This window comes from Glycine max, chromosome 8 (assembly GCF_000004515.6).
Source record: "Glycine max cultivar Williams 82 chromosome 8, Glycine_max_v4.0, whole genome shotgun sequence".
In the NCBI taxonomy this organism is placed as follows: domain Eukaryota; kingdom Viridiplantae; phylum Streptophyta; class Magnoliopsida; order Fabales; family Fabaceae; genus Glycine; species Glycine max.
This window is the reverse complement of record NC_038244.2, coordinates 236826-306255: the sequence shown is the minus strand read 5'-3', so window position 1 is coordinate 306255 and position 69430 is coordinate 236826. Positions and strand designations below refer to the sequence as shown.

General features: G+C 32.6%; 9 protein-coding genes, 1 long non-coding RNA gene and 3 other non-coding genes across 19 annotated transcripts in view; 8 read left to right on the top strand and 5 right to left on the bottom strand.

The window, feature by feature from the left end:
* The window catches only part of LOC100800886 (probable LRR receptor-like serine/threonine-protein kinase At5g63710), an 8095-nt gene extending 2536 nt beyond the window's left edge, over positions 1-5559 (top strand). The window contains exons 2-11 of the mRNA XM_041017860.1: positions 342-481; positions 1005-1137; positions 1547-1618; positions 2052-2195; positions 2532-2597; positions 2703-2773; positions 2920-3063; positions 3643-3984; positions 4130-4524; positions 4953-5559. Of these exons, the coding sequence (XP_040873794.1) occupies positions 373-481; positions 1005-1137; positions 1547-1618; positions 2052-2195; positions 2532-2597; positions 2703-2773; positions 2920-3063; positions 3643-3984; positions 4130-4524; positions 4953-5264 (1788 nt within the window). The 5' untranslated portion in view covers positions 342-372 and the 3' untranslated portion in view covers positions 5265-5559. The remainder of the gene's footprint in view (positions 1-341; positions 482-1004; positions 1138-1546; positions 1619-2051; positions 2196-2531; positions 2598-2702; positions 2774-2919; positions 3064-3642; positions 3985-4129; positions 4525-4952) is intronic.
* Positions 5560-12633: 7074 nt separating this feature from the next.
* Positions 12634-12994, top strand: LOC100797889 (auxin-responsive protein SAUR32). Its single transcript, XM_003532100.3, has one exon. The coding sequence runs from the start codon at positions 12646-12648 to the stop codon at positions 12961-12963; it is 318 nt and encodes a 105-aa protein (XP_003532148.1). The 5' UTR covers positions 12634-12645; the 3' UTR covers positions 12964-12994.
* A 9397-nt stretch (positions 12995-22391) lies between these two features.
* Positions 22392-24654, top strand: LOC121175265 (uncharacterized). The gene is made up of 2 exons (XR_005892495.1): positions 22392-23780; positions 23958-24654. It is a non-coding gene; the product is annotated as an uncharacterized lncRNA (long non-coding RNA).
* Positions 22620-22786, top strand: MIR166B (microRNA MIR166b). Its single transcript, NR_048586.1, has one exon. It is a non-coding gene; the product is annotated as a microRNA MIR166b (primary transcript).
* Positions 24655-27749: 3095 nt separating the features above from the next.
* Positions 27750-29995, bottom strand: LOC100786753 (uncharacterized acetyltransferase At3g50280). Its single transcript, XM_026129470.2, has one exon. It carries the CDS (start codon positions 29983-29985, stop codon positions 29287-29289), a length of 699 nt encoding a protein of 232 aa, XP_025985255.1. The 5' UTR covers positions 29986-29995; the 3' UTR covers positions 27750-29286.
* Positions 29996-30148: 153 nt separating this feature from the next.
* LOC100789081 (uncharacterized acetyltransferase At3g50280) lies at positions 30149-31776 on the bottom strand (the record flags this gene model as incomplete). Its single annotated transcript, XR_005892494.1, has 1 exon — positions 30149-31776. It is a non-coding gene; the product is annotated as an uncharacterized acetyltransferase At3g50280 (transcript).
* Positions 31777-34146: 2370 nt separating this feature from the next.
* LOC100786228 (magnesium transporter MRS2-F) lies at positions 34147-37034 on the top strand. Its single transcript, XM_041017840.1, has 7 exons — positions 34147-34508; positions 34630-34846; positions 35041-35169; positions 35831-35973; positions 36060-36183; positions 36455-36656; positions 36982-37034. The coding sequence occupies exons 1-7, from the start codon at positions 34159-34161 to the stop codon at positions 37032-37034; spliced, it is 1218 nt and encodes a 405-aa protein (XP_040873774.1). The 5' UTR covers positions 34147-34158.
* A 699-nt stretch (positions 37035-37733) lies between these two features.
* LOC100785172 (uncharacterized) lies at positions 37734-43028 on the top strand. Its single transcript, XM_003532319.4, has 10 exons — positions 37734-38168; positions 39084-39204; positions 39917-40002; positions 40459-40855; positions 40952-41052; positions 41166-41232; positions 41444-41671; positions 41792-42250; positions 42393-42465; positions 42628-43028. Exons 1-10 carry the CDS (start codon positions 37786-37788, stop codon positions 42876-42878), a joined length of 2166 nt encoding a protein of 721 aa, XP_003532367.1. The 5' UTR covers positions 37734-37785; the 3' UTR covers positions 42879-43028.
* A 291-nt stretch (positions 43029-43319) lies between these two features.
* LOC100527641 (uncharacterized) lies at positions 43320-44189 on the bottom strand. Its single transcript, NM_001248409.3, has 2 exons — positions 44090-44189; positions 43320-43865 (listed from the first exon to the last, which is right to left on the bottom strand). The coding sequence occupies exons 1-2, from the start codon at positions 44173-44175 to the stop codon at positions 43466-43468; spliced, it is 486 nt and encodes a 161-aa protein (NP_001235338.2). The 5' UTR covers positions 44176-44189; the 3' UTR covers positions 43320-43465.
* Positions 44190-44998: 809 nt separating this feature from the next.
* Positions 44999-50477, bottom strand: LOC100778753 (CBS domain-containing protein CBSCBSPB3). The gene is made up of 14 exons (XM_003532065.5): positions 50230-50477; positions 49687-49855; positions 49389-49521; positions 48588-48758; positions 47741-47816; positions 47517-47636; positions 47271-47337; positions 47013-47118; positions 46863-46921; positions 46063-46169; positions 45850-45980; positions 45588-45667; positions 45405-45494; positions 44999-45320 (listed from the first exon to the last, which is right to left on the bottom strand). Exons 1-14 carry the CDS (start codon positions 50352-50354, stop codon positions 45147-45149), a joined length of 1608 nt encoding a protein of 535 aa, XP_003532113.1. The 5' UTR covers positions 50355-50477; the 3' UTR covers positions 44999-45146.
* A 4190-nt stretch (positions 50478-54667) lies between these two features.
* On the top strand, positions 54668-59784 carry LOC100784648 (filament-like plant protein 3). 5 transcript variants are annotated; one of them, XM_006584601.4, is made up of 6 exons: positions 54668-54981; positions 55097-55150; positions 55601-55773; positions 56497-56698; positions 57232-58652; positions 59278-59784. In XM_006584601.4, exons 3-6 carry the CDS (start codon positions 55663-55665, stop codon positions 59590-59592), a joined length of 2049 nt encoding a protein of 682 aa, XP_006584664.1. In that variant the 5' UTR covers positions 54668-54981; positions 55097-55150; positions 55601-55662; the 3' UTR covers positions 59593-59784. The 5 variants fall into 5 exon arrangements, with proteins under 5 accessions (XP_006584664.1, XP_014634091.1, XP_040873792.1 ...); XM_014778605.3 differs by having other exon boundaries at positions 54789-55014; XM_041017858.1 differs by having other exon boundaries at positions 54789-54981; positions 55097-55773.
* A 2121-nt stretch (positions 59785-61905) lies between these two features.
* TRNAQ-UUG (transfer RNA glutamine (anticodon UUG)) lies at positions 61906-61977 on the top strand. Its single transcript has one exon. It is a non-coding gene; the product is annotated as a tRNA-Gln (tRNA).
* A 372-nt stretch (positions 61978-62349) lies between these two features.
* On the bottom strand, positions 62350-69199 carry LOC100784118 (fatty acid amide hydrolase). 3 transcript variants are annotated; one of them, XM_003532317.5, is made up of 21 exons: positions 68787-69187; positions 68356-68465; positions 68096-68156; positions 67674-67861; positions 67314-67443; positions 66977-67054; positions 66721-66868; positions 66486-66598; positions 66210-66285; positions 66053-66124; positions 65918-65969; positions 65664-65735; positions 65473-65553; positions 64858-64958; positions 64670-64762; positions 64087-64155; positions 63924-63988; positions 63763-63824; positions 63017-63112; positions 62755-62864; positions 62350-62656 (listed from the first exon to the last, which is right to left on the bottom strand). In XM_003532317.5, exons 1-20 carry the CDS (start codon positions 68884-68886, stop codon positions 62802-62804), a joined length of 1830 nt encoding a protein of 609 aa, XP_003532365.1. In that variant the 5' UTR covers positions 68887-69187; the 3' UTR covers positions 62350-62656; positions 62755-62801. The 3 variants fall into 3 exon arrangements, with proteins under 3 accessions (XP_003532365.1, XP_006584663.1, XP_006584662.1); XM_006584600.4 differs by having other exon boundaries at positions 62350-62864; positions 68356-68450; positions 68787-69199; XM_006584599.4 differs by having other exon boundaries at positions 62350-62864; positions 68787-69188.
* Between the last annotated feature and the right edge of the window lie 231 nt (positions 69200-69430).

Genomic DNA, 69430 nt, shown 5'->3' with positions numbered 1-69430 from the left:
TATTTAGAGTTCTTGCAACTGTGTCCGTTTTTTGGTTGAATAAATGTTCTATGTTCTATGTTCCTTAGGCTGTAATGTAATTATGTTCTATGTTAGTTTTCTCTCTTGTATTCATCTTTGAAAACAAGGTGTTGCTGTTGTATACTTGTATATGCTGCTGGCTATAGTGTTACTATTTGGAATAAAGCATCTATGTGTTTCTGGACATAATATATTATTTTGTCGTTTGCATAGTTTTATGGTTATTTATGTTAAAAGGTTATTTTTTTATCAACTGTTAAAATGTTATTAACTAAACTGTTTGTGTTGGTGATTTTTTCCCCGTGAAAACTTCTGAAAAGGGATTCGAACTTGGAGATCAAAGAAGTTTATATGTTTCGCCAAAATTTGAGCAGGGGACCTCTCAAAATATTGACGAGGTGGCTCATATTCCTTACTATCTTACAAGTCAGTTGTGCTATCAAAGATCCTGATGTAGAAGGTGTGGTAAACTTTGTTGCCATTCTTACCTCGCCAGAAGCATATGTTGTTTGAATTTAATTTTGGTTCCCTGTGTTACCGTTTTAAAGACTTTTAAGCTATCAATGAACCGTATAATCATACATGTTTGAAAAAATTGTTTAAAGTCCTCACTGCAAATGAAAAACCTCAGTTATTGTAATGATCTGACCCTGTATTGTTTATTTAATTTTAGTGTGAAAAATCAGTTAAAAAGTTTTATACTGACAGAGGATCAAATTTTAATCATGATTTTCCTCTTGAGTTCCGGTATTTTGATAAATTTGACTTTTGACATCAAGGGTTAGTCTTGTGTAGCTTCATTCTCATTAGTGTGTCTTTTTAAGAGTTAGATTATGACTATGTTTGCTTCCTTAGACCATTTTTTCCCATGTTATTCTTTGGTTCATGCATAACTTCAATCCCTACGTGATAATTTTTAATTATCTATCTTTTCTCTTAATTAAACAATTCTGAACTAATTAACTATTTTGGTTAATATCTAGGTGAAGCTCTGCTTGATCTTTTGCATTTCCTCAATGATTCCAATAAGCAAATAACGGACTGGGACAGTTTTTTAGTGAGCCCGTGCTTCAGTTGGTCTCATGTCACTTGTAGAAACGGGCATGTCATATCCCTGTAAGTTCATTCTCATAGAAAGTAGAAACGCCTATGATTATTATATTCTTAAAGTCTATTCGGATAAATTTCTCCATAAGAACTCTTATTATAAGAGAAGAAAATAAAAAAGAAAAAATGAAATAAGTTTCTCCATAAGCTAAAAAAATAGTTTCTGCATAAGTTAAAAATAAGTTTTTGGAGAAATTAATATGATAAGTTTCTACAAATTAGTTTATGCATAAGTTTAGTGGAGAATTTAATTTCATTTTTCCTTCTTATTTTATTATTCTAAAAGGTGTTTACGGAGAAATTTATCCAAACAAATCCTTAATCTAGTTTTTTCATCTTTTTCTCTTGCATTTTTATGTTGCATCGTCAACTTTAAGGTTTGTAGTGATTTAGCTTGTTAATTCTAATCAATCTACAGGGCCTTGGCTTCAGTTGGATTTTCTGGAACGCTTTCTCCCTCAATTATCAAATTGAAGTATTTGTCTAGCTTGTAAGTTTTCATTATGATAACTTGTCATTTATAAGATTTGCATCTACTGCTGCTATACTAATCCAGATAATCAGACCATCATCATTTATCTTAACTTTTCCAAGAATTAGGAGTATGATGCCATAAAAATCAAGGTAGTGTTTTAATTTTACTTTTGTAAATCGACAATGCATAATTGCATGTTGGACTCCTCCTGATTCTGTTAAGAACTTGAAAGTCATGTTCTGAACCAAATCATCATATTACTGAGAATAGTTTGCAACATCCTCAATATGTAAGGCAAATTATCACTTACTTTTGCAGATTTTAAGAAATGAATGTAAAATACACCCCAGGCCTTTTGGTTTAGAGAAAAAGATTGATCAGCGATGTGATTTTTTCCTTCCTTGATAGAGTGAGTCTGGCAATTGTCTTAACTATACTCTTCATGCAGAGAATTGCAGAACAACAACCTTTCTGGACCCTTGCCTGATTACATTTCCAACTTGACAGAGCTACAATATCTAAATCTTGCTGACAACAATTTTAATGGTTCTATACCAGCTAAATGGGGTGAAGTACCCAATCTAAAGCATCTGTAAGCCATCACTTTCCATTTCTTTGGTCTTTCCATCCTTGTATCTGCAAAAAATGATTTTAAAAACAAAAGGGCATCTTGGAGGAGTAAATAGTTTATAAGTAAAAGTGAGGACTTCATGTGTGATTCAGTGTTGAGAGGGAACACCGGTTCTTGATTCAATTGCAAATAAAGGGTTAGAAAACTATAAAAACTTGTATCCTAGATACTATTTTTGTTTTTTTGACTTAGTTGCTGCCATGCTTCATTTCTTTAAAGTGTCTGGTGCATTCCCTAATCCCTATGATCCTACTCTGATCATGAACACCATAATTGATTTATGTTTTCATTTGACAGGGATCTTTCATCTAATGGTCTTACGGGAAGCATCCCAAAGCAACTCTTTTCAGTTCCATTGTTTAAGTAAATTTTGTATTAGAACTTTTTATTCATTTGAGTATTTTCTTTTAATAACAAACTTCTGTATACTCTTTAATTATGGATTTTTTTTCCTATCATTACTTTCAGCTTTACAGATACGCAACTTCAGTGTGGCCCTGGCTTCGAGCAGCCTTGCGCTTCTAAATCTGAAAATCCAGGTTTGATTGTTTAACACAGACATAAAGAGTGGGTATTATGTTTTGGTACATACAAAAGAATATGTAATTTAACTTGAAGAATATGAACTAGAAATAAAAAAAGATTAGCTAATTAGTAGCTATTTAAAGTTGACCTCTTCCTGCAGCTTCAGCTCACAAATCAAAATTGGCAAAAATTGTACGTTATGCAAGTTGTGGTGCATTTGCACTTCTGTGTCTTGGGGCTATCTTTACGTATCGACAACATCAAAAGCATAGGCGAAAAATTGATGTCTTTGTTGATGTTTCAGGTAATTTTTCCTTTCTTTTCAAGATTCCTTTGTCTCATAATAATGCATTAATGCCTTGTAGGAAACAAGGAAATGTTCGGTTTGAGAAAAAAAAAATTATCCTTTCATTTCTCGTTTTTCCAGATGATTACAAAAATGATATCTTGCTTTTACTTTATTTCTTTTTTTAAAAAATATTTATTTATAAAATGGTGAAAATAAGAGTTGTTTGACTTGAGTTGAAAACATATTTTCTATTTTTTATTTTAATTATAGAAATGTCATCCTATTTTTCTATTTCTATTTTTCAAAGCTTGTATAAGAATTAGTGAAAATATTTTACACTTTAAATAAAGTGTTTTTTTTATGTTTTCTATATATATATATATATATATATATATATATATATATATATTAAAATAAATAAAAAATAAAATGACATCTTTATAATTAAAAGTAAAAATTTAAAAAAAGTTATATTTATCATTTCTACTTTCTAGGCTAAGTTTTTACTTTAAAAAAAAATCTCTTTTCTTCACCCGTGAAATTAATTCTCCACACATTAAAAAGTAATACTAATATCTGACATTAATTCTACAGGTGAAGACGAGAGAAAGATTTCTTTCGGGCAATTGAGAAGATTTTCTTGGCGTGAACTTCAACTTGCCACTAAAAATTTCAGTGAAGGCAATGTAATTGGTCAGGGTGGCTTTGGAAAAGTGTACAAAGGAGTACTCTCTGATAACACAAAAGTCGCTGTGAAACGCCTCATTGATTATCACAATCCTGGTGGAGAGGCTGCATTCGAGAGAGAAGTTCAACTAATAAGTGTTGCAGTTCATAGAAACCTCCTAAGACTAATTGGCTTCTGCACAACCACAACTGAAAGAATCCTTGTATACCCTTTCATGGAAAATCTTAGTGTAGCATATCGACTGAGAGGTAAAACTAGTATTAAGCATATATTTGAGAACACAATGTGTATATTTTATTTTATGTTACTTTACTATTCTTTAATACAATTTTAAAGGGTGTGCAAAGATGAAGAAATATCATTTTTTAACACTATTTCTCTATCCTGACTTAGATTTAAAACCTGGTGAGAAAGGCTTGGACTGGCCAACAAGGAAACGCGTGGCTTTTGGCACTGCCCATGGTTTGGAGTATTTACATGAGCAATGCAATCCCAAGATAATACATCGTGATCTAAAGGCTGCAAATATCCTACTAGATGATGAATTTGAAGCTGTTCTAGGTGATTTTGGGCTAGCCAAGCTGGTTGATGCAAGGATGACTCATGTCACCACTCAAGTTAGGGGCACAATGGGTCACATTGCCCCAGAGTATTTGTCCACTGGAAAATCTTCAGAAAAGACTGATGTTTTTGGATATGGCATAACACTTCTTGAACTTGTCACCGGTGAGCGTGCATTAGACCTCTCTCGGCTTGAAGAGGACGAGGATGTTCTTCTGATTGATTATGTAATCTGCCTCACCATTTATTTGATCTTGTCATATAAATGCTTCTTGCTGGTGATATAAAAATGTGTTATTGCATTGTTGTGGATGCTGTTACAGGCTTGTTCCAATGCTTTATCCTTTCTTGCTCTAGACTTTGCAAATAATATATGAATTAAATTAGAATGTGCTAACCATGTAAAAAAATTTATACTATGGTCTAATCATGTATTGTCATTTATAGTATGTTTGTTGACTTTTATAATAACGACTTCAAAACCATATCTTGAGATGAATTCTACAATGTAAAAATCTATACACTCATAGTGCATCCAAATCAAACTCATACTATACTTTCACCATGTACTATTTAATTGATCCTTGGAGCTTTTGTGATCATTTAGTTTTTAAGATGTGGTGATAATTTATATTGATGAATCTTCTATGAACAGGTGAAAAAGCTGCTGAGAGAGAAAAGGTTGGAGGACATTGTTGATAGAAATTTGGAGAGTTATGATCCAAAGGAAGTTGAGACGATTCTACAGGTTGCATTGCTTTGCACCCAAGGCTATCCCGAGGATCGTCCAACCATGTCAGAGGTGGTGAAAATGCTGCAGGGAGTTGGCTTGGCAGATAGATGGGCTGACTGGCAGCAACTTGAAGAGGCTAGGAATCAAGAATTCTCACTCATGACTCACCAATTTGTTTGGAATGATGAGTCTACTCTTGATCAAGAAGCCATACAGCTTTCCAGAGCAAGATAAGCAGAGCTGGAGAGTCAATTTTGAAATTTGGTTGCTTGGTATGGCATAGAATATAACATATACTGATATACTATACTTATGTGTAATTTAATGTTCTCTAAAGAAAAATGTATAATTAACTAAAAAAGCCTGTGTTTATATAATGCTGGATGTACGATGGAAAAGAAAGGAAAGGAATGAGGGGGATTTGGCACAGGCAAACATATTCGAACAGGAGAAAATTTAGGTTGCAAATGTATATATCACAACTGTGTTGCTTTTGTAACCATGGAAATTAATGGCTTGTGCTTGCAAAGTTGCTATAATCTTTCTTTGTAGTTTCTTCTAGTTTTTGGTTTTCAGGATTCAACAACACTTAACCCTTAACCCATCCTGCATGAGAAGGTTTCCAAACTCAAATGTCATTACGCAGCAGGGGAGTGCTAAAAATGTTTAACTCCCTCTAGAGATGTTGCATGTCTGACCGTGAATGCCATGCTAGATGGGGAAATGAGCTTTTCTTACTTGACTTTTCAGAGGGTATCTAGCATAAATCCAAATGAGATGCCACACAAATCCACTGAGTGCAATCTGCCATGAAAATTATCAGGGCTGCGAATTCATAAGATAAGCTATATATATTCATTTCTTTTGTCTTCAAGCCCAGAACTCCTGACAACTTTCTTTACACCCATACTTGTATCTTTCTTTTATTTCTTCAAAAACTAGAATGATGGTTGCCCTAACATATGAATGAACCCAGATTGGAAAATGTTGTAAAATCACATTAACATGGGAATATAGACTGGACTGGACTAAAAAAAAATCATATTTTTCATGATGAGAACAGAACTCCGAAGTGAGGCGATTGTGGACCCGATCACCAGCAACGTGGCGAGGTGACGAGGTGTGGAACAGAGGAAGAATTCGTATTGGGTTTTTCTTCTCATTCATTCATATTGACTTTCCGACCAAAAATCACCCATAACGGAAAACATCATCCACCTACATTCGAATCATGCTGAAGAAAATAATCTCTTTTATTTTTCTTATCATAAACGGAGATTCGCGTACACAACAAACAAGAATCAATAATTCAAATAATATATTTTTGAGGAAAAATAATTTTTAGACATAATTATATTCCTTATCCTCAACTTTTTATTCTTGGGCAAATTTTCTTCTAACATACTCCTTCCATTCGCGCGCCCGCCTGTATATATAATCAAATTATCTAATTCATCAAAGAAAAATAATTAATTTAATACTTCATAATAAATTTATTTTAAAATTATTTTTGTCATTAGTATTTTTTTTTCTCTGATAATTGGTCAATATATTTTATTTTTCTTTTAACGGGAAGCATTTTTAATCCAAAAATAATTAATGCAAGATTATTATAAAATATAAATTAAATCTTATAAAATGAAAAATCAATTTTCAAACTTAGGTCTTATAAATAAAAATGAAAAAATATAAATTTATATTTGTTAATAATTAAATAATTTACTCCTGCCCCGTACAAGCATGGGCGCCCCACAAAAATGAACGACAAGTATTGAAATGTCGGCAAAAGCAGTCATTCAATTTAAAACTTAGACAGTGAGACGCTAAAAATACCAAAAGCCATGCATGATAAATACAAGTAGTAATAGACTAATTTTGAATTTCTTCAAAGCCAAAGGAATATCGTACTATATTGTGATTGTGATTGTGATACACAAAATTACAAATAAATGTGACTCATACGATGTGAGTGTGAAGAAATTAAAAATATCACGAATTAAATCATCATTTATGGTACGAATTGATACCATAATTTGAAGCTTATAGCACCATGCAGGCCAAACGCTAAGCAGATCATCATTCCAAAAATGTTGCTGTGGATTAGTTATCTTGTTCAATTTAATGATAGAATGGAAACGTTGCAGAGAGGAAAAGGAAATTGAAGAGACATCATGAGGGCGATGCTGGACCACCATTGATATTTTTTAAGCGCCAACTCTAAATCCCTATTTCTATTTCTAATTTCAATTGTTCAAATGTTAATTTAATTATCTTATATGTGAGAGGCAGGTTTATATAATAAACACTTCATCTTATCAATCCATGAGTTGAATGATTAAGAAAGAAAAAAAAATATCATTGCTTCGATACTCTTTCCCAAAACAAAATTAATATTCTTGTTATAAAAAAAGAAGATAAATGTTAATGTGTCAAAATCATTAGCTCAAAGTTAATGCCCAAGATTAATTGTATCAACGAAAATAAATTAAGAACTAAAAGTGCTTTAAAAATTTAGGAAAGACTAAAATCAAAACTAACTATAGTTTGAGAAATGCAGAAAAAAAAACTTTATTTTGAGTAACTAAAAATATACGTATTTCCTTTTTTTGCATTTTAATACAATGAAATTGACTCATTAAAATAATTATCTGAAATTAATTCATTTTAAAACTTTATTTAACGAGTTTAATGATTATACATTTATATTATAAAACTTAATAAACATTGTGATTTATGATTGGATAATAATATAAAATTATTTTACATTTTTAATATATAACTTTTTTCATTATTTGACTAAGGTTAAGTCGAACTAAATATATAATATAGAAAGAGAGAATTAAAAAGAATGATAAGTTGTTTGATTTGAGAGTTTTTTATTTTATAAAAAAAATATAAATATAAAAATATAAATTTCTAATTTTGGTATAAATTTAATAAAAAATTATTTTCACCAACCAATATACATTAAAAAATAGCATTAGCAACAACAAAATTATATTTAATTTTTAAAAATTTGACACTAAATTTTTGTGACGCCAATATTAATGAAAAGGAAAATAATTTTCATCACTAAATTTCTAATTCATTTATTTCTAATAGTGATACTTTACCTCTATTCTTTACCATTTAATTAAAGAAAAAGAAAAACAAAGAAAGACATAATCTAGAGTCCAAGAAAAAAAATCATATCCTTTAGTCAAGAAAAAATAAGAAGAAAACGATTTTTTTTTATTATTAAAATTATAAGTTGACAAAAATACCGGCTTGTCTACCATTTATTTGAAAACATAATAATTAATATAAATGAGAAGGAATTCAGTTACTCAAGAACGAACCCTTTTACAATGATTCATTATTCTTTTATTATTGATTTTCTTAATATCTAATGATTAAAATTAATTATTTATTACAGATTTACATCATAGGATGAATATGAGTAACTCTAATACTTTTGAAATTTTTGGAGTAAGTAAATTTCTTTTCAATATAATTATATGTTTTATTTTATTTTCTAAATTAAATATGAGAAAAATTAAACATTTTCTTCATTTAAATAATAAAATAAAAGGTTATTTTTTCTTTTCTTTCGTTTTACTCTTCTTATTTTTTTCTCTACTATTTTCTTTCTTCATATTACTGTTTTCCTAGTACATGTTGTTGGGTTGTCAAAATGTCCCTTCTTGTTTTTTTTTTATATAAAAGTTTAAGTGAGTTGAATCACATAGTTCATATTTTAATTAAATATTTACAAATAACATATCACTAAATTATTTTTGTAATTATTAAATGATATAACTATAAAATAAAAAATAAATAATATTTACAAATTTAGTTGGTCTACAAACTAATGTGATAATTAAAAAATGTCAAACGGTATAGCCTATTTTTTTTTATTAGTAAAAGTTTGGGTGAGTTAAATTATGAAGATTCATCAAAATCATGATAATTCTTAAGATTTAATAAACACTAATAAAGATACTTATGTATTATTTATCAATAAAATATCGTATTGACAAAGGAAATTAAATTCACATATTTTGAGGATATAATTTATTCCTTATTAAGTAGGTCAACCTTTTATTGACTCATGATATAACTTACTTATAGCTATTTGGATAATCTTTTCTACGTAAATAAACTTTGTATATAAGTTAAAATTAATTTATATATAAATTAAAAATTATCTTTTATCTTTTAGAGAAACCAATATAATAAAAATTTTACAATTAGATTTCTAGAAATTAATCTTAACTTGCATAAAAAACTTATTTAATATTTCCATGCTAATTTTTTTTCTAAAAAATTTAATCAAACAAAATCCTAAAAACCCAAATAAATATAAGGTTAAATGATTTATTTGGTCGTTTATCTTATTTATTTTTATTTAATTTTATTGTTTATTTTTTAAAAATTTCAATTTGATCCTTTATTTTTTTTATTTAATTTAATTCTTTATTTTTAAAAAAAATTATTTTGGTCATTATCTTTTTTTTGTTCAATTTAATTTTTTCATCCATTTAAGATTGATCCTGTTAATTGTTAAGGAATGATTTTTTTTAGTTAAAATGAAGTGGAGGGGAAGAAGAGAAAATTGAACAAAAAATTATTTTTAAATGATTAACAACATCAATTTTAAATTGACTAAAAAATCAAATTGAAAAAAAAAATTAAAATAAAAGACTAAACTAAAAAAAGTAAGATGAGAATTAAATTAAATATTTTAAAAGATAAAATATCAAACTAAAAAAATGATAAGATAAAAAATTAAATACATAATTTGACCTAAATACCCCCATCTAAGTGTGTTTGTTTAAGAGGTAAGGAGAAATCCATAAGAAATCATAATTTGGGAAAAGTGCAGCAGCACCGGCCAATGATAGACGATCACTCATTCCTCTTCATTCATTTCAAGGATTAGGACACAAAAGGGTATGGTCCCTTACCCCATTATTACATGGAAAATGTTTCTCTGAAAAATAAAAAGTAGATTACGAAATGTTATCATTTTTTTTTTATCTTGAGATATATTTTTAAAATGAGCATATAAAACATTTCAAATAATATATACACCTTTTTCTTTCCGTATGCTTTTCAATTGATCTCTTAAAATGTTTAGTTGAAAGATAGAGGCACGGCCGCTTGTGCTTGTTTACGATAAGAATCACGTCATAAAGGAAAGTTTACTACTTTTTTATTTTGATTTCCCAGAGAATCACGTCATAAACGTGAACACTTCATTTTGTACGTGTTTAAAATGATTGGTAAATGAACCAAACACCTATTTTAAGAGTTTCTTAATAGTATTAATTAAACTAATTACTATATATTGCTTTTATTATTAAGAAATTGTTTCGTTTAATTATTTTTTTTTCACTTTTCTTCCTTTTAAAATTAAATTATTTTTTAATTTTATAAAAAAGAGAAAAATACCACTTAAAAATATTTAATATTGGTCAAATTATTACTATTATTAAATAGTTTGAAATTATTTAATAAGTATTGTTTTAAACATACACTAGATTCAGTAAAAACCTAAAAATGTTCCAACTTACTTAATTTAGAAGAGACATGTTAGAATTCTTTATTTTAATACCTCCACAATGGAGATAGAAAATCCATTCATGTTAGTCATCAATTTGTATGGTGGACATTGAAGATCACACATTTTCATGAATTGGTTTTACCTCACAAGTTATGGAATTACTCTACTATTAAAACCCTGTTGGACTTCATACTAAATTAAGTATCAAAGTATTTACATATGACCATTCCAAAAAAAAAAAAAAATCCACCAAAAAAAGTATTTACATATGACCAGCATTATCGTCGATGATCTACCCACCACTATTTATGCAACCAATTGAGATCTTTAATGATCCACCATTATTTGTGCAACAAATCAAGATCACCTCTCAACATACCAACAACATTGGCATACTCAATTACCCTCAAATAAATATTATAATTGAAAATTCAATATATATATATATATATATATATATATATATATATATATATATATATATATATATAATATGATACTCCCAGTATATAATATTGTGATTTTTTTTATTTCTGAAAGATTTTTTTATTTTGAAAATAATTTAAGGATAAAATCAATATCAAATAAATATTTACAAAACTACTTCCATTTTTTGAACCTAACTTCTCTAATCAACCTTAAAACATAAATGCTGCCATATAAAATCATGACATGACTCTTTACTAATCATGTGAGCATTTACTGTACCAAAAAATCATGTGAACATCTATGCTAACATTAGGTCATAGATGTTAATCAATTTGACGGAGAAGCTAGACTTTACTTATTTAAAGATTTTTATCTCCACAACCTAACTATAAGGTAAAAACTAACTTGGACTATTTCTCATATTTTTAGGACTAAAATAACAATTCACTTAAAATATCATTCTTAAGATAAGGACAGAGAAATGGCCGGAGAATCCGTACGTGTAGGTTTGGACTAAGAAGACAAACTTTGACTAGTATTTTATTTATTTTATTTTTAGTTTCAGTATAGTAGTGCCGTGTTCAACTTTGTGATGTACTAACTCTACTAGATCCGACGGTTAGAATTTGGATAAAGAATAAAATAAAATAAAGCATATCCGTAGGATGCTGAGTGATAGTTAGTGTGATACTAATCTGACCATGACTGTATTAATTGTTTTCTTCGTCATCATTCATTAGATTGTTGTCCTCTTCTTATTATGATTGAGATTTTATTTAATTCCCAACTAACCGCAGCCTACAAGAACAAGAATTTAAACAGAAAAATCCAAAAGAAAAGATAATGTTGATTCGCAGCATACTTTATTTTAAAAAAAGTTTGACAAAATGAAAGCAAAATATTAAGTAAACGATAAAGTACATCCCCATCGTAACTTTATTTTATTTTGTAAAAAAAAGCGTAACCACTAGTTACCCACTAAGCTACAAAGCACTACATTCATGTTTAGTGGGTGTCTGCATCTCACTTATCTTCTTATTTTTATGTTAAAAGCGGCAAAAGACGCTTATTTAAAACTATTCTTTATAGCTTTTACTAAATAAGCGGGATTTTGTTGAATATATATGTTCCAAGGTTAAAAACGATTAATGTTGCTCACAAGTGACTTATAATTCATAGATGGCTGAGTTCTTAAATATGTTGACAAGTGTATGATTTTTTGGTTATATATATGAAAAGTATTTACCTTTGTAAGAAAAAAAAGAAGCTTTGCGCCTCTATATAAAGAAATACCCTAAAATGTGTTAATTAGGCAAATTAACACAAAGGTAAGTTGAAATGGGTTTTAATTAATTAGCTAGGTTTCCATTTCATGAGTAGTCCCTACAGTTACGGAATGGGACGGCACTGTCCCTTGCCTTCCCCACTATTTTGATTCCGAATCACGTACACAACACACACAACAACAAGTTATTATCCCTTTTATTTATTTTTATTACAAATTTATAACCCCATTTAATATATATATATATATCTTTTCTATATAAAAGAAAGAAACCACATTACCTACCATTGTGACTCAGCAGCTATAATAATACGGTTCCTTTGCTTTGCTCTATCTCTCAGTAGGCAAGAAAGAAGATGAAGGTGAAGAAGGGTTGGCTCGCTGTTCAAGTGGAAGAAGAGACAGAAGAAGCTGGTGGAGTTGGGTCTCAAAGATTTGTGATCCCAATTTCGTATCTTTGTCACCCTCTCTTCAAGCACCTTTTGGATAAGGCTTATGAGGTTTACGGCTACCACACCGAGGGTCCTCTTAAGCTTCCATGTTCAGTTGATGATTTTCTTCATCTCCGATGGAGAATTCAGAAAGAATCCTCTACCCATCATCACCATAACCATAACCATAACCATCACCATCATCGCCAACTTCCTCACGCCTTGTATTTCCATGCTTGTTAATTCCCACACTTGTATACTTTCTTTCTTTCTTTTTCTTGGTTTTGCTAGTGTTTCTTTGTCTGCCTAGCTTTACCTTCTTTTTTTTTTCAAGAAAGAAAGATTGACACCGCTCTGTAATTACACACTTGAAGAGAAATCTTACCATGCTTAGATAAGTTTTTGTCTATGCTATGTGATTTTGCGTATTGGGAGGATATATAAAGGATTGGAGTACTATGGATGTTTATCTCTTTAATTTTCTCTCATTTTTCTAAGTTTTCTTGAATCTGAAGATAGCCCAGAATTAATGTGGTTCATGTTTACTCTACTGATACGTACAGCATAAATTCGATCGAACTTATTAGAAAAAGTAAAAGAAAAAAAATCTGGCTGAGTGATATACTGTATATACGTGAACGAAAGGTATGGGGTACAATTAATTTTTCAATTGGCGATTACGTATTTAGCAGCAGCAGCAGCATGCGTTTAATTTGATTGTTTCAGGTGTTTATGGGTAGGATATGAGTTTAATTTTAAACAAGATATATATTAACTGACTTTATTTAATTATTATTATTTTTTGTTATGATGAGCTTGATTTAAAATACACTTTCAAATCAATATAATTTTATTTAATTTAATTGCAATTAAATTTGATTGAGTTACGTTTACAGTTCTTTCAATATACAATTTCATCAATAGAAATAGCACTACAGTCTAAAATGATTTATAAAAAATATAATAATCCTTTTTTAAACAAATTAATCATTAATATAATAATACATTATTTAAAAAAATAATTTAAGAATAAATTTAATAGTTCAATTAATCATTAATATAATATAAGTAATATATGATAAATTACATGTATATATATGTCTTGAAGGAAAAAATAAATTTGCATGAGATATAATATACAAATTCCTGTACTTTGAAATCTCAAGTAAAATATTACTGTGAACATATGAAAGATGTTAACGGGTGTCTTTAAAATTGTAGGTATAATAATAAAAGTAAAAAAATATTTGATTAATTGAAAGAAGAGTGTTTATTATATTAAAAAAAACACAAAATCGCCTTGGACATGGATAAATGAATGAGTTGTTCTAATTTATTTAGTGGTTTGCAAGTTTAAGTTCTAATATATACAACTACATATTAACACTTAGAAGTAGAAATTCATTGTTAATAATGGTTTTAGCTTATATATATTTATTTAAATAATTCATCATTCTAAGAATTATTTAAATAAATATATATAACCTCAGTTATGCAGATTATTATGATCTTAATTCATTTCACTAATATTCATATACTTTTGGTGTAATGGTTTGGTGGATGCACATTCAATGAGATTCGCCAGTGATAGCATAACTAACTGTTCCACTTCCATGTTTCTGGTCCCGGATCAGCCGAGTTTTTCAGAAACATTTTCATTCGACAACATTTCCAGTTGGTGATAATATAAAGATTAAAGTTAATGGACCATTCAAAAGCTAGATCGACAGGTTTAGCAGCAAGTGGTGGTCTAATTCAAAATGACTAAGGTCTCTTTCTTGGTGGATTATTCCACAACTTAGGGATATGCTCTTTTGTTAAAGCAAAATTTGTGGCCTTGTGTTGAGTATAGTTTCTGTCTGGCTCCTAGTACGCTCCTTCCAAATGGTCGGGGTGGCTAAAGTTGACTTAAAAGTTGCAATACATTTGCAAACTTTGTTGAGAAGACTAGAAGAGGGTGTCCCCCACCATCCCATGAATGTCACTCCCAACTTTGTTGAGGTACTCCTCAGACTCAATCATCCACCAAGATTTCCTTCAATTGTCACATTCTTCAGAGTGCCCCTCTCATTTGCTCCCCATCATTTCAGAAGATGTGTCTCTTGTAGTATAAATGCTTAATTGCTTAGTTTTGCCCAGGGCGTGTCAACCCCATATTATTTATAAAAAAAGACTTTCTTTTTTTTAATGTTGGGTTGACTAAATATGGGTACTCATTTTCAAATCTGTGATCCTAGCTAGGATTAGTGAAAATAAAACAATTTTCGTCACTAATTCATTGATTTTATGTAGTCTTCTATTTGTTTGTAAAAAAAATGAGAAAAAGAGAAATTTTTTTAAAATTTGAATTAAAGAAAAAATAAAATATATATAAAAAATTTTCTTTGTTTTTAAAAATGATTTTCTCTCTCTTTTTTCCTATGTTTTCTTTTAAAACAAACAAAAAACATCATTATTTTTTTCCTCTCTATTTTCTTGCATGTAGAAACGAATAATGGTCTTTATGTTTATTCGAGTGTGAATAAAGAGGGAGGAGGGTAAGAGAAGATATGTAATGAAGATTTTCACTGAGTATTTTTTTTTTCATTCATATAAGAGGAATTTTTCTACCTTATTCTTTATTATTTACATCCTTTCAAGTAACATATTTTTAAATTTAGTTTCTCTTTTACTTCTCATTTTTTTATTTTGATTTTAATTCAACAAGAGCCTAAATAAAATGGAATGGGAAGAAAACCATAAAAATAAGAATGGTCGCTGGGCCAGTATTGTTTTCGTTCATTAGCGTTGGGCTACAATATTATTTTGAAAAAAGTTGAGACTGAGACTAAATTATGGGCTAACTCGCCTATGGATATTGTTTCAGGCTGACCTTTATTTTGGAACATCAAGATGGATATGTATTACATAATATCTTTGTATTTATTTCATATAGATAGGAGGAATACTAGCTACATTTTCTGTTTTATATTGTTTTCTTAACACTTTATGATTGATTAAAATTTATTAAAAATTATCAATTTTGGTAGATTTTCTTTTTACTCTATGTATCAGTTCAAGAAAAATAGATTATAGAATCTATTAGGCAAGGAAGCTATTCTTTACAAAGATGATAACTTCTATTATTAAATGCTTCCTACAGCCTATTATTGTTCAATCAAGAATCAAGATGGTTCCCAATTTCTTGCCAAACGGACTCGGAAAACATTCTGATCTCATTCTCTCCGTCATGAATTATTTTCCAACATGATTTAATATAATGACAAATTCATTGTCAATTTATATATTTACTTGTACTTGACTTTTCAGGCATGACAGAAGCACAAACTGAAAGATCAGAAAAAGAGGATAAAAATGCCTTTAATTGCTACCGATGAATCCTATTCGTGGACATGAAGCTTATAACTTTAAGTTTCTATTTTGCACTCAAAATGTGTCTGCAAAATTCCTAAGTAAGAATATGTGTTTGGGTAAACAACTGAATTAAGTGGTTGTTCTGTAAGCTCTTATCACACGAGCTTATGCCATAAAAATTTGACCAAAAAAGATATTGAAATAAGCAAAACAGAGTTTTTATACGAGTTATATATAAGCCATTTCCATAAGCCTAAATAAGGTCCTCAAAAGCTCTTTGGAACACCTGATTAGTCTTTAAGAAAATTGAATTGGCAAGCCTGGTGTCTATATTTGGTATACTTGTCTCAATCAAGTAGTGAGAATGCCCCAAGGTTTATGGGCTATTGGCTTCAAGCTTGTAACTGTTATCCATGTTGTTTTGGTGTAAGATTTGATTAAGTATATTGCTGCTTAGTTGCTAAAATTGGCTTGGACTAATAGCACTTGAACTTATGTGTGTGTTCTTCATTTCATGTAAATTCCTATATTCAACTGATCGCAACTATTTTTCTCTCCACCATCTACTGCTTCTATTGACTGTCCTTGACTAGTAAACTTTCTTACTCAGAATTGCATGTGGTGCCAATCACCTGTGTCATGAAAGGCAGAGTTAATCAGTTTCTGAACTTAGCCTTGTGAGCTGATTTAGTGATTATTACATTATTTTGGTTACTTCATTTCTTTTCTTTTTTGTAACTGAATGCTAGTATTATGATTCTTATTTTTATTTTTTTTTCAGTTTCTTCTTAGATGTCATGCATCTACCTGATAAACTCCATGGTTAATTGTAGAAGTATTTTGTTTGTCGGGTCTGTAATGCTGTATATCCTTTGCAGTAGAGCTGTTGAAGATATGACGGTTTAAGTAAATAGGTTCACAGATGCTTTACAATCCATCAACCTATAATGTCTGGACATGCAAATGCATTTACGTAAGACTTACTGCCTCTGTGGTGACTTGTAGAAAGCTAAAAGTGTCCTATCAAAAAGCCCAAAAAAGAAAAAAAGCCATAAAGATAGGGTTTTCCACGATGGTGTAGTAACTCCTGGGTACTACGCACTGCTAGCTTAAGTTGAAGCAAATTGAGATGGACTGATGAATCAACTATATGAAGCTAACTGCCTAATGCCCTAACAAACATTTGGCTGATAGAAAAAATTGTTACATATAGTTATGTAGTACTAGTTTTGAGGGAAATTCTTATCTGAGTAAAGTTGGGGATGCTTTTGTTCTATGTGGCATCTTTAGCTAGTATTTTAAATTAACATGTAGGATAGCTTAGTGCACATGCCATGGAAATTTGCTCTTCATTTTCGTTCCTTGTTTTGGTGGTATTTTGCCTACAACTCTGTTTGTGAATCCTGTTGTTTGTGTGTGTGCAGTTTTATTTTATTTAATCAATTATTCTTATACACACATTTTCTTTTTATCAAATCACTTATTACACATGTCAATTTTTCACCCTACCTATTTTTTACTCTCTCTGACTCTCTTACACCCCAAAAGGGAGGAGCTAGTTATGCTTCGTATTTTGCCAAGTTATGGATTATTACACATACAAAGCAAATGTCATTTATCATACGCTTTGTTCCCCGAGAAAAGTTAACCAGGTGGTTCTAGTAAATTGTAGTAGTAGGTGCAATTATACGAACCTATATCTTGTTAATTGTCACCCTACGTGCCGATGAGGCTCTATGTATGGATAATATTGTCATTGATGGAATGATGTCTTGTTTTGCAATTCTCTACTGAAGAGCATGTAGGAATTGAATGCCAGAAACATGGTACGGTAGTGGGCTCATTTTCAATAAGAAAAAAAATTCGGATTCCAGATCATCTTAATGGTTTGTCTAACAAAAAGATATGAGGGAATATTAATAAGGATTGACATAGGTCAGAGATGGAATTTCTACCAACAAGACCAACCATGCATTTATTAAAAGGAAAATAGAAATGTGATTTGATCAAAATGAAAATGGAATTACAGTGGTCCTGCTGTAATGCAGCTTTCTTTTGTAGACATGAAATAATTAATAGTGAGTTACATTGTGAGAATGCAATCAAGAATTAAAAACATAAAGCTTGATGTTGTGAAGAGGAAAAGAAAATGGTTTTGAATTTGGAAGTTGAAAGAAACATCTTTGGATTCCCCCGCGCTTGACATGCACAGATCTTGAAATATAAAGTCGACGGTAATAAATGTCTGCGCTGATTAGTCAAAACATTGGGACATAGCTTTCCTGTTGAGCTTATGGCTCGAGAATTGAGACATAGTTGGAAGAAGTTGTCAAAGTTAATTATATAATGTTGTTGTTAATGTGCAGAGGGGAGGGGACATGCAGGTGATATGTATATTAGGGGAGGGCCCGAGAAATGCGCTGTGGAAGATAGAGATAGATACATGACCATTATCATCACCCCATTATTGAATTCAAATGCCTGGTCCCTACTTCATCAACCATTGCTGCTCCCCCACGTGCTCTTGTCCCCTCTCCACGCCGTACCAAACACCATTTATTGCTATCACATGCCCCTCCATTCCCTCTTCTTTTACTAAGACAATTTAGCTCTTCTCTTTAATGTCTCCTTTTAATTTAATTATATTTTTTTTTATCACTGAATCAAATATTAATTTTGCTACGTGTAATTGTTTAAACTAAGATAAAAATCAAATATAAATCATCTTTTAAAATAAATCATTCTACACCTAAATCTTATAATAGTAGTATGAAAGTGAAAAAGTAGGAAGAAAGGAGGGGTGTGTCTTGTACTCATGGTGATAGGTTGTTGTGTTGTTGTGCTCCTCCTCGTTACTCGGGCTTCTCCCCATCCTACGCTCCCGCTGACACCGACATGTCCGGTCTCCCTTCTAGCCCTCCGATTCTCACATTCAACGGCTCTGATCCACCCATTCCCTATTCGCCGTCTTTCCCATGACGTCTTTTACGCAACACGCTCCCACTCATACCCCATTCATTTATTTATTACTATAAACAAAAATATCACAAAACAAGTGTCTTCACCAACTGCATGCATGGGAATTGAAGTTTGAAGCACCGTTGTGTGTGGCTAGTGTCTTCATTAATTTTACGGGTACCCCTCATATATATATATATATATATACACCCAGTCCCATTTTCCTCTTTTATTCACTTAGTTGGTGAGACAAAAGTTCTTTGCCATATGGTTCCACAGCTTCAACTTTCTTTTCTAATGCTACATAACTGGTCCTTTTGCTGCAGGAGTGCAAGTAAATTACTATCTCTTCTCTAAGTTCTAACGCGTGGTCCACTCGATCTTTATACCATTACGTAGTTCTATCTGGCTACTTTCTTGTGCTTAACTAAGATATATACTACTATCAAATCTAAAACGGCCATGATCAATTAATTAGTAAGACAAAAGTTAAAAGCAGAACATATATCATATCATTGAATGAATTACATAAAATTGGTTTATCTAGTCAACCTACCTAGCTATAGTCATACGGCTATACTATTTGTGCACTTCTATGGCTTTGGATCCTTGCATTAGTAAATAATAATATCACGATGCTGTAGTAGTATTATGTCATAAATTTAACTAAGAAACTTATTGAAATAATCTAAAAAAAACTTATTTTAATAAATTACACTAATATAGTCATTGAAATATACTAAAAAAACTCTTGAGAGTTACAAGTTATTTTCATAAATTCAATTAAGTTTTTTATGTTCTTCCAAACACTCCCATCAAATTTGTCATGTGAATATTATAAATCTCGTTGTATCGTGTTCCATTTTTACCCGATATAAAAAAAAGCCCCTTCAAAAACACCCCATTCAAGCATATCAATTATGTAGACCAATACCAACATAATAATATTATGCCATGTAACTAAATCATGAATATATTTACTTCTTGTGTATAATCAAGTCACTAGAAAAAGTCACTTCACTTGAATTGACGTTTCCATTATCAGCTGAATTCAAGTATATTGTGTAATCACGTGTCTCTTATATGGCTCAATTCAGTCAATTGGCGTAAATTCTGCAGCCTAAGTTCATATACTTTAGATTTTGCCCTGAAGACACCACTATGGATCGAGCTCGAAAAATGCTTACCTATTTGTCGAGAACATAATCAAGTCACATGAATTGAGAATTCTTTTATCGGCAATCCGCATAAAAAAAAAAAAGCACTTACAAAGTCACGGAATTTTCACAAGGTTAGATGTTCAAATGTGTGTGTATATATATATATATATAAATTGTAGCTGAGCAAAAAAGTAATTGCAAAAAGGGGGTAACGTGAATACTTTTTATATAAAGATTAATCTAGCACGCCTTAATTTTTTATTTTCATTAAAAAGCTTGATATCTCAAATAAATAATATATTCTCGATCAAAACACATGGCGTTACCTTATACAAAAGAAATAATATTAAAAATTCAAGCACATGTAATAACGTAAAATAATGTGGGAAAATACATATTTACAACTCACCTGGTCGATCGTTAGTTTCTTGAAACTGTAAAATGAGATGACCTATAAGAAGCTAGACATTAGACGTGACACTGGTTGAGTCAGAAGTGTATATCTGGCCCTATTTATTATAATTTTTATCTGCCCCCACATGAAATTTTAATGGTATTTAGGTACCGTAAATATACATATTACCTGTAATATATATGCAATCTCTCAATACTTATATGCTGTTTATTAACCCATTTCTTTGCAAATTTGAAAGATATAACTCTCTTCCACCCACTGCTCACGTCTTTTCTCAACTAAAATTGTTAAGTACAATATTTTACATATACTTCTCTCTCACATGCCATTGCAAACATTCTTATGCAAGACGACGCATCTGTATATAAGCATGTCACGCCTATCAATCTTTACTTTTCTAGTTTGCTAACTAGCACATATATACAAAACCATATATCAAAAAGATTTTAATTAAGCTGATAATCTCTCAGGCTATTAATAAAAAATCGTTTTGTATAATATGTAAACTACTTTTAATTTAAAAATTATTTCAACAAAAAATGTGGTGAATAAATATATATAAAAGTACTATTATTTGTGATGGAAGAATAAAGTCATGCCTACTACATAGATTTTTTTTTATAATTAAAAGAGTTAGAGACTCATAATTTTCTGTTGAGTCCAATAATTGACGAGACTGGTGTAGCACAAAAGGCTGAGACTATTTTCTCTAGCTCAACTAGACCATACAGGTAGGGTGTAGAAATTCTCTTGTCTACACACTACACTATCATTGTTGCTATTACATATTCAACGTTAAATTAACGAGCGAGTGTACGAATATTTTCTGTAGATAATTGTGTTTTGAATATTATTATAGCCTAGCAACTGCAAAAATTAAATAAATTAAAGAATATAGTACCACTTTAATTATATACAGTATAGATTAATATTATTATTTTATTTTTTAAAAATCTTGAAAGAGGATGGTATACAGACTTGCGGATAGAGTATAAAATCACTGCAATAACAAAGATTAGTATATATATGAAGAGTAATTAGATAGAGGGAAAAGAAGAAGAGTGAAAAAGAAAGGAAGGAGAGAATGTGTATGTGTGTATGTGATTGTGATATGATGTGGCCGTGCGGGTAAAGTATCCTACAGAGGAGTTTGAAAGTAGGGATAACAAAAGGCTAAAAATAATAAGGCAATGATGAAAGAATCGCATTAAAGGCATACTTGTCTCGTGTCAAGTGTATTTTAAATACTCATTTTGTCTTGTTCTGTGTGTTTGACTGGCTAGTAGCAACTGTTGCTAGCAGGTAACGCCTCGGTTGCTTGACCGGCACCATCAGGTCATTCCCACAACATACTATTATATATAAAAAAAAACCTACGCTCACCAACATTAATTAAATCCTATAAATTATTCATTACTACTATTATTATAGTATTGTTACATAAGTGGGCGTGGATGAATTTAACTTTAGGTAACTGAATTTAGTAAAATTTGAGTAAATCTCGTGACATATATGAAACAAATCGAAGTCACTTGGATGTTGTTAATTTGTTGAAAGAATTTCTCCGTCCTTTGTGGTGATGATGAGTTAACAACTACGTACGATGCTTTTGTTTATCTTACAGCTAGCTGAGTAGTTAGAGTTTAAGTTCCGTTTTGCATAAGCCTAATTTTGGAACATCTGAACGGGTGACTAAAAAGCACACTTAGTGTGGTATGAGTGAGTCAGTGCTTGGTTTCTCTCTCACTCACATGGGCTCGCTATATATATGAAGGTATGTGCGGGTTAGGGTTTTGAAGAGTGTTGTGTTGAGATGGGTTGGTATTGAGGGGAATGTTGGCTGGCTCGAGGCTTTTCACAAATGAGGTTCACAGTGGATGGAACTATAAGGCTTCGGACCAGGCTTCATTCCCCTCAAAAGTTCTTCCTTTCATTTGTTTCTACTTCAAACTTCAAACACAAGATCATGTGTGTTGTGTGTGGTTGAGAACTTGACATGCTTCTTCTTCCTAGCTTGCAAAGGTGAGGTTGAGAGGAATGTTGTCTGGCTCGAGGTCATGGAGGAGGAGGAGGAGTAGAGTACTGAGATCAGTGAAAGTTTCCAATGGAAATTTACCCTCTTACACAAAAAAATGATTCTCGGACCAGGCTTCATTCCCCCCACCCAACTTTTGCTTTTTCCTTAATTTAAATTTCTTTCTCTCCATTTTCATATCTCGCATGCCCTTATGGTAAGGCTTTCTCTTCCTTTCATCTTTCTCTCAATCTGCACAAAAAAAAAAAAAATGCTCTTTCACAGTTTGTTTTTGCAGGCTCAGAATTTTCAACTCAGTGGTGGCAATCTTGTTTTGTAAAGGTTGTATTTTCGTTACCTTCTTTTTTATTACGAGTGAATATGCTACCTTCTCCCAAATCCCAAGCTACAACTTACTTTAGTGATGGATGAACCAATTTCTTTACATATATGTGTGGCTAAAATAGAGAAAAAAAAAGTTTGAGCTGTTTGCATCTGCTCAGATTATGTAACTATATATGCTCAAGTCTCCCATGTATAGATTTAGTTTTCATCATTAATTTGAAGGCATTTGTATGAAGAATTAGTCCATGCTTGAAAATATGTTAATTTTAGAAAACAATCATATATTTTTAAACAAATGGTTATCTTTTCAAAATGACTTCTTGTTTGTGTTTCCCTATTTTTCTCTCTCATACACCCACTCAAGAGAGAGAGAGAAGCATTTTTACCACAGCAAATCTGTCTAGTTTTCTGGTATAGTATTAATTTAAGATTAACATTTCAGAGAGATAAGATACTACCTATGAAAATATTATTAACAAATAAGTTGGCTAATCACAGGCCCTCAGACCTGCGGGAATGTTTATTTCACGTGGACAAGAAAGCTGAAGTGAATGAAAGCATCAACAGTGAAAACCTATTATATCATATGTGAAATTCTTTTCTTTATCTGCAACTAGCTGCTATGCCTCTTAGGTCTTTCTAGCATAACTTTCCTCTTCTAAAGTCCTTTCAGCTTTGAATATTATTGCTTCAGCTTTCTGTCAATAAACCTGTTTTCTGGCCGGTGAAAATTTTAGGGAAGCCAACTTCATAATTTTACTTGGGGAAAAGGCTTGCCATCATTTTCGTCAACATCTGAATGAATGTACTTCAGGTAAATTAACAGTTACCCAGTAAAGCAAGTAATAAATATATATTTAATGAGTTATTGAATTAATTATCACTCATATATACATACACCTTCATACATAAGTCTAAAAATATTTATGTGTATGATGTGAGGTTTTGAAACATGATGCGCTGTTGAATTTATTTTGGTTTTGTTGTGTAGTGAAATGACAGTGATGAGTGTTGAAGGCATGCACTCACTAGCTGCTGAAGTTGCTGATGCATATACATGTGAAAGACTAATGAATGAAAGAAGAGAAGAGAAGAGATGTGCAAGAACAGTTAACGAGTAGTGAGAATCAGGAGAAGCTACAGCTAGGGATTCTATGTGTCTGTGTCTGTCACTAGCTAGAGAAACGGATACTATAACATGATTATGATCTATGACCACACCATGTCATTGCCAGCTTCCATTATCATGACGAACTCAGATGTGTGTATCTAGCTGCATGCATAACTAAGCTGATGCAAACTACACCTGGAAAAAGGAGAAAGAGGAAATAGAGCTTCTCTTCTCTTCTCTTCTATTATTATTTTGTGTCTGATGTGTGTGTTTTAGTGTAATGTATTTATGGAGCTTCTAAAGTTGTTGAAAATGCAGAAACCAACTCAGGAAAAGCTTGGATCAGCAATATCAGCTTCATATGCTACCTTTTCGTGGAGTCATAGTATGTAGTAATAGTGAGATGAGATCTTTTAGCATTTCAAATTGCATTATGGGGGGAGAGAGAGAGAGTAAATAAATGTAGAGTATCTGGTTTTTCTTGGGAAATGAAACTGAGAGAAAGACACGGCTACTCGGACATCGTTTCATGACAAACTTGGTCTCTTTAAAGAAGTGAAACAATTGCACTCCTTTATTGTTGACAGCTTCATCATGAATTTATTATCTTTTGAGCTAGCTGCTAACTTTTCTACACTGTCAGATAGCCACCAACAAAATCTTTTAAACAAAATTTAAAATTTCATAATAATACCAGTAATAAACAAATTCAAAATAGTATTGTGATGTTAATTTACTTAAGAATATAGTGAACAACATGCGTATTTCGCTTACCATTATTTTTTTTTTCAAAATACCAAAATTTGATTTTATAATTGTTACTGTATAATGATTTAAGCTCCTGTCACTAGCTCAGAGCTTTTGTTTTCATGTGTACATAGATGAAGCATCCAATTTATATCTCCTCTCACTATTATTCGGCCACTTTTTTTTATAATTAAATGCCACAGCATAAAAAAGGTTAAAATAATGAAAAATACAGTGCTTTTCATGGGTGATGATCAAAGGGGTTTTGCATATTGATCCTTTTTCTCCCTTTTTCTTCTTCCATTAATTTGGTATGCACACATAGAAGGGAAAGAGAAAAAGAAGAGACAATGATTTGGGCCATCATTTGTTTGGTATAATAAAACAATGAAAGGAAGGGAATTGAAAATATGCAATTTTTGTGGGTGCCATCGTGTTTCATCCCTCCTTCTTAGTGAGGATTGGAAAAGGAAACATAGTACTAGATAGTGGCCATATATGTCTTCATTCGTTTTGTTTTGAACCCATTGCACGTGTCTTAATCCAATACGGTGACTTAAGCTTAACACATGTGCAAAGTTTCTTAGTAACTGATCCAAGCGATTTGTGTGTAGCCCACCTGACCCAAGGACCAAACATGACTTTTAAAAGATTCTGAGATCAAGCAATGTATGCGTAATGTTATGATTCTCATACATATAGACACATCTGAAGTCCTCCCTAACTCCACTTAACTAGCTATATGAGTACATTACAAAATCTTGTTTTTGAAATGTAATTTTTTCATGCATTACATAAATTACATAGACTAATTTTCGTAATATCGCTGCAGTATTGGGTCTTACATAGACTAGAATATTTTTGTCAAACAAGGACGAGCAATGTGAAGACAAAGAGAAAAAAGGGGTATGTAAAAAGAAGCCCCTACTTTCTATTCAAAGAGGCCCAGTCATCAAAGTAAAAAAGAGTGGAAGCTTCACTGCGCGCGTCACCAACCTTCCTTGTGATTCTCTGATTTCCGTTCCCCACCTTGTAAAACCGTTTATTTTAATGGCCACTAAACTTGCATTTGAATCCATAACCTGTCACTGCAACAATTCATCAGGGTAATACTAGATGAGCTGAACACCTTCAAGAAAGGGGCAAGCTATAGTGTAAATTTTAAATTTAAAAGGGAGAACGGTATAACCCTTACACATCTCAAGAAAGGGAGAATAATTTGCTCTTTATTTTGTTAATGATAACTTTCTTTTTACTTTTATTTTCCTAATATCAACACTCAATGTTAACAAAACCGATAAATCACAATTTTTTATGTCATGCCTTGCATAGGATTCTATGAAACATTAATCTGTATTGTCATACAAATATCCACTATAAAAACACAAGAATTTCAAAGGGGAAAATCGACAGAAAGTTCTATTTGACATGAAAATTGAAAGATAGCAATTCAGTAAAACATAATGTTTTGAATTTCTCACATTGCATGTATTGAGGAAAAAACACAACGATGCTTAACATGTTTTGAATTACTCAATGTTTTTCTTTTGTCTACATGAGAACATCTATTTCTTTTCATTAACTTGCAGCAGTTTTAAGAAAGATAAATACTTATTACAACACCAAAACATTTGGATTACTTTAAAGTTTAAACATTCGTGAACAATGAACAGGTTAAAATAACATACCCTGCAAATCTTCATAATTAGGAATTATATGGATTCAACAAATAGCCACAAGGGTACAAAGGTAAAATAGTCAGGAGAAGCTTTGTACCCTTGTTAAAGCTTCATTTGTTATGACATTTCACATGAATGAGGCGCTGACACCACCGGCAATCCCAGGTAGGAGAAGCTTTAACAAACGGAACACCACATGGCTCATCACAGTAAAAACAGAAGGCAGACATCTCATGATTTTCATCCACATTAACCCATCTTTCTGACCAGTGGTGTCGAATATGGCCAAAGCCAGCCTGAGCCACACATTTGCAATCCTTTGCTGCAAACTGAGAACAAAGGAAATAAGCTGCGACACCACAAACAGAGCAACGATGGAGAGGAGCATGCGGTGAGGCTGTTGTACCTAAATTTTGAAAAGGCCAAAGGGAAGTCAAGCAGAAACAACAAGTGGATGGCTGTTCCCTATAAGTAAAATCTTCAACCCACAAATGCTCGGATAGCGGAACTTTAAACTTTTTCCAAACTTTCTTCTTTTCTCTTGCTGCAGCTTTAATCCAATTCAATGAGGACCTTCGCTGCCACTTGAGAACAGCATATATGAGAGCCATTAGTCCAAATGATCCAGTGATCAGCCATCCAAAAATAGATGCACTGGAAGCATCAGGGCTTGTGACAAGCCTCAGAAAGGAATTCCCCAAATCAATCATGGTTAAACTCATTTGATTGAACTCTTCTGTCAAACATAAAACCTGACCATTTGACCCAAACTGTCACACATTGCAATGGATAACAATTTTAGTTCGGGAGGGAGTATTTTTCTTATGAGGCTACAGTTAAGAGCTTTTTGATAAAACTATTTTCCAAAACAGGTTTTTAAGTAATACAGTAAGGTGTCATAGGGTAATTCAGATTCAGATCGAGTGATACAATCTATATAGGAGTTCACACAAATTAGAATTAGTTGGTCAAATAAAAGGGTAATAGTAATACAATCCAAATCTATTTATTGTTATTATAGGAATTAACATAGAAAGTTTGTATCTAAAAAATTTCTTATTTGAAAGGCAAGACCTGGAAATGAAGCGCAGGCAGGACCACCAGTTAGCCAAAGCATTAAAGGATCATTTTCTAACATAACAAAGTAGTAAAACACTTGCATGTCATCATCTTTTTCTCCTAATCCAACATACCTGGTTTAAGTGCAATAATGTCTCAGATTTTGTATCAAAATTCTCTCTTTCTGCAGAATTTATAGTTGGACAATTAAAGAATAGAGTTTGGTTTCGTAAAGCAATGAAAAAAGCTATTCAATTATCTGAACAGGCGGGTACAAAAAGAGTTCAAGTACAAATTGCAAGACGTATCGACGGAAAAGAAATTGCATGTTTTCTTGATTTCATACCAAAAAAAAAAGAACCACATCTCTTAAATTACCCTTAATCAGATTTGAACTTAAGGGTATTTTTGAAATAATGACATTAAATTTGTTTATAATTATATTTAAGTCCACCAAATTTAGTCCGGGAGGGAGTATTTTTCTTATGAGCCTACAGTTAAGAGCTTTTTGATAAAACTATTTTTCAAAACAACTTTTTGAGTAATACAGTAAGGTATCATAGGGTAATTCAAATTTAGATTGAGTAATACAATCTATATAGGAGTTCACACATGTTGGAATCAGTTGGTCAAATAGAAGTGTAATAGTAATACAATCCAAATCTAGTTATTGTTATTATAGGAATTAACATAGAAAGTATGTATCTAAAAAATTACCTATTTGAAAGGCAGGACCTGAAAATGAAGAGTAGCCAGGACCATCGGTTAGCCAAAGCATAAGAGGATCATTTTTTTGACTTAACAAAGTAGTAAAACACTTGCCATCATCTTTTTCAATACTAAAAATAAAATAGATATCTATATAATAGATAATTTGAAACTAAATAAATTAGTTTACGGCTAGTCCCATTTATTGGAGATTGCGACCATGGAGGGTGGGGAAAAGTAAACTGTGATGCGGAGCAGTGTTAAGATATCACATGGGAGATTTGTCATTTAAGTTAGGGAGTGTTCCATCAACTAGGCTAAATTCTGGGCTATCTTCCTTGTCTTTACATTGCTTGTGGGAGTGGGAGAGGTTATAAAAATATGATGATTGAATCCGATTCTTCTATAACTGTTAATCTCATAGACGGTCAAGGACAAGCCACATTAGTCAAGTCGTACAAAGGATTGGACTTAGAAACAGCATTCAGGAACTCTTCATCTGGTGAAAGGCACACTTCCAAATCAATGCTTCCACCTCCTTCATGGCCTGGGTATGATGTCACTTTCCCCTCAAACTTGTTGGCATAACCACTTCTTGCCGCCACCGCTTTTCCCATTCCATACACGTTGAACCTGGGCGAGCTACCCATTTGAATTACGAAAGGAGACTCTAACCACACCTTCAGAGATTGCAGCACCACTCCATTGTTATGGTTTGCAACAGCCATGTGCAACTTCCATGCAGCCCATCCTATACCATTCTCAAGCAATTCCCCTGTCGTCGTTTCTGCACTCACTACATGAACTGAGTTTCCAAAGTATTCCTGAGGCAGAGGCGGTTCCATTCTTGATCGATTGTTTGCTGCCAACCTGCAAGTTGTTCTCTGGTCGTTCGGTGGGGAGCGTGCACGTGTTACGGATCTCCAAACAAGCGCTGATAATGATTGGAACGAAGAGATTTTGGTGGTATTGGACTCCGAGTTTGCCTTTGCTTTCAGTTTTGCAATGGACTCTGCTTAAAAGTGGAAGATTCTCTCTCTCAGCTTCGGTGCTTCATATCTGCTTATAATCTCATCATGATGTATGAAAGGAAGATTGATTGGTGGAGCGCAATCTTTTGGAAACCAGCGATTGTGAATGGGAACATCATATTCATGGCCTAGAGCATGAGATTGAGATTGAAAGATCTGAGACCATGTATTGAAGAAATTCCAATAAGAAGTGCCATCGCCAACAACGTGGTTCATGGAACAACCTATGAAAACAGCATCCACAAGTTCAGTGACTTGGATGGACAAAAGGGGCATGGTGTGGCCATCATGGTTGACTGCTTTGTGATGGTCAAAGAAGGAGTGAAGAATGGGTGGCACGTCAATGGGGGCGAGTATGTCAGATATGGTGATGTCCGAAGTTGCATAGATGAATCTAGCTCCATCACTGTTTTTGCAATCAACGGAAACAGAATAAGAGGGAGGGTCATGGGTTTGGTGGGTGACAAGGCGACCAGCCAAAGGATAGAAATGGAAGAGGGTGAGAGAAAGAGAGTGTTTGAGATTCTCCATGAAATGATGTTGATCAACAAGAGTTGTTGCAGGCTTCTTGAAGAGTAGACCCTTCTGGATATAGTTGGTAGACAACATAGCAATATCCCAATGGTTGGGGAGCTGGGGCTTAACAAAACATTCTGAAATGCGTCGAACGGCAAGGGCACTCATTCTGAAGTGCAGGCCACACACAAGTTAGATTTGTGTTGCAGACTGCTTAGAGATCTAGTATTAATTTCCTTTGTGAATTCTGAACCAAGACATGGTTCATTACTCTTTCTTTATATAAATAAATAATGCAAATTGCTGTCATAGTCCGCAGCCGGTTAGTTGCCTTTTCGGTGAATCTGTGTGCCACGCTCGTCTTTATTTAGCCAAAATTCTATATTCATAAGTTATTTAGTATGCAACAAATTAACTAACACACTAATTAACCTCTAACTAACTAATTAACTCAAGTGATATATCTAGTTTTTTATATTTTTTTTCCTCACTTATCTAAGTAAGTAAAGAAATTTTTCTTCATTTTTTTCTATTCATCCAAATAATATACTATTTTTCTATTCCTTTTCTGTTTCATTTCTATTTTCCCCCACTTTCCACTTATTTCTCTACTTTATTTCATTACTAGTTCAACCAACAACACATTGTATACTACACAAAATATGGTATTTGACATGTTCAACGGTCAAATATTGGGCATATCAGCAAGCTAGAACAGGGGATTGGACACCGAAACTGCATTCATAAACTCCTTGTCTGATTCCAGAGCTCTCATTATATGTGGCAAAAGGCACACTTCCAAATCGATGCTTCCACCTCCTTCACGACCTGGGTATGATGTCACTTTCCCATCAAACTTGTTAGCATACCCACTTCTAATCGCCACCGCTTTCCCCATTCCAAATTCACAACCATACTTGTTGAACCTGGGCGAGCTTCCCATCAACACACTGTACGGATCAAACAATCGACCAATTTGAGGGATAAAAGGAGACTGTGACCATCCTTGGAGCGATTGCAGCACCACTTTGTCATTATGGTTTGTGACAGCCACGTGTAACAACCATGCAGCCCATCCTAGATCATTCTCAAGCAATTCCCTTGTTGTCGTTTCTGCACTCACTACTTGAACTAAGTTTCCAAAGTATTCTTCTGGCATAGGCGGTTCCATTCTTGATCTATTGTTTATAGCCATCTTGCAACTTGTTTTTTGCTCGTACGGCACGGAGCGCGCGAGAGTTATGGATCTCCAGACAAGTGCTGATAATGACTGGAATGAAGAGATTTTTGTGGTATTGGACTCTGAGTTGGCTTTTGCTTTCAGTTTTGCTATGGACTCTGCAGAAAAGTGGAAGACTCTCTCCCTCAGAAAAGGTGCTTCATAGTTGCAAATGAACTCGTCATGATGTTTGAAAGGAAGATTAACAGACGGATCACAATCACTGGGAAACCAACGGTTGAGAATGGGAACATTGTATTCATGGCCTTGAGCTTGAGATTGAAAGATCTGAGACCATGTGTTGAAGAAATTCCAGTAGGAAGTGCCATCACCAAGAGTGTGGTTCATGGAACAACCAATGAAAACAGCATCCACTAGTTCAGTGACTTGGATGGGCAATAAGGGCATGGTGTGGCCATCATGGTTGACTGCTTTGTGACGTCAACAGGGGTGAGTATGTCAGATATGGTCATGTCCAAAGATGCATAGATGAATCTAGCTCCATCACTGTTTTTGCAATCAACGAAAAAAGCATACGAGGGAGGGTCTTGGGTTGTGTGGGTGACAAGGCGACCAGCCAAAGGATAGAAATGGGAGAGGGTGAGCGAAAGAGAGTGTTTGAGCTTCTCCAACAGATTTTCTATGAAATTCTGTTGATCGACAAGTGTTGGAGGCTTCTTGAAGAGTAGACCCTTCTGGATATAGTGATAAGACAATAGAATAATAAGAATATATATATATATATATATAGCAAGTATGGGCAGCAAAGCATGATTGAACAGTTACAGACGTGCAGTACAGAAAGTCAAAAAAGGAGTTCACTAGCTTGATGCAGTTTTCAGAAACACAGAATAGAAATAAGAAAAGGATATGAATTATGATTGAGAAACTTGAACCAAATTCGAGTGGCTAACTAAATGAAAAATCAGGATATATTTTACTTACTTGCATCATTCGCTAATCCTAAATCAAATCATATCACATACAAACAAAAAAGCAGGAGCAATTAAATTCCGAAACAAATTGCTTGATTAATAGCGAAAACAAAAAATAAAAATCTAGGGCACGCTTCATGGTGCTGGCTTAAAATTGTAAACCAAAATGAGTATTGCAGCATCTAATAGGAGATGAATCGAAAAACGCTTATGATAGTGATTGTAAATGCAGCTTAGAATGGAATGGAGAGATTAGATCTACGGAAAAGAAGAGGATGAAAGGAAAGAGAGAGGGGATTTGATTTTCCTATAAATCATATTTTTAAATTTCACCTTCCTCCATCAAAACGGGAAAAGGGCGGGATTTCCATTCCCCCTGTTGGAAACTCCTTTCGCTCTATTTACCTTTTTGTCCCTTCTCTTCCACCATGCAATCTTATAAGTAAACATTTCATTTTTTTAACTACATTTTACATTATTTCTGTAATTTCTAAATAGTTGAAAAATATTATTTTAAACTAATTTTTATCTTTATATATTTTTATTTGAAAATAAATTTTACATTATTTCTATAAATAGTTTAAAAAATATTTTCTTCAATTATTTCAAGTTTTGTTTTATCTTTATATGCGATTTAATTAATTGCTCATCAAATTCAATCTAATCTCTCGTTTATCTTTTATATTTAAATTACATTTCAATGTTTTTTTAAAATTTATCCATAGTTAAAGATAATAATATCTAACAACTTAATTTATCTATCTCCATCTATTTATAAATTTTAATTCTCATCCTTAAATGAGTACGTTTTTAAACGCTACTAATATTTATCATGTGCAATACAAAGGCCAAATAATATGAAAATTTTATAATTATAATTATTTATTATAATTTTTTTTTCCATATCATATACTTTAAATAAATATATAAAATGGCATAGAGAAAATTTAATAAATTTGTTTTTAAAAACATTAAACTAAATATATATATATATATATATATATATATATATATATATATATATATCAAAATTAATTTAATTAGTTATCTCTTGAAATAAGTTATCCTTAAATCTTTTAGTTATATATTCTTATTTTTTTAACTTGCATGATTTAATTCCTTTATCTCTTACCTGTTATATAAGTTGTTGTAAGTTCCTTTATCTCTTATCTAATTAATTTTGATATCTTTCTTAATCTTTACTGTATTGATCATGTCTTGAAACATATTAAAATAGAGAACTATAATTGAATTATAACTATTTTGTTTATATTGATCATGCCTTGAAACATATTCAATTAAAATAGAGAATTATAATTTAAATTAAATCATTGAGGAAACTTAAATATGAAGAAACTTAAATAAGGTGATAAGTTGGAAAAAAAAAAGAGAAATTTTAGGAGAAAAGATTTATAGATGAAGAATATTTGTATAAATATCCTTATGTATATTATGATTGCATATTACTTGGTCTTATTGAAAAAAAAAATAAAAAAAACACATCATTTAATAGAAACAAATTTATTTCGATGATACTTTTCGTTTCCGAATTTGCTGTGAAACGAATTAATTGGTTCCAAAATTTCAATACAACTTTAATTGAAAGTTGATAATTCGACATGATGATAATCAACTTTTGTGAAGAACATGGTGGAAAAAAAAAAAAGATGGTCATCTCATGATTAAAAGAGTAGACACATAAGTTATTTGTCAATTCGAGCTAATTATTTGGAAAAATGCGATTTACAAAAATCCAAAATTCACACTCCAATCACAATGTTACAAATCTTTCAGGCAAAGTAATTATCGAAATTTAATTCATCTGTTAATGAAGTTGCACCCTTGAAATTTGAAAAGCAAAATTTCCACGATAACGAAAAATGCAACTAAGCGCCTAGGCTCTCTAGGACTACGATGCTTTTGTCATATATATATAAAAGTAAAATTGGAAGGTGTAAATAACAATTAATTGGCCTAACAGAATGATAAACAAGAGAAATTGGAATTTCAGTTGAGAAATCTTATCATAAAATCAAAGAAACAGAAAATAAGAGTAAAGTTTGGAGAGCATAAGTTTTGGCATGAAGTTAGTTACTAGGAATGGATAAGTTTTGATAGAGAGAGATTTGAATGTTATTTTAAGGGGTGGGTTGAGGCGCAGATTGCAGAGTGGAGTAAGAAAAGAGAATGGTGAGGCGAAAGACTAGTGTGGGAATAACTACGGGAGTGAAGACTTGGATGGTGGTGTCCTCGGAGACAGGAGAGCAACGCCTTGAGGATGTCGGCAAGCACTCCCTAATGCGGCGGACTGGCTTGCCGGCGCGTGACCTTAGAGTCCTCGATCCCATGCTTTCTCACCCCTCTTCCATCCTTGTACGCGAAAGAGCCATTCTTGTCAACTTGGAACACCTCAAAGGAATCATCACTTCCACCGAGGTTCTCATGATCAACTCTTCCAACCCTTTCTTTCTTCTCTTCCTTCAAGACCTTCTCACCCGTCTTACTCATCAACCTCCCTCACCGGTACCTACTTCCATATTCCCTTTACTTCACACTTATACATGCTCATCATGTTAATTAATAACTTTCGTGGACTTCAAAAAATCTAAAAAGTCAAATGCTAATTGCTAACCAGCGTGCCCTAATACTCTTGATTACACAGATGAGCAATGACATGAATCCTGGTTACGAAGCAAAACCTCCAGCGATGTGTGGTTCTGAAGATTCTTCCCAAAATGTTTCGCATGTGAAAATATCTGAGGAAGTAAAAGCAGATAGCCCTAAGATGGCACCTATAGCTCCCAAGCAGTTACCTTTTGAGTTCCGAGCCCTCGAGACATTTATTGAATCTGCTTGCAGGTGCCTTGAATCTGAGGTCGTACTAACTTATTTTGTTCATTTATATAACTGCATTTACTCCTACTTTTATTTTATTTTATTAAGATATTAGATAAATACTTGAATCTTATTGTGTGTGTATATAAATACACACGCACACAATATGTGTAGCTCTTTTTTTTTTAACCTGATGCTTATTTTTAAGTTCTATACATGACTTGTTTATATTAGACTTCAAGATTGGAGGAAGAGGCATACCCAGCTTTAGATGAATTGACCTCCCAACTTTGCACACTCAATCTTGAACGTGTAAGGCATATCAAGAGTCGTTTGGTTGCACTTTCTGGTCGTGTGCAGAAGGTAAATCATAACATTAATGCTTGAAGATTAGTAAAATTTACATAAGAATTTTGGAAAATCATGAATACACTTTCTGAGTGATCATCTTGTGTATATATCAGGACACTTATTCACTCTGTTGTTTAAAACTCTTGACTTTTATTCCTTAAATAAAATAAAGCTTATTCCTTATTTTCAACGAGAAATTTTGTGCTAATTAAATGCGGATGCAGATCTCAGTTGGATGATTCGCGGATAAGAATTTACTCATGGAATCCCTTTTGCCATTTTTTCAAAGATTCAATAATATTTTGTATTTATTAATCTAGCACTAACCATACCATTGTCTTGTTCTTAATTCAATTTAGCCACATAATTAATTCTCCACTATGCAAATGGGGAGTAGACTCGTCTGTGCAAGTTTAATTTAGAAAAAATGCTTGCTAGGAAGACTTTTGGTTGCTTCTATATTATTGTCAAGGATATATACCTCGGGTAGGAACATAAAGTCTATATTGTGAACCTGAAAATGTGAATCCCAAAAAGAAAGCATACTTTTGCACCAAGATGGAGTATATGCCTAGGGATATTTTGATTAATTTTTGTTTAATAAAGTTATATATATGTTGTTCTCGCAAAAATAAAATAAAAAAGGGACTAATTATAGTCTTGGATTTTTCAGGTAGCAGATGAATTGGAACATTTGCTGGATGATGATAAAGACTTGGCTGAAATGTACTTGACAGAAAAGCTTAATGCTAGTTTATTAGATCAGGCATCATTAAAAGAAGAGTACAATTCTGAATCTGAAGATACCGATCAAAGGTAAAATCAATGTTTCTGTATTTAACACCGAAGTTGAGCTTAGCAATTACATTATTCACGCTTACACTGGTTACTTTTGTCTGTAGCGATGAATCAAATTCGGAAAAGTATGACAAATTCCCTGGTCTTAAACTTAATGTTGAGGAATTGGAAATGCTTCTAGAAGCATATTTTGCGCAGACAAATGGAATCTTGCAAAGATTGTTTAGTGTAAGTATCTCTTTATTAACTCTTGTATCCTTGTTTTGAATACTAACATGAAAGATTCTTGGGTGTTCACAGAATAAGAGAAACATGTTTTGGTATTTTGATTAAAATCCAGTTAATATAGATTTTTTTTAATACCAAAATATCAATATTTTGAAATGAAGATCAGAAATGAAAAGACATATTCAATAATATTAAGTGATTGCATTTAATAATTAGATTTCTTCTTTAAAATACTCATTACTAATGATGCATGTGTTTGTGACTTGTTAAGTTGAGTGAGTACGTGGATGACACTGAGGACTACATCAACATGATGTTAGATGATAAGCGAAATGAGCTTCTGCAGGCAACAATAATATTCAACACCCTAAACATGATACTAAATGCTGGTATTGTGGTTGTAGGATTGTTTGGCATGAATATTCAAATCGAACTCTTTAATGGTAAACCTCGTCAATTTTGGGCTACCACAGGTGGTACATTTGGAGGATGTATACTTTTATTCTTTGTATTTTTTTGGTGGGGGAAGAAAAAATATTTGCTCTCAATAGATCGAGAGTAATTACTTGTAAACCAAGTGTTTGTTGACGAATAATTTATGAGCAAACTATATTATTATTGATAGAAAGTGACAATTTTTTCATTTTGTCGTGACAGAATAACAATTAATCTGTGATAATTTTTAGATATTATTGGAAGAATGGCCCACTAAATTACTTGTGTTTATAATTTAAGTGCATTATACTCTATTAATCTCTCTAAACTTTGTTTAGAATTTTTTCAAGTATATTTTAACAGAAATAATGCGTGAACACGATTACTGGACTAGTTTAGAAAAACCCAAAGAGTAGAGTCTTTTAAAACATAATTTATCTATTTTGATAAGCATATTTATCCTTATTTCAATTATTGATAATTGAAGTGAAACTCAATTTGATAAAAAAAAAAAACAGAGAATGATGAAATCATTTTGTCTAAACTTAAAAAATTAAAAGTGTTTTTTTTGAAAATATTTTTTACAAAAACCTTTTTTAAAGATACAAATAAGATTTGTTTTTTACAAATAATATTTTTCAAGTAAGAATTGAACTGTGTAAACAAACATAAAAAAAAAAATCATAACAGTACTTATTTTTTTCTAAAAAATAAACTTAAACGAACCAGCCCAATATACTACTCAAATAAATAACTACGATATACTCAATCTAAATTTTTTCTTCTTAAAGATGAGAATTGTCTATTGTACGTGCATTGATGAACATGTGCAAAAATAGTAAAAATATCCCTAATTTATATCAACATCGTACGCTTCATCCAAGCTGGAACTTGAAATTAGTAGGTAAAACTATGTATCACACAGAACAGAATATTAAGCCACAAAAACAGGAAATTGTGGATACAATGAAAAGGCACCAACTAACGTGTGTGGATCAGAGCCACCAATTCATACGAAAAGTGCAAAGTACAAACAGTAGCAGAAAACGACAGAAGCAAAAACTAGTGGTCATCATGCATGCATGAACGACGACAACAACAACAGCTACATCTTTTTTTGCTTCTCCACACCACTCACTGTTCTCTCTCTTTCTACCATTCCATGACATGATCACCACTTGCAGAACTTCTTCAACCACCAACCTTGGAGGAGCTCAACCTCTTTCTCTGCGCTTCCTATCCAAACCAGCGCCCTTTCTATCTCTGAGCTTCTTCTTCCCCTATCACTCTGCTAACAATGGCATTGCGGTTTCTTCAACCCAGTGCAAACCCAGAATCCGGTGCGACAAAGAAGTAGGGAATGGTAATAATAATGGAATTGAAGAAGATGAAGAGGCTGAACGTGAGGTGCAGTGTGAGGTTCAAGTGGTTTCTTGGAGGGAAAGGAGAGTCAAGGCCGAAATTCCTGTCAATGCTGACATTGAATCCGTTTGGAACGCTCTCACTGATTATGATCATCTCGCTGATTTCATTCCAAATCTTGTGTGGAGGTAAGGTAAAACTATAATGTCAAGATTTTATTTTCTTCCATAGTAAAATGTGTAACACTGTAACGTGTAAATCAATAAGAAATAATGGCAGACATTTTTAAGATGACAGTATAAACATTTTTATTTAGTGTATGTGCTATTTACTTATATATTAAGAATTTAATTTCTATACACTATCATATACACCCATTGACTAATCAGAAATCATGACAGACATGAGAATGATCTATACACTATCATATACGCCATTGACTAATGAGAAATCATGGCAGACATGAGAATGAAATGTGACAGTAAGAGATCGGATATACCTTAAATAGAGTTTTATAAGATGTTTTTCTTCTAGTCAATCATGGCATTTCATCCCGGTAATTGATGCCTTTTCTTGACAACCTTAAACTTTTATATATTATAAAATATATCATTTACTATTTGATTCCTGAGGGAAAAAAAATGGTAAAAAAAGGTACGTACAATTAAGAAAGACTTAGAGACGGATAATATTCGTCTCTAACATATTAGAATTTTAAAATTCAGCACATTGATATGCAGGGACAGAATTAGAGACGGATTGCGTTATCATTTATCAGGCACGGATTAACTTCGTCTCAAATATCCGTCCCTGAATTTGTTTAGAGAAATCCTAGAAGGATCTCTAGATGGACCATTCTGTCTCCAAACATCATCTCTATGTGCTTAATTTTGTTTGTTTCCGGAATCACTTCTCTAAATTCCGTGGGTATATAAAACTTTTCTGGTAGTGACTAAAATTGGCAGTAATTATCGAGATGAAATGTCAATTTTGATTTTAAAACATTACAAAGGATATTTATATTATTTTTTTTCATGAAAGTTTTGTATGAGATCACGACTATGAGCATTGCTGTTTAATTGTTTGTCTTTCTTTTTTTACAGTGGGAAAATTCCTTGCCCGTATCCTGGACGGATATGGTTAGAGCAAAGAGGATTTCAAAGGTCAATGTATTGGCACATAGAAGCTCGTGTTGTCTTGGATCTTCAAGAACTCATCAATTCTGTAAGCATCTCATCCATATATACTTGCTATTATTTTTTTTATTATTCTGTGATTCAGTTACTTCATGTCAGCATGAAACTAGATATAAACCTTTTAAATTCTTAACAGGAGAAAAAGGTGAGAGTTAGTTGTTAGGATTCAAAATGTTGAAACATTTAAAGTTACTGCACTGCTAATCTGTCTACTGCATATGAAGCAAGAAAATATGACGAATCATCTCTCCATCACGCACGACTCATTCACTTCAAATGCTCAAATTCAATGTTTGTAAACCAAGTGATTAGGTACAACTGGTTAAGGTATTGAAGTTAAGGTTGAATCATTCAAGTATTATCTAAGTTCAATCCTTGACGGAAACAACTCTTGAGCTAGCTTTACTTACTTTTCTGTTGAACTCTATATTAGTTTATCGCTTGATGAACCAGAGGGTGAAGACAAAAAAAAATTCAATGTTTGTAGATCAATGTACATAAAATGAAATGCTATTATTTATTTATTTGTTATTTGTTATTGTTCTTTTCATTTGTATGGGTATACAAATTCAATGATAAATAACTTGTATAAGACAGCTAGAAGTAATTAAAGTACTCATTTTAGGCAATTGCATTACAGCCATTACTTGATTGATGAAAAACTTTCTCAAGAATTGTACGTTCTCATACTCAAAGGGTATGCACTGCATATTTGATACATATTCTTTTTAATACTTCAGGCATGGGATCGAGAACTTCACTTTTCCATGGTTGATGGAGACTTTAAGAAGTTTGAGGGCAAATGGTCTGTCAAATCTGGAACAAGGTAGGAACCTATACCCCTGATAGCCAATACTTGCCAGGCAGCCTTGCATAATATAGAGACTACATTTTGATTTTACTTCTGGAGGTTGCTTCAATAATTCAATTCAAACCGCTGTATTTATCTTTAGTATATCATGCTAATGTAATGCTAACACATCCAAATTTTGGAATCTTGGATGAAGTTCTGATGACAGAAGAGGCTTCAAATTTGGCCTTTATATGGAGATCCTCATGTTCCTAAATTAGAATCTGTGGTGGGAATTACATTGTGATACAAGGAAGTTCTTATATGATTCAGTTGAATAGCTTCATATCAATGTGTTTTGAACTTAAACTCTTGACTATGTTCTACTTTTGTATTGGCCAAAATGCAATTCTATGAAAGAAAATGAAGTTATACTCATTTGCCATTGGCCTGGAACATTTATAGTTTATTCTTCAACTCTATTTCTTGCAGATCTTCATCAACTAATTTATCTTATGAAGTTAATGTTATACCAAGATTCAATTTCCCAGCTATTTTCTTGGAAAGGATTATCAAATCAGATCTCCCTGTGAACCTCCAAGCCTTGGCATATAGAGTTGAGAGGAATATTTCAGGAAATCAGAAACTCTCCCTTCCAGAAAATCACTTGGATAAAACTTCTAGTGATATTAATGAGTCATCTGCCCAAAAGATAAATAGTGCTTTGTGTGAAAACAAAGAAGATTTAGTCAACTCAATTCCTGGCACCTTGCCCATGCCTTCCAGTGAGGTGAACATCAATAATTGGGGTGCATTTGGAAAAAGTTGCAGACTTGACAGGCCTTGCATGGTGGATGAAATTCATCTCCGTAGATTTGATGGACTTTTGGTAACTTATCTGCAGTAAATAGTTATGTATTGGCCTTAATTCTGAATGAGCTAAATTTGTGATCTAAGTAACCTATAAAACTATTTTCACGTGAAGGAAAATGGAGGTGTTCATCGCTGCGTTTTTGCTAGCATAACAGTTAAAGCTCCTGTTCGTGATGTATGGACTGTAATGTCTTCATATGAGTCTCTTCCTGAGTAAGTAGTGTGTGCTTCTTCTTTACACAATTTATTGGAAAACATACTATAAAAGATTCCTCCAGATGTTATGTCTCATTTTTCCTAACTTGAAAAACAATAATTTCTTGCAGGATAGTTCCAAATTTAGCAATCAGTAAGATTTTATCACGAGATAACAATAAAGTCCGCATTCTCCAGGTATAGTGCCATGTCAATAATGAGAATAGCCTGTTTATTGTTTGCTGGTCACTGTATCAAGTACCAGCCATTATTTTACCTTCATCTTCCACTGTAAGCAAAATATAGAAGCATCTCCTTAGCAGCGACTAATACAAGAATGAACTTGTGTGATACAATTTATCCATAAATTATGTGATTGATGTAACTTCCCAGATTAATCAATATGCAGGAAGGGTGTAAAGGTCTGCTTTATATGGTGCTTCATGCTCGAGTTGTGCTAGATTTGTGTGAATATCTAGAACAGGAGATCAGTTTCGAACAGGTTGAAGGGGACTTTGACTCATTCCAGGGAAAATGGACTTTCGAGCAACTAGGAAATCATCACACACTGCTAAAGTACTCCCTGGAGTCAAAAATGCGCAAAGACACTTTCCTTTCTGAAGCTATCATGGAAGAGGTGTTTGTCAATTAGATTCAATCTTGGAGGAAATTGATCACTTGTTTGTCAATCCAAACAATGTACACACACATATATTGAGTATTTCAATGCCTGAAATGTTGTTTCTTTTAACAATAGGTCATTTATGAAGATCTCCCATCAAACTTGTGTGCAATAAGAGACTATATCGAGAACAAGACAGCATCAAATATTTTGGAAGCATGTAAGCAGAATACAAATTCAGGGCAACAAACTGTTCCATCTGGCTTTGAAGATGATGACAGCTATTGTTCAGCTGAAGACTTGTCTGATTGCAATGCTCAAAGCTCATCTCAACAAAGACCAAGAGTTCCAGGCTTACAAAGAGATATTGAAGTCCTAAAATCTGAACTTCTGAAATTCATTGCAGAACATGGACAGGAAGGATTTATGCCAATGAGGAAGCAACTTCGTTTGCATGGAAGAGTGGATATTGAGAAGGCTATAAATCGCAAGGGTGGATTCAGAAAGATTGCAACTATAATGAACCTCTCTCTGGCTTACAAACACCGCAAACCAAAGGGTTACTGGGACAATCTTGAAAATTTGCATTATGAGGTGAGCCTGCAAAAGTTCCAATCTAGTTACCACTTATTCCCTTAACCAGGATGAAAAACTAAAAAAGTTAAATGACAATGACATGATGAAAGGATAAATGTTAAGCATCTATCCACGTAACATTGCTTACATCTTCATGCAGATAAGTAGATTTCAAAGGAGCTGGGGAATGGACCCTTCTTTTATGCCTAGCAGAAGGTCATTTGAACGTGCAGGTTGGTCAAGATATTCCCCTCAATTTTGATTTTATTGTTTACAGCAACAAACCATAGGTTTGCTTACTTTCAAGTCTAGCAAAGAAAGATGGATAAAACTGATGGCTGTAGCTTCATCCCACTTCCAATTTGAAGTTAGTATACAATGGAATTTTCCCGCAGGGCGGTTTGATATAGCACGGGCACTGGAAAAGTGGGGCGGACTTCGTCAGGTTTCTCGCCTCCTCTCCCTCAAGGTGAGGCGGCAACGAAGCAGACAGGGCAAGCTTGCCAAGGATAAGAAAGTTGATGATGATGTAGCATCACCTGATGTAGATCGTGAGATCAAGACACCATCTAGACCCACTGTTTCTCAAGATCCACAAAAATGGCTTACAGAACTAAAACAGTTGGACATAAATTGGGTTGAGTAGTAAAAACAGTATAATGAATTGGATATATGTATATATATTGGTTCAAATATAATTTTATGCTTATTGTAATACATGTTTTTCATGCCCTTGTGTCCGAAGGGACTAAAATTTAGCGGCATAGAATGAAATCTTTCTTCTTTTGTTCCTTCATTAAAATCTTACAGACAAAGTTCTACAGCCAGAGTAAAATTAGCAGCAAATTAAGTTAATTTACCATGATCCCAATTCAAAGTGATTATAGGAGAGACTAACCAATTCAAAGACTTGAGAGAAAATAACGGGAAATGAAGATTATTGCATAAATTAACAAAAAGGTGAATTTGAAAGTTTATTACTGCTGCACTTTGAGGAGTCTATCCGTTGAGATTGTTCCCAAGTTCAAAATTGTAAATAAATAGGAGATTATACAATATACAATAAAGCTAAACATTACACAATAGTTAAATGATCAACTAAGCACACGGAACAGAATTAAAAAAAAAAAAAACTATTGAGAAAGTATCCTCATAATGATCAAAAGGTAGAATACATTAATTCACATTCAAACAAACAAGAAACTGATGAATATGTTTCTGTCCCTTTCAGAATTAGAACACCAGAGTGGAGGAAGATGCAGTCTCAAACTTGCCCATATCCTCTAACTTTTGACTTGGTTCCTCGCAGAAAGAAGGTAACAAAGCGGTTAGTTTGATATCATAGATTCTGGAATCATCAGAGATGCCATCCCAGGATTGAGATTGAGAGGGCAAAGTGTAAGCATAGCCAAGGTGGTTCCCACAGCTGCGGCAAAAAAGCTTGGTTCTTTGGCGCTTGGAGTTGAAAAAGGGCATCCAAGAAGGCCAGTGAAGTTGCTGGATCTGAGTGAACCTGCTCTCATCCACGGAGAAGAAGGAGATGATGCCTCTCTTTATGGACTTTGAGTCAATGAGAGAACAAGTGTTGCGGTTGCTGGAGTTCAAGTTCAGCTCATAACCACACGAGCCACAGCTACATAATAATACATGACATGCAATGGAAACAAGTTTAGTTTGCATTTGAAAGCTCAAAATGAACACTAGTCACTAAATATTTATCCGTCTGTACCTACGGATTCATAATCTATCGGTAAATTAAAATACCGACGAATTTGAATCCGTCACTAATTAGCCTTTTTTCTTGTAGTGACGGAACACACACATCTACAACTATGAATAGAGAACTCGATCACTCACCTGTAGTTTACATCTCTGACAATGGAGGATAGTTGAAGTTGTTGACATCCATGTGATCCCTTGAGCATGTCGGCGTAGGAGATCATTGTTTCTGTGAGCTGGTTCGAGAGAGAGTGAAGGACTCAGTTTTATAATAACGGAACAAGAACTTCAGAGGCCCCATTATCAGCTTGCATGCTAACGGTAACAATAGAAACCAACAAAATATAATCATTTAAATAAATATGCATTTTTGGGCTGTGAGCACTTTTTAGCCCAAAGATTGCCTTTACAATTTGTTGCTATTTGCACCTCCTGAAAAAATGCAACTTTTTTTTTTTTATAGAAATACCTTTCACAAAATGTAGTTTCTGCTTGCAAAATTACATAGTGAAAATCAGCTTCAATTAAAAGTATTTTATCAAATAAATTGCAAATAGGACGTTGTGAATAGCAATATCTTTGGTGTATTGCTCCTTATATTTGAGCAGCGAACTTTTAATTTGCTCCCATAATTATTTAAAATGTATGATTTAAATACAAAAAATTATGCTGCAATAAATATTTTTGAAAGATAAATGCTAGTGACACTTTCACGGAAAAGTGCAAACATCATCGTGGGTGAACCCAAGAAGGTGGCAACAAAATTTGTAGACATTACATGATAATGGAACATGGAAGTTCATTGCAAGTTTTATCAGAATTTTCGTGACATAAGTGCAAGTACCCGAGTTGAAGCAAAAATGAAGAACGTCTTAACATTTCTGAATATATTATGCCAAGACATTATCTGTACATATATTCCCACTACGAAGGACGAGGATTAAAGATTGCAATTACATCGGAGACAAAAATATAAGTGGCTATCGTAACTAATCGCCTTGGCTTGACCGTGGAGGAAAAAATTAACCTCAAAACAAAAAGACTCAATTTTAAGAAGAACCTCATATAATTCGCCTATTTCATTATCCAAGATTTTCTTAATTGTAATGAGCCTTTAAAAGGCAATAGTGCTCTTGAACTCATACAGAGCGATTATTGCTTCTTTTTTTTTTTTTCTCACCAAACTGGCAACACATCACTGTTTGGAGCGTTTTAAGTAGACCAACACGCCAATACTTGTTATAACAATTGCACTTGCAAAAATACTAGAGCGCATAGACAAAGCACTAGTTTTCTGTCTAGTGTCTGTACAAGATTTTGGAGTTGTTGCTTTGGTTGAACTGCCAAAATCCAAATGCAACTTTAAAGCCTGAAACACGAAGATGCTTTATATTAGAATGTATGGAGCAAATTGGAGTGTCATGAAAAAGCCAGTAGAAGCAAATATCTTCACCTTCACTCCTGCAGACCTAGCATAGCTGACAGCAGAAACAAGATCACTATTGGTTGCAAGAACAATTTTGTCACCTTCATCATCCTCGTACTAAAAGGAGGAAAAAGTCAGCATGTAAATAAATACAATACAATACTATACTCTCTCAAAAGGCAGAAGAAACTGACGTAGAATGAAACACACCAAAATTATAGGGCGTTCTCCATCATTAACATCAAGTCTCTGCATGATTGTAGAAACTAGTTCATCAAGATGTTCAGTACCTACAAAAAACAGCAACACAATACTTTTAAGTTCTTATAAGAATCAAAGAGGGTAGTTTAGATGATAAAAATTACTTGACCCAGGTTCAGATATCAAATACACACTATGTTTGTGGCTAAGACAAGAAGAAAAAAAGGACTCCTAAATCTTCATAATGATTTACCAAAGACAAGTCACTCACCACAGTTGAATCGATGCACACGACCACTGAGATCTTTAAATTTGAAGGCAAATGAATTTCCAAAACCTACAGATTGATATCCAGACTTTGATGTATCAGCCCCATCTGACATCACTAGCCCAGAAAGTTCACTGCAATAGAACATCATATAGGCTGATTCAAGGATCAGAACAAAACAAATCTTGTGTTTAAATGTCTACACAACAAGATTACCTATGAGTATCAGAATCTTCCGGTGGTTCTAGATTAAAAGCTGAGTCCCAAAATTTTTGCATAATTGTATTTGCCACATCATTAACAGCTCCAGAGCTACTCTCAACCTACAAAGCACGTTTTAGTAATCAGAAATTGGTATCCGTACAACACTATCAACTGTTGATACAAAGAAGTACATGATCCTTACTACACAAGGTGATAGACTGCAATGTTATTAAAGGTGCACGCCCCACCAGTTATAAAAGCATTACAATTGTGAAGCAAGGAGGAGGGCGTGTAAGCAGGACAACAGAACTAATCCACTAAATCTACAAGACTATCCAGGTACAACATTCTACTTATTTAGAGAAATATGATCAAATATGTATGGAAATGCTACTATCACTAAATCAAAAAGGAAATATTCCTTTGACAAAATTGAATATGCACTGAGACAGCACAGTTGGCTGTAGACATGGACATTGGTAATTTCCTTTTACAAAAAGAAGAAATAGAAACAGAGAAACAATCTAAGATATTTCAGAGATTCTTAGATAACGCCATGGGGTAGTGAGTGATTGTAAAACCCCTTTCAAGTTCAGAAAAAGTTATGATGAGTAAATTCCAGGGACTGAAATGATGCTTGATCCTTTCATAATATACAGCTATTACCTAAACAAATACCAGCCCATACATATGAACACCTCACGGCAAAATAATCAGATCCCTCCGAATTCCCATCTTCAAGACTATATAATAAAATAGCTTCCTTTACTCTATAATTTATATGTATCTAAAATCTGAAACATGAAATTTACCATGGAGATTGCAGCATGAGTTATCTGCAAAACATCCATGCAAGCCACTACATACCCATCTGCATAAACAATAAAAGTCAGCACTCAGTAGTCAGTACAAAAATATAAGAATTAGGAGACTGCCTACAAAATTGGAAAAGTAAATGTTACCTTTGTCTACCACAGGAAGATGTAAGAATTTCCCATCATGCATCATATGCAGTGCATCCAGTATCGTTGTATCTATTGATGCACAATCTGGGTTTGGAGTCATTACCTACATTAGAAAGGGAAGAATCAAGAAGAAAATCAACTCAGTTCTGAATATTTAGCAAAAAATCAGAACCAAACAAAAGAAAGGCCTCTCACAACGACCCTCTTTCCACTCAAGTCACTTCCAAAAAATAAATATTAAAATGAAATAACAACCTTTTCCACGAGAGTCAACTCAGGAGAAAGATTTTGAGCCACAACACGCATTAGTATGTCCTTTGAACTGCATGAGCATAGAAAGCATTAAGCATCTTACAATGATTAACCTGGCTCCTACCAGAGAATAATATTTTATACCCCAAACCTTGAGAGTTCTTCACTACGAAAACATGCAATTTTGTATATTATTCCACACCCTCAACTTCCAAAAGAAGAGATTAAAGCCTCTGAAAAAGATCTTACGTGAGTATACCCTGAATCTTGGTTCCCGACAAGGACACAATAACAGCTGAATTAACACGCAAATCCCGCATCTTCTTTGCAGCTACATATACAGGATCCGCGGGTGATGCAATAGCAACCCTAGAAACATAAAGCTACAGAACTTTGTAAAACAATTATATCTGATTATACAAGCATCTTGCAGCAATACATACAAATAAAAGAAAATATAATGTGGAAATTACTTTGTATTTTCACCCATTAGAGTTGACAGGGAAGGCTTGAACATGCGCTCCTTCAATGTTTCTATCAAAGCACTAGCTGATAAAAATGGTGGCAATTGAAACAGAAAATTAGCATCATTACAAAATGACGAAGAAATATGGCCATTTCAAACACTTAAATATTGATAAAGTTAGACTATAAGAACTAAAAATTTACAGAAGCATGACTGACAAAAGAGACCTTGAAATACATGGCAACTACTCGTCAGTTTTGAAGAAACACAAACTATATATTTTTAAAGACAAATTAAATGCCTAAACAGAATTTTTAATGCACTTTTATTAACAGTATTTGGTTCACCATTCATCTACTTAAAACCTTAAAGTTAACCTCTAAAGTATGTCATCCAAGTATAATTTACTAAGAACACATTGCCCAGATTACTACATTTTAAGAAAAGAAATCCTCAAGGTAAGGTTTTTTTTTTTTGTGTGTGTGTGTGTGTGTGTCTGGGAAGGGGGGGGTGGTTGACCAATAACAATTGAGCAAAACTATTTCCAGTTTAGGGAATGATTAGCCACACAAGTGATCAATTAAGCAAATAGAAGGTTCATACACTGACCACTCATTTGGTAATTCTCTTCACCCTATCTTTTTCTATTAACTATCAAATCCTTTGTGTCTATTTTAGCCACAAAGATAAATAAAGCCAACAATTTGATTACCAGAAACAGTCATTTCAGCTAATGAGTATGCCAAATGATAAAAAAGAACATAAAACTTCTGAACTCAACAATGGCAGCTATAGTATAAAACATTAAAGAGATAAATGCATTAAAGTGGATGTAAAGATAATTGTTAACCAACCAGATACATTGCTACCCCGGTGGCGCTCCACCCCTTCAACTGCAGCAGCAATGGCACTGCCCTGCTCAGCAGCCCTCTCCATCCTAGTTATGGCATCATAAAGACATCTGGTGATATCCAGTATGGCAATCACTTCACCATTTTCCACAACAGGGAGGTGCCTGAATTTACCTATCAGTTAAAATGAATAAATCATATCTCATTTAATGGATTACTTTATAGACTGTCTCAATTACTACAAAGTAAACAGACAGAATCTAATAGAAAGATATGCCCATGTCTTGTATCATCAGGTATCAACCAGATAAAGATACAGAAAATAGAAATGGGGAATAAAGGAACTCTATCACAAAGAATTAACACAACATGGCCCTCATTGTCACAAGTCGCAAACCCTTAAATCATGCATCCTTCTTGTTCAATAGTAAAGTAATTGCAATATAGATGCAAACAACTCATTAATTAGTGCAAGGAAATATAAATTTTGCTTAGTTCGTATCCTAGGGTGAATACTACAGTGCCTTGTCCTATCAGAAATCTAATGATCTTAATGAAGCATGAGCATCAATATCCAAAAATACATACATCAAGTACATCCTTGCTCCACTGTAACCAGACCTCTTCTTACATACAAGACAGCCATAACTAAAGTGTTTGACAAAATGTATTAATTAATCGGGATCAGCAGAAAATAACTGATTGTATTATCCGTTCTCTAGAGAAATGAACTCAATCATCCAAGTCCAGCAATACCTAAAATCCGACAATAACAATGACATTAACAGTAGGAATGAAGCTAACCTTGGACCATCTTCTGAAGAGCTTCTAAAGCTAGCATGTCAGATGTCACAAATATAGGACTCCGAGTCATTACTTTTGACACCATCGTCTGCTCGGGCCGCAAACCCTCCGCTATAACTCTAGTAGCAATGTCCTGAACACAAGCACAAGCTTGTAAAATTTCATATACACACACATCCCGTAAAATTTTATATTTTTTGTCAAGTGAGTCTAACTCAATTGGTTGAGTAGAGTGAGGTATTATAAACCTCCTGACACTGCCTTCAATGTAAAAAAAAAATGCACACACAACACAAACCTTGTCAGTCATGATTCCAGAGAGCAAAGCATTGGAATCAGTCAACAAAACAGCATCGACACGCCGAGTGGCCATTCTCCGGCACGCTTCAGAAACCGTCGTGACCTCAGATATAGTGAGGGCTTTCGACAACCGAAGCTTCTTAACTGTTCTTTCTCCCCCATCAAACCTAAATAATTCAATTAATAACCAAAATTAAAGTAAAAAACTGATACAACAACCCTACAACATATCCATTAAAAAAAAGATTTCACAATTCAATTAACCAGAATTACAACCAACGACAGAGCATTTCCAACTGACCGCATCTTTCTAACTAGATGCAAGGGGGGGGAAGAAAAACATATCCGCCAATTAAAACAATTAAGCTAACAAAAACTAAATCCCTTACACTAAATAATAATAAATATATAGAAACCGATATATCTAATCTAAATTAAATAAAACGGTTTAGTTGGATTTGTACGGATCGGTGTATGGTTGAAAGCAGAGGAAAGCGAAAAGGAATGAAGAGATGAAATGAGATAGAGAAGAAGAAGGTACTCTTGAGGTGGCGGAGAAGAAGCCTTGCTGGGAGGTTCGCTAAGGCTTCCGTTTTGGAGCTTCTTGGATAACGAGGGAGGGCGTTTGTGAGGGGCACTGTTCCTCCTCGTTATGTGACCACTCATTTTCGGAGACAGAGGTTATGTTAGTTAGGGCTCTTCCTCTGTCTCTGTCTCTCTTCCTTCGGTTAAACTTATAAATATGTTCCTTCTTTTTTTATATACATCTTTTTTGTTTTTCGTTGCTCAGACACAGGTTCCAATTTTTTTTTTTAGAATAAATGGACATGATTTCGATTTTGTATTTACCGTAAAAATAGAACAAATTTTGGTTTGGAGTTGTGGTTTGTATGTGTCCACTTGTCAGGGACATGAAACCTCCCAGTTTGGATGTAATTGTTTTTTTTTTTTCTTAAGGAAAAAGTGTCTTTTCTTGGAAAAGACATTATAGTTTTTTTTCTCGTTAATCCGAAGTATGGCAATATGTGTTCATTTTGATGAAACTTCATGTCGATGGTTGTAATATGTATTTTTTTTTAATGTACAAATTATTAAGTTGAAATTTAAATTTTAATTGAAAAATCATAACATAATAGGATTAACTTTTTAATAGGATATTTTAAAAAATAATTTTAAATCCTCTTACTTTTTCCTCTTACAAAGTATGAAAATATAACATTGTTTATTTTTTCAAACACAAAACTTCAATTCATTAAAAAAACATTTTCCGAATAATCTTAAATTATCTGTAACTTGAGAAAAAAAAAGAAATAAATGAGAAATAAGCTATTGGTATGATTAATGATGTAGTATACTTATAAAAAGAGAGAGGTAAATATAATCACTCAATTCATTGTATTTAAGACAAACAACAAACATATATTAGATAAACTAAACTATATATTAGTATATTTTATCAAAAACTAAATTCCTCATAAGTTAAAATTTAAGAATTTAATTTAAATAAGTGGTAGAATTTTTTAGTGTTGTCCAATCATATATTATTATACATAATAAAATTATTATTTTTTATAATAATTTATTTTAAAAAATATTTCAAAAGTAGTTTCTAATTAGTTTTTATAAGAGAATTTTTTATTAGTTGATAATATAAAAAATACACTAATAATACTACTTAATTGTGTTGAATTTCGAAATAAAAATATCGATTTGATTGAAAGTTACAGCAGATGAGATTTATTAATATACTCCTCATCGACTTTAGGAATTAGTTGTGCTTAGTTAACTAAATACATACTAAATCATAAAACGTTTAAATTTAATTATTAACTACCTTCCATTTTTGTACTCCTTGAAGAGTAGACTTCCTTTTATAGATGCATTTATTTTTCTAGCTTATGTTATCTGTCAGAGGGATAAAAAGAAGCTACACAAAGCGGCTAATATTTTTCTGTACTTTAAATTATCACGATGTCAATTGAATATGGGGAATAATTATGTTCTTGTTTGTAGCGTTACGTATATATTTTTTAAAGTTGTGTCTCATTTCCCTTGTCAGGTGATGATTATGTTATTTAGATGGAAGAAAATTCGAGCATAAAATAAAATAAATGATGTTTTGTGGGTAGGACATACGTATCGGTGCCCAACATGACTTTATTTTATTTTAAATCCCTATATATTTTTGTTTATATTAGATATGTGTGAATAATTTATTTGTGTAAGTGCGATATTTTGTATTAGGTTTGACTTCGGGACAGAGTGGAGATTTTGAATACCTCCACAAACTTAAAAAAAAATACTTAAGTTTTTTTAACTGAGAATTATTAAAAAAATGGAATTATTTTATTTTTGTATTCAAATACAAAAATAATAATATATGAGACATTCCATCCATCAATTCAGACCACTATTAGGAAATGGCGGAACAATGTTAAAAGTGATGCACATATGGATAAAAATTTGAGTTTTTTATTCCATATCAAGATTTGAAATACATGTACCACTGTATTACCTCGGTCCCTACAAAAATATATGCTAATTAAGAGAACTCAACATTTAACAATGACATAGCATGAGAATTCATGCTTATACGTTAATTTAAATTCTGATAGTAAATTAATTTGTTGTGATACTTAATTTATCTCAGTATCTTTTTTCTAGATTAAGTTCATTTATTTTTTTACTTTATTTAATCAATATGTGTGTAATTTGATTTCTTTTAAGCTTTCACATTTTGATACATCCTTTGTTTTTTAAGGTAAAAACCGTTCATGTATTTTCATTGTAAATCATATTCATATATACGATAAAAAAATATTCCTATATACAATAAATTATAAAAGTGGTGAAGTGTGGTAAAAAAAGATAAAAGTAAAAAAAAAACTTTTTATAAATTATATTATGAGTACAAAAAGATAACAATGATAGCATATGAAATATATTATAATTAAAGTTTAATGTTTATATACAAATAATATAAACAAACTTAATTGCCTTGGTCTTGCGATTAATTTATAATTCAACCTTGCGATTTAAATAACATTAATGAAAATTCAAAAATATAATTTGGTTGGACAATACAACCCGAAAAAGTCAAACAGGTTAGGTTTGCTGATTATTGCCTTGGTTTTGCGATTCGTTAAAAGAAGTCATTCGTAATTTGACTTTTTTTTATCCTTTGAGGAAGTAATTAGCAATATATTATATACCATCTTAATATATTTTTTATTATTAATTATAATTTATCGTCGATATAGATTACGAGCGGAACTTAAAAAAATAAAAGCTACAAATTTTGTTATTTATAATAATTTTTTACCAATATAAAAAATTGAAAAAAATATATTATAAAATATTATTAATATTTTTCATGATAAGAAAAGTATAATCACGATTACAAACAATACTATAAAAAAAATGCATAATTCAAGTAAATGAGTTATAGCGTTTGGAGATGAGTTATTATCTATGTTTAATTTATTAGTTTGATGATTATGTACTGATATCATAAAATATTTTTGCATTATTTTTAATCATAAATTATTGTTAATATAATTTTTAAATTTATTATCATAAAAGTAAAAAATTTATCGAGTAAAATCATCTACATAGTGTACAAACTATATCCTCTTAATTTATACGTGTGCCTTTCAATATTAATAAATATAAGATAATATGGTAATAAGATTAATTTTGAGTGTGTGTGTTAAATTCTCATTAGTTTAATAAATGTTATGAAGTATGTCAATAATAAAGGTGTCATTAAAAATTATATTGTACTTTAAAACCACTATTCAACGCGTCGAGTAAGTAATTTTGAGTTTAAATGTTATGGATACGATTTTATTATTTTCTTGAAAGAAAAATTTTGTTTCTAATAATAGTCCCTCTTATTTGGGGGACACAATTACTTTTAAAAATATATATTGAAGGATTAATTAAATTTTTAGTTTTTATAGAGATTTTGAATTTTTGGTTTTTAAACATTTTTGTAAAAAACTGATCCTTAAAGAATTTGTCATTATTAAAAATAATTTTTGACGTTAATGTTATATGTTAAGTGATAAACTTAGAGTAGGAATAATAATAATTATTCTTTTTTATTTTTACATTTTAATAACATAATGTTTTAATTATTGATTATTTATGTAATATAATAAAATTTATGTGACATACATTGTGACAAACTTATCTTATTTCATTACATAATATTTGTTATTAAAAGGCATTAATTCTAAATATTATTTTTAATAATGACAAATTATTTAAGGATCAATTTTTTAAAAAATAATTTAGAAACCAAAAATTCAGAACTTTGTTTAAGGACTAAAAATTTAATTAATCTTATATTTGATCTATTCGACTTAACTTGAAAAATAATACATTTTAATTAAAGTATAAATACAAATAAATTCTTTAAAAAAATTAGCATTCCACATGTACAATTATTCTATTTAGTAAATCTCGCCTATAATTAAGGTGGAGAAATAAATAAATAAATACCGGAATTCTTAGGTAATTCGTGAAGCTCAATTCTAAGACGGGAATGTGATTTCTGCACCATTTAGAAAGGCTCTTCATCAGCGACCCAATGCAAACATGACTAGTACACATCATCATCAAAATTGAGGCACCATTCACATAGTTGGTAAATTAGAATCATTAGACGAAAATCAAAAGACTCTTATCCAATTTATGAGATAAATTCTAACCAGTCCTAATTTGATCTAAGAATTTCAATTAGCTTCACTGAGCGTGGTCTAACCATGATGCACGTTGAAGAATGTAACGTAACAGGATCATGTCATCAGCAGGTACAGTGAGTAACTTAGTATCAGAGGACAAAATACACCAACAGTAACAAAAATCGAATCAGATTTTGTAACGAGAATGAAGGACCAATGAGCGGGAATAACGCGCCCCTCGTCTGAAATAAAAAATAAAAAACATAAAACAGGCGCACACATCTCCATGACATGTAATAATTACCACCAAATCTCCGCAAAGTAAACAACACAACACAACAAAAAAAGTTAAAACTTGCATCATAACACTTTTCTCGTTTTTATTTATTTCTTTTTTCTTCTTCTCTCTCTCCTCACATGGTCTTCCCCACCCTCCCTCTCTCTCTTTCATTATTTCTTTTTTTGCATTTTTTGGATTTTATTTGTGACAAGGAAACGTGTTGGATAATATTTCTGAATCTTCGCATGATGTTCCTTCAACTCTGAGAATTTCCTCTGACATTCCTCTCCGATCTCCATAGCTTGTCTTTCCACACACTGGGAGGGTACTATATCCCATTCTTGTCCCTTTCAATTGGGTACTTGTCAAACTTCTTGTTAAGCAATCTCGTGCGGGAGATAATTCAAGTGGGTCAATCACTTTAAATTCATCTTTTGCAGATATTTTTATTCTCTCAATGTTGGATTCAATGGAGTCAATTTGAGAAGTCCTTGGTAGGTGACTGTCAGAGAAGTTGTTACAATTTCCAGTGTAGAGTAATAGCCATGAAATATTAATTGAAAATTTGAAATCCTTCCTTTTATTTTATTTATTTTTCATTTTAACTTTGACGTTTGGGATTTGAGTGATCCCTTTCAAGCTTCCATTCAAAGCACTACCCTTTTATGGGAAGCTTTTCAATAAAAGTTGAGAATGGAGGTGGATGAGTTTGGGTGAGAAGTGAATTCTAAGCAAAGCTCATAACTAACCGCTTGCTTCTGTTCTATTTGAAACTTGATTCTGGCTTCACTCTCATATTTTTCCCTTGTGGTGGGGTTTTTTTTTTTCCGTTGAAGAATGCAGATTTTGATAGCAATGATTGTTGTTATTGTCATATACCAATTGAGACTTGTTTTCCTGATCAAGTTTTGAGTTTTTTTTTGTGTTGCGTAATGGTGTTTTAGGTGAGGTCATTGTGTGGGAATAAGGAAGGTGGAGCTAGTTGCTTTTGCTTATAATATTGTAGATGGACCGGAGGAGTTGGCTTTGGCGCAGGAAGTCATCTGAGAAAAGTCCCGGTGAAACGGAGAGTTCTGGTTCAATATCATCTCTTTCAGAAAGATTCTCTGATGAACAGGTGGGCATTGGAATAGAAGTGGTATCAGTGTGTTTTAATTGACAATGTTTTGCCATTTTGAATGCACAGATTGTTATGTGCTTTTTAGGCTTAATGTCACACAGTTTGCGCGGTTCCGGTTTCGTCAGCATCCTTGATATTATGTAAAATTGCAAATAAATGTGCCTACAATTGCAGCCATCAAGATCTAAAAAACCTTGACGTTGTGGTCGCAATTATGGTTGCAGACCATTTTATAAAACCTTTTATTTCTTTCTGTCTTATCTTTGACAATTCAATCCGGGATATGTATTACAATTGTCGGTGACATAGATTGTCCGCGTTGTGGTCATTTTCTGAAGTGAAAATCAAATTCTTTGTTGAAGGAGACGAAGAATTTAGAGGGTGGGATATGACTTAAAGGCTTGGGTATAAAAAAAATTGTACCCTTTTGAATAGAAATGGTGGCCTTATTGCAGAGGTGCCATTGAGTTAATGGTACAAGAGACTGGAATAATAACTCTAATTGTTCCTACTGTAACTTGAGATAGCTTGTAATGTGTAGTCAAGAAGAAAACAATGGTTTTTGCTTGGTCTGCAGGTTTTAAATTGACATGTTCCTTTTCTAAGCATAAAGGACTTTAATTTGTTCCCATTTAAGTGTGAGAATTCTGCTTCTTCAGATATATTGTAAAGTTGGAAAAGTAATACGATGAATCTGATTCTTTTCTCCATGTTGTAAAGGTATATCCAACCCAAGCTGCTTTTTCTCCTGAAGTCACCTCTAAGGCTGCACCGAATGAAGAAGTTAGTAACCCCAAAAAAAGTAAAGAAGATACGGGTTTGAAGATTCTTACAGACAAATTAGCTGCTGCTCTGCTGACTATTAGTGCAAAAGAAGACTTAGTAAAGCAGCATTCTAAAGTTGCAGAAGAAGCCGTCTCAGGTATTTATTGATTGATCCTTTCCATGCATGTCACTAGAAGTAATGCTACCTTAAATACTTATTATCACTAAGAAATCTGAGGCGCATTCAACCCCCAAAACTGATACTTTTAGGAGATCACAAAGGAAAATTCTTGGTGAAGTTTTCTTAACTTTTTTAGATAATGATTTCGCACTTTTATTTCAGGCAATATTTAAAGTCGTTGATTCTTCATATGGTATACTAATTAGTTTCTTTCTCAAAGCGATCTATCGTTTGCAGCTTTTGATTGAAGAATGTCTAAAACTACAGCTAAATTTGTCTTTGCATGATCCATAGTTTATGCTCATATCAGGACAGTCTAGTAAAATGTGCTTTACCTGCTTGTCCATGGTGCATTTTTCTTACCTTGTGAAGCCATGTGTATCACAATCTTCTTCTCTAACGGGCTATCGTGAAGTTTAACCCAAATTATTTGAAAAAATATATTTTTCCTAGCAGAATATCTATGTTAATTGACTGAAAGATATTGATTGGCTTTTCATTTTATTTAGGCTGGGAGAAGGCTGAAAATGAAGTGTCATCTTTAAAACAACAGCTTGATGCTGCAAGGCAGAAGAACTCAATTCTCGAAGATCGAGTTGGTCATCTTGATGGGGCACTCAAAGAGTGTATGAGGCAGCTTCGACAAGCTAGAGAACTGCAAGAGCAAAAGATGGTTGAGGCTGTTGTGAATAGTTCTCGTGACTGGGAATCCAAAAAATCTGAACTTGAGAGGAAAGTTGCCGAGTTTGAGGCTCAACTTCAAACAGCTAAAGCAGATGCTGCTGCGTCAATTCATTTTGATCTTCACCAGAGACTAGAGGCTGTGCAGAATGAGAATTCAAGTCTTAAACATGAGCTGCAATCTCGACTAGAGGAACTAGAATTTAGGATAGTCGAGAGGGATTTGAGTTCTCAAGCAGCTGAGACAGCTAGCAAACAACATTTGGAGAGTGTCAAGAAGGTTGCTAAGCTTGAAGCTGAGTGCCGTAGACTGAAAGCCATGACTCGCAAAACATTTTCTGTCAATGATCACAGGTCTGTAACTGCATCTTCAGTTTATGTTGAGTCCTTCACAGATAGCATGTCAGATAGTGGAGATAGGCTACTTGCAGTTGAAAGTGATATGCGTAAATTAGGTGGCTGGGAGATGAATGAATGTGAGCTACGCCGTTTCGATTCGTGCTCATCTTCTTTCGTTATGGAACTTGATCAATTTAAGAACGAAAAGGCTAATGGAAAAAATCATGTGGTCTCTTCAACTGAGATCAATCTCATGGATGATTTCCTTGAGATGGAAAGGCTTGCTACATTGCCAGATAGTGAAAGTGGAAGCAATTTTGTTAGGAAAGAAGTGGCATCAGATCAATCTAATGTTGGTCAGGCTACAATAAAAGCTGAAATAGAAGCTATGATTGAAAAGAATGCTGAATTGGAGAAGAAGCTGGGGAAAATGGAAGCTGAAATGGAAGGTATGATTCAAAAGAATGTTGAACTAGAGAAGAAGCTGAAGAAAATGGAAGCAGGTAAGGTTGAGGTAGACATGGTTTTAACCAAATACCAAATGCAGCTCGAGACATCAGAGAGTCAGATAAGGGAAGCAGAGTTGAAGGTAGCAGAGTTTCAAACTCAGTTAGCTCTTGCAAAAAAATCAAATCAAGAAGCATGTGAAGAACTGAAAGCAACAAAAGCAAAGAAGGAGATAGTTGAGTCTACACTCAAACATACTGAAACTGAGGTTGAAGAACTGATTTCAAAAATTCGTTCTTTGGAGGAAGAGATTCATAAGGAGCGAGCTTTGTCCACTGAGAATTCAATCAAATGCGGAAATTTGGAGGTTGAGCTTTCAAAAATGAAGCACAAAGTTCAAGTTCAGCAAGACACTGAGATAAAACATACGGAAGGTGTTAATCTCGATTTGAAGTTAAAACAGGTCAGTTTGCCAACACTTATTAGGAAACCTAATATTTTAAGCCTCACCTTCTGGCATTGTTCTTTTATTATGAATTTTGTCAAGTGCAACATGGATAAATATGATTCTTCAATCTTTTGCTATCTATTTTGATGGAAAAATTTGTGTGTGCGGCAGGTTTAGAGAAACCTTGTAATCATAAACCATGGTCTAATGATCTATCGACAAATCTTTTAGTTGTTGTTGACTTGCTAGTCAAGCAACTTCTCTGCTTCTGAAGTCCAAAGTACTATATAGTAGCATGATTTGTACAATTATGCTTGTAGCCTATTTGAGTAGAGTATAATAATCTCTAGCCTGTGGCTCACATCTCTGCCCATTTTACCAAGGCTTTTCAAGACCATACTTGCATTGCTCCCAATTCCTTTCTGTTGCAGTTTATATATCAAATGTAATCACATATCATATTAGTGAGAATTTGAGGCTAAATTTCAGACCAACTGATATGTGTCACCCCACAAGACTTATTGGAAATGCATTTGGTGCCTAAATAGACAAATACAAAAGATAGTTTTTTATTAACAAAAAATCTTGCGTTGCCCATTTTATACTTTTTCATATAAAGAGCTTGGCATGTTCTCTGCAGGAAAAGGATCTAGCACTGGCTGCTAGTAGATTTGCTGAGTGCCAGAAGACCATTGCATCTCTTGGACAACAGTTAAAGTCCCTTGCAACTTTGGAAGACTTTCTACTTGATTCAGACAACCCTATGGAGTCAACTTGTGAAGTCACAAAAGGTCACCAAAATGGTGGTGAACATTTGAAACCACATCATAGTGATTTGAGCTTGCCCAAAAAAGATTCTGAGTCACCCGTTTCGTTAAACTCATCAATTACCAATGAGAAAAGCCGTAATGGCTTTGGTAAGTTCATCCCTAGAAGCAAAAGAGGAACTCACTGAAGGGAATTGTGGAGAAGCTAGAAAGGATAAGGTTGAGGTTGAGTTGTAAATTTGGGTTATTCATTTTTTATCTCATGGATTCAACGTATATGAATCCAATGTCACGTATTTACGAAAAAAGTAATGCTTGAAAATGTTCAAAGCAAAAATAGCAATACATAAAAGTCCAAATTATAAAATGTTCTCTTCTAACTATCGTTGACCTATTCCTTTTGCAATTCAACAGCGGGTAGTGGTATCCCTCCATATTCAAGGTACAAAATAAATTATTTGTACCTTCTAGCGCAAATTACGCTGAGATAAATCATTACAATTGGTTATTTATGGCATTGATACCAACTTAATTTCTCAAATAATTTGTCTGTTAATCAATTGTGCAAGAATGATAAATACTAAATAAAAATAATGTTATAGGCGAAATTAAAAAAAATTAAGGTGAGAGTGATAAGAATTCTCGATCTTAGGATTACTCTAACGCTATCAGAGCTACGCGCTAGCCAAGTGCGCCAGCACCCATTTGTGCTAGTGCTTAGTTTCTTTGTTAATTATTTAATACCAAATAGATTTATGTCAATCCTAATAAAATAATCTAATTATATTAAGAAACTGTTTATTTAAAGTTTTTTTTAAAAAAAAGAATACATAAAAATCTGATTTATTTGTTGTAGATTTTAAGAAAATAGTGGTGGTTACAATTATAAAAAATGATTTTTATTTAAAAGTTATTACAACTTTAGCCTTTTTAGAAGACATTCAAGAGAATTCTTCAAAATAATCATAAATCTAATTTTATAGATTCTGATTTTCTTTTCAAAATTTTAAACAAACATATTTTTTTCCATAATAAAAGTGATCTTTCAGTTAAAAAAGATAAAATAAAAACTCCAAATATAAGTAAATTTGAACAGAACAATATAAATAGGTTGGATAAGATCTAGTTTGCCAATTTTTCTTTACTAATCCAACCTAATAAAACTTTTGGGGTTTACATATTTCTAATTTTATTTTTTAAATAAAAATATTAATAAAAAATAAAATAACATTGAAAAAAATGAGATTGGTCACTTTACGTATCTATATATTTTAATTTATTTTATAAATATTAATAAAACTAAACTAAAATAATAAAAAATAAAAATAATAGGATAGAAGAGAAAAGTTGAAGGGGGTAATTTGAGTTGGTTAAATTAATTGAATGAAAAAAAAATGTATAATATAATACAATAACATCCAATTCGGAGATAATTAAGTTGCATTTTTTTATAAAAGAATGATTATCATGTCCAAGTATAAAATATTGTTGATTTTATTAATAATTAATCTTAGCCAAAAAATTTAACCGGCTTTTACAATGGAGATTTTTTCTTTAATCAAATCTTTTTACATTTATAAAACTTGAATCGAGAATTTGCCTAAAGAATTCAAGTTGAATTTTATTTGGATCAAAATAATATTAATAATTAAATCTATGAAGTTAAGTCTAGTTAACACGACAACTTAATTAAGAAAATAATATGTATTTTATTTTTTGGAGTTGAAACTAATGGACGAGATTCACAAATTAAATTGGATTGATAACCGCCCCCAATTATTTAGCATTCAATCATGGAAAGAAAAACAAAATACATGAAAAGGAGAAATGAAAACGAAATAAAGAGCAATAAATAAGAAATAGAAGGCAAAGCATGGTGGTAGTAGCTCCTACCCCACACACGTGAATACTAACCTCAACAGAGGGACCAACTCAAGAATTCAATTCATTGAAAATAAATAAAAAAACACTTAAAGACTTATAAACAAGAGACTTCAATAATTATAATTATGTACTGAGGTAAAGTATTGCATTTTCGTTTAATCATAAATTATGGTTATTATAATTTTTAAAATAATTATATAAAAATTAATATATTTATTATATATGATCAATTGTAATTAAATCACAGTGTAAATTTTTTTACATTAAACAAACATAATGTATTAAAATTGTGGGTTAAAATATGATGGTGTAAAATCCAACGACATAGTAGGTTGTTTTTTTTTTTTTTACATACATACTTTAAAAGTTACAGTAGGTTCTTGTTTCACTATCAGACCAGAAGCCTCTTACTAATTTTTTTGTCAAATGACTTTTCCCCTTTTCAAACTTCTGGATAAGTGGTTTTTAAAAAAATCCCAATAAAGAGCTGTTGTTTTCTTTTGCACTTTAAATTTATTGTTGTCAAGTTTTTCTGTAGTTAAAATATTGCGGATGTAGCAAATCAAACCGATATTTGTTATTTCAAATAAAATATGTGACTCCATATAAACTACAACGGTTCTATGGTGTAGTGGTTAGCACTCTGGACTTTGAATCCAGCGACCTGGGTTCGACTCCCGGTAGGACCTTTTTCAATAATATGAGTTATATATTTTTTTTCAAACATGGATTTTGGCTCCTGTAATTTTTGGTTCTATAGAGTTTTCACTTCCTATCATAACCGACTGCTATATTTGCTACCATTATCTAAGTTCATTTTTTTTTCATTACCGAATGAATCATCAATCTATGATTTTTTTAAAAAAATTCTCTTATTATTTTTTAAGAATATAAATGATATAATATTAATTTTTTATTATATATAACATTTATGTAAAATAACCATTCTTCTAACACATTATACTCTTCAAATGACTAATGATAATATTATCATACTTTTAAATTAATACATCAAATATTAATATTTAAAAGATAATACATTCACAAGTTACAATTTGAGATTCAAGCAAAAGAAACAAATAAGCTCAATATAATAAAATTTTGAAACTTATTACAAAATAACATAATAACTCATTATATCATAAAAACTAAAAAGATATAGTATCCCATCCCAAAAAAAGGCCCATAAAAACAAGTCATGTCACATATTACCATAGGATCTTATTATACAAAAGTAGAATTTGTTTTGTTCATTCTCATTCTTCATTTCCGAACCTAAATTTTATTAGTTCAATCCATGTATAAGCCGCTGCTACAGCACTATTGCTTTTGAATGATATGATCGAAACTTGCCATCATGTGCATGACCTGTGTTAATTACAAAAAATAAATGAAGAAAAGGACTCCCAATAAATCAAGCAAAGATAACATGGCTATATATGCTTTGGCTTGAAAAGACATGCTACCCTGCTTGTGCATACTGCATACTTGCTTCTGATATGCCTGACCCCATTTAACTTTTTTTTATCAGATCATAAAATATCTTTGGCTTTCTGTATTCTGACAAGCATATGGCCTGAGATCATTACAGCACCATGATGTTAGTACTTAATTTTGGATCACCACTCCGATGACAAAAAAAATAATGATTTGTCACATGCTACGTATTATGTAGTAGTGACTAGTTAGTGACCCCACTTTCAGTCACAAACCAAGGAATTCAATTACCTGCATTGCAAATGCCAAGTGGATCAGTGTTGCTTCGGCCCAAGGCCTTCCTATGAACTGAAGCCCAATGGGCAAACCCAATTTGTCGTATCCAACCTGTGATGAATGGATCATAGAGCTATCATTTTCTTTTAAAAGAAAAAGCGCCATCACTTAATCTTAACAAAAAAACTTATAATTTTAATCTTTCTATTTTCTCCACGACTTTATTTCCCATATTTTAGAGATATGCAAGTTTATTCCAGTTGTCAATTTTACATACACTTATTTTAATTAATTAAATTATTTATTGATGGTATCTTTATAAATGTGGGATTAAGAGTTTAATTGAGTCAAAATAAAAATAATAAAATGTATGCAAAATTAAATATTTAACCAAAATTGTAGGGACTGAAATCACGGGAAAAAAAAAATATAAGGGATCAAAATTGTGTATCAAGAATTAAAGAAAGACTAAAATTGTAATTTACCCCAAAAAAGAATAGGTAAAAATAAATTAAATTGTTATTTAATTACAAACTATAATGCATTATAAGTTTGTTGACTTGATAATAACTTCCTTAAAAATTATAAAAATAATGATTTCTAATTCGTTGATAGCATACAAACTTATGTACTGACTCTGTTAAACTCAAAAAATAATGTAGTATTTGATAGGTAGACCAAACACAAGCTAACTATTGGGGTGTAAGTGTAAGTAAGTAACATTAAAGGAGTAACTAAGTAAAAGGAAAACATAATCATACCGGTACAGTTACAGCAGGAAGTCCTAGGAAGTTTCCTGATATGGAATACCGAACAAGTGCAGCTGAAATGGTGGCAAATGGTACACTTTATTATAAGCATTCTGGGTATTTATGCCACCAATAGCTTTAAATGTCACTACAAATATGAATTTCATTTATACCTCCATTTACGTAGTCAAGTTCACCAGTCTTCAGTGCATCATCTTGAATCGAGTATGCAGTCACACTGTTACAAATATTAGGCAATGTGTTATTACCTAAGAAAAAATTGCTACCAATCCAAAGAAAGAAAGGCATTATGACTTATGAGAAAACAGGACAAACCCTGTTGTTGGTGACACAATGACATCTGCCTCAGCAAATATTTTCATGTGAAACTGCAACTGGCGATTCCTGACCATAATTAAACAACCATGTATCACCTTACAAGCCTACAAAAACCCTCATACGTGGCAAATGTTATGGTCATATATATATTTTCAACTAAATATGATAGTATTGAGTTTGAGAAAAATTTCTTGGATTTTGGAAAATAGTGCACAAGAATTAAGATTTACTAGCCAGAACTCAATAATCGGCAGGGTTTCTACTTTCTAGTATTGTTTCGATAATTCATACTATAATATTAAATCTTGAAACTTAGCCTTTATGACTCTATTCTGATGCCAGTGACCAAATTAGTTACACTGACTAAGTAATATTGTGCTGCTGACCAGAGAAGAAGATTAGACTACAAAAGCAAAATATTTAGCAAAGAGAGGAATGCATAGTTGTCAAGATGATGACAAAATGTTGCCTCTGTTTTCTATTATTGTGGTTTCAGTTTATTGAGTTTAAACTCTCGTTACCTGAATTTCTCATCCTAATTTTTCATATCACTCATTAACAAAACCAGGTCATAGCTTACCTCAGTTTCTGAGCTTTAATGTACTCCTTGCCACTGAAAGCACCGTAGATATTAAGTGCTACCCTTGCGTCCCATCCAAATTCTGCAAAATGTCTTTGGTAGTAGTTTTAGTAATGTCAGCAATCAACCCCTCTGTCAATTTAGAGGACAGTAATAAAGAAGAAAGCCAAGGGTTTAGGATTGCATACTTTTCTCCAAAAGAATCAAACCAAGTGGAACACTCTGATCCAATTGTTAAGTAATGTGCTAGGCGCATTGCTTCTATGTCTGGGATAGTGACATCAATTGTCTTGTATGTTTAAAATAAGGTTGGAAGGTTAGTAAGTAAGTAATTTGTTACGAGTCTGCAACTCAGAAACTGGTTTCAAGGACCAGGGTCTCCATGAGGAAGAGAAGGAAAGCTAAAGAAGAAAAGCCAAAGATAAGGAAGGATTATAATTCTCATTCCTTTGCTGTTATTTACATAGCTATATACATAGTGCCTTCTACTAACAGAATTGTGATTTCCTGATCCTCTAGGAATCTTTACAATAACAGAATTGGTTAGGAATGTTCCCTAGTAGCAGACAAGCACTACTCAGCAAATCTCACTGCCAGCTCAGCATTCTTGCCTCTTCCTCCTGTAAGTCCTTCTTCCTAACATAATCACTTTTCTATTTCTTAATGAGAAGTTTAATATTTGTATTGCAAAAGCTCTTTCGGGGGGTTTTTCTACCCTTAATAGGTTGCTTCTAAAAATTTGTTAAGCAAGATAACAAAGTCAGCATTTAAGACTCTTCTTTTTTGGGTTAAATTTGCAGTACCTTCCAACCATAATGATCCTGAAGCTTTCTCATGGCATGGGAGCAGCATAATCTGACATCATCACTGCAATCATCAAACCACTAATTGATGGAATTAGTGGTTAGAGGGTGTAAATGATGTTAGAACAACCTATTTTTTCAATATGTGGGAATGAATAATCTATATTCAGGACAAGGAAACGGTTTCTGACCTTCCCATATTTTGCCAACTTGATGTCACATATGGACTTTGTCAATGGTAATAGTGGAAGATTTATCTTGGTCTAAGGCAGTGCACAAATTATTTTCAGAAATTAAATAAGATTAGTAGCAAGTTAAATTCAGACCAGTTTGTTGAACTTCATTAGCCATGTGAAAATTTCAAGCATAGAAAGGAGTCCATTGAAAAATTACTAGTGGAAAAATCATTTAGAATTTGAGAGAAAAAAAAAAAAAAGGTTCTTACAAGCATATTAGAGGACTGATGGGATGAAATTTCTCCACCAATAGCTGCATAACTGTAAATATTGAAATATTAGAAGATGTAAAACCAATCTTAAAACTTCCTTGAAGAAAGAAAATTATAGAAAGAACTACTGACGTGATCAATGCATCCTCAACAGTGCCTGCTAGTATTCCAACCATCCCAACTGTCCAGTTTAGAGGAAGGACTCTGAACATAGGGCAAGATCATTCTTTTAAATCATCACAATCCTCTCAATTTTTTCAAACATGAGAAAACAAATTTGCATACCCACCCAGAATGAGGTACACGGCCAAAAGTTGGTTTTAGACCAACTACACCACAAAGAGATGCAGGCATCCTCACAGAACCTGAACAAGCATGCTAATACAATATTAATTCAACCAGCTTTGTTGTTTGAATGTAGATTGCAGACTAAATTTTCATATACCTACTGACATGGACTTATCTAGTAAATTCATCTCACTTTGGCTAAAACATAAATGTGTAAAAAGCATATAAGCAATAATGAATGATTAGCCTTTGATCTTTCATAATATAAATAAAATACCTCCCCCGTCAACACCAAGGGCAACGGGGCACAACCCTGCAGACACCACAGCAGCAGATCCACTAGAAGAACCTCCTGAAATCTTATTGATATCATATGGGTTTCTAGCAGCCCTACGGAAGTAAATAAACATGCATACTCTTGTCATGAATTAATTTACTGCATAGTTCAGAAGTCACAAAAGATGTAACATAATGTGAATAAAATATAGGTTGTATAACTCACGGTTTCATACCCATAATGTGGATTGATGCCACTAGTTCCAACCCCAAGTTCATGCATATTAGTCTTCCCAACAAGTATGGCACCACATAATCTCAGACGCTTAACACAGCAAGCATCATCTGTACAAAGCCTTTCTTTGTGCAACCACTTTGTACCTCCTAGAGGACTCCATTTGTAGATAGTCAAGTGAAAATTAGATCAACCGCTAAAACATTTGAAATTTTAAATACAAAACACATTAGTGATAAGACAACACATTGCATTACCTGTAGTTGGATATGGCAAACAATCCATTTCATCCTTGATAGCAACTGGAACTCCATCTAGCACAGAGATTGGTGTCCCTGCAAAAACAACATGCACCAAATGAGAATCTGAAGAAGGTTGAAGACAAATCAGCATATAAGTCATAAATTTTTAGTGAAACACAAAGGTAAATGGTATACATCTTACTTCTGGATTTCATATCACATGAAAACCATTCAGATTTAAAAGTTTCAACTTTCAATAACACCGTCATCAAATTACATCATCCAGAGATCCCAGGATTTGAAAGAGGATTGTTACCCTTTTGAATTGACAATTGAAAATGCTATATAGTACCTTTCTGATACCTAAGAGTTGATTCATTTGCTTGTCTTAGTATATCTTCAGCATTGTAGTTAATAAAGAATCCCATTCGGAGTGGAGGTTTTGAAGATTCATTAATAGCAGCTATAAATCGTTCTGCAACCTGTGCAAATGAAAAATGAAAACTAATGAATGGAAAGGTACATAAGAATTAAGAGCAACAAGTATGAAGGGCATGTGATGAAATGAAATAACCTTTCATATGTTTATTCAATGTAAAAATTTGAACAATAGAACTTTATGCAAGCTGGTGTTGATGAGTTATCTCGATAATGATAGGGTGGGGACATATCAAAAGAATATGATTGTAAGAATATCTAAGTGATAAAATACCATGAGTGGTGTTATATCTCCCGAACTGTAGGCTCTGGAATAATCCATTATGGTCCAACGAGAGAACGAAGGGTTTGTTTCATTATGTGCTTTTTCTGAAGATGTAGGTAAGCACTCTATTGCAAGTTGAACTTGTTCTTGTGGAGTTAAAGCAGAATCTAAGCATTTGACTTCTTGCTCTTTGTGGTCTGCAAGAATAAACTGAAATCAGAGATTTCCTTTCCATTTAAGAATATCCTGAGAAAATTTAGTTATTTGAGATAAATACACATCTAAAACATAAAAGAACAATATGTCAACGTGATTTATGAATTATGACAACTGCAATCAAAATAATATCCATGTTCACACCATCACGCAGCTAATCTCTCACTTAATCACTTTTGTACCTGATGGAAAGAACCTACTGGAAAATAACGAACCTTCAAAATGATGTGAGGGAACAAAGAGGGGTGACTCTTCTAACTCTGCATTTGTAATAAGCTGCAAAAAAAATTAAAATAAAAATTGGCTAAGAATTGGGAAAAGAAAATTGCTATTTAAGTGATATCCACACCACTAGTCTCTCCAATCATATATAGAGAAAAAAATGTTGTCAGTACACAAAGAGAATGAAATTTTGCTTCAACTGGAACAAGATTTCATGAAAATGGAATGAACTGAGCATGGACCAAGAGCTTACCTTATGAATAAGATTGTTTCCCTTCAATATATAAAATAGCAAGGATCCCAATATTGGAGACTCCAAGAACCAAGTGAAAATCTTGACCAGGATTCCTGTCATGCGGGGAGCTATAATTGAAACAATGATCATTACCAACTATTAAGACTTTCTGACAACCAATAATAATTCTGATATAAATAAATATTAAATTCTAAACTAGATAAATCAATTTAAAGCTGGGAAATATTTCATTGTGTGCTAACATCCACTTATTCATAACCTTCTCTGATGCCAGAGAGTTGCAAATATTACTATTAAGTATTAATTAACTATGAAAGTAGACCATGATAAACTTGCCATGAATGAAGAAAATCAACCATGTAACGCAAAAATAAAGATAAACAGAACAAGTAGCAAGACATGGCAATAAAAGTCAATGAATTATGAACCTTTGACATTGGCTTGGAGATAGAATTCAGTGCTATCAGAGCCTAAGTTAACATCCTTCACTGGCCTATAAACCACGCCCTTGCTTTTGAACAAACCCATATTAGTCTATGGAAGTTGCTTCTTTGAAAGATGGAGAGAGAATGTGGTTATCAACAAATATAAATATAGGCGCATAGGCGGAGATAGCAAGAGGTATAATACATTAGTTCAATCTTCTTATAATCACAAATCACGTTGATAGATGGGGTATGGTATGGAATTGACAACTAGAAAACAAGTCATTTTCATTAACATAACACGGTGAGATGAGTTTGTTTGTATGAGAAAAACTAAGAGCTCAACATTGTATTCCTCCTGCTTTTCCTTGTTCAGCTCATATATTATATTTAGATTCCGAAATGTTTTTTTTTTTAAGTTCTTTCGGTGGAGTCTAGTTTTGGCTGCTGCAGGTTCAAAATGTCAAACAATTCACTAGCTTGCTACTTTTGGCTCTTTCTTCTCTACACCAGCCAAGTTCGTCTTGTTTATAATATATATTTTTTTGTTTCCTTGCATGATTATATATGGATATTGTGCGTCAGGCGTCACCAAAATGACACAATTATATTAACTTAATTGAGTATATATGAATTGTTCTAAATTT

Excerpts from the sequence above, each read along its gene's own strand:
- LOC100797889 (XM_003532100.3), top strand. The coding sequence starts at position 12,646 with ATGAAGGTGAAGAAGGGTTGGCTCGCTGTTCAAGTGGAAGAAGAGACA.
- LOC100527641 (NM_001248409.3), bottom strand. The coding sequence starts at position 44,175 with ATGATCTCCTACGCCGACATGCTCAAGGGATCACATGGATGTCAACAA. Across the intron at positions 43,866-44,089 it reads GTCAGAGATGTAAACTACAG|CTGTGGCTCGTGTGGTTATG; the intron begins GTGAGTGATCGA and ends ATTATTATGTAG.
- LOC100784648 (XM_006584601.4), top strand. The coding sequence starts at position 55,663 with ATGGACCGGAGGAGTTGGCTTTGGCGCAGGAAGTCATCTGAGAAAAGT. Across the intron at positions 56,699-57,231 it reads TGCAGAAGAAGCCGTCTCAG|GCTGGGAGAAGGCTGAAAAT; the intron begins GTATTTATTGAT and ends CATTTTATTTAG. Across the intron at positions 58,653-59,277 it reads TCGATTTGAAGTTAAAACAG|GAAAAGGATCTAGCACTGGC; the intron begins GTCAGTTTGCCA and ends TGTTCTCTGCAG.
- LOC100786228 (XM_041017840.1), top strand. The coding sequence starts at position 34,159 with ATGGTGAGGCGAAAGACTAGTGTGGGAATAACTACGGGAGTGAAGACT. Across the intron at positions 34,509-34,629 it reads TCACCGGTACCTACTTCCAT|ACAGATGAGCAATGACATGA; the intron begins ATTCCCTTTACT and ends ACTCTTGATTAC. Across the intron at positions 35,170-35,830 it reads TTTCTGGTCGTGTGCAGAAG|GTAGCAGATGAATTGGAACA; the intron begins GTAAATCATAAC and ends TGGATTTTTCAG.
- LOC100784118 (XM_006584599.4), bottom strand. The coding sequence starts at position 68,886 with ATGGGTTTGTTCAAAAGCAAGGGCGTGGTTTATAGGCCAGTGAAGGAT. Across the intron at positions 67,055-67,313 it reads AACTCTTAGGTATCAGAAAG|GGACACCAATCTCTGTGCTA; the intron begins GTACTATATAGC and ends TTGTTTTTGCAG. Across the intron at positions 65,970-66,052 it reads GTTGAGGATGCATTGATCAC|TTATGCAGCTATTGGTGGAG; the intron begins GTCAGTAGTTCT and ends CAATATTTACAG.
- LOC100786753 (XM_026129470.2), bottom strand. The coding sequence starts at position 29,985 with ATGAGTGCCCTTGCCGTTCGACGCATTTCAGAATGTTTTGTTAAGCCC.
- LOC100785172 (XM_003532319.4), top strand. The coding sequence starts at position 37,786 with ATGATCACCACTTGCAGAACTTCTTCAACCACCAACCTTGGAGGAGCT. Across the intron at positions 41,053-41,165 it reads TCATATGAGTCTCTTCCTGA|GATAGTTCCAAATTTAGCAA; the intron begins GTAAGTAGTGTG and ends AATTTCTTGCAG. Across the intron at positions 42,251-42,392 it reads TTGAAAATTTGCATTATGAG|ATAAGTAGATTTCAAAGGAG; the intron begins GTGAGCCTGCAA and ends ATCTTCATGCAG.
- LOC100778753 (XM_003532065.5), bottom strand. The coding sequence starts at position 50,354 with ATGAGTGGTCACATAACGAGGAGGAACAGTGCCCCTCACAAACGCCCT. Across the intron at positions 47,637-47,740 it reads CTAATGGGTGAAAATACAAA|GGTTGCTATTGCATCACCCG; the intron begins GTAATTTCCACA and ends TTATGTTTCTAG. Across the intron at positions 46,922-47,012 it reads TCTTCCTGTGGTAGACAAAG|ATGGGTATGTAGTGGCTTGC; the intron begins GTAACATTTACT and ends TTGTTTATGCAG.